The sequence below is a fragment of the Camelus dromedarius genome, chromosome 11 (assembly GCF_036321535.1).
Source record: "Camelus dromedarius isolate mCamDro1 chromosome 11, mCamDro1.pat, whole genome shotgun sequence".
Taxonomy (NCBI): Eukaryota; Metazoa; Chordata; class Mammalia; order Artiodactyla; family Camelidae; genus Camelus; species Camelus dromedarius.
In genome coordinates, this window is record NC_087446.1 from 8,170,636 (window position 1) to 8,239,069 (window position 68,434).

Below are 68,434 nucleotides of genomic sequence, written 5' to 3' on the forward strand. Positions count from 1 at the left end.
GCTGTGACGCCCGGACAGGTTGGGAAACCTCGGCCGTCCCCGCGCTCCCGCCGCCCGAGGGTCTACGCAGCGACCCCATCTGTCTTTGGCGGGAGGTGCGGAAAATGGCCTCTCCGCTCTGCCCGGGTCCCCACCTGCCCAACTGGAGTCATGCCGTTTCCGGCCCCTCAGAGTCACCGGGAGGATTTTAGGAAACGCGTCTGGGTATTAAGATCTCGTCCCACCCCGGCGCGGAGCGGCGCACGCGCCAAGTAAGTCCCGCGAGCCCGCGGCTCCAGTGAGCGGCGCGCGGCCCGCGGCTCGGGCGGGGCGGAGCTCCGTCGGGGGCGGGGCCTAGAGGGGGCGGAGCCGGGGAGGAAGGGTAGGAGGGAGGGGCGTGACCTGCCCGGCGCGAGCCGAGCCCCCGCCCCGCCTCGCCCCGCCCCGCCCCCTCCCCGCGCGCTCGCTCGCCGGCTCGCGCGCGCCGAGGAAAACGTTGCGCAGGTTCAAAAATGGAACGTCGGCAGCGTGAGGGAGCGCGAGGGGGTGTGCGCGCGTGCGCGTGCGCGTGCGCGCCCGGGCGAGGGTGACTGGGACCCCGCCGGCCCGAGCATCGCGCGCCGCAGCCGCGGCCCCGCAGCTCCGCCCCCGGCCCGGCCCGGCCCCGGGCCCTCTCGCCCGCCGCCCCGCATGGAGCTGTCAGCCATCGGCGAGCAGGTGTTCGCCGTGGAGAGCATCCGGAAGAAGCGCGTGCGGAAGGTGAGGCTGCCCGGGGGCGGCTCCCAGGACCCCTGTGGGGTCCCTTCCTGTCCCCAGCACTGTTCCCTCCACGCTGGAGGCGAGGGAGAAAGTGAGGCGAGTGGGCCCAGGCAGCCCCTCGCTGCCGGACTCGTATCCCCCCAGCCCGTGCCTCAGTTTCCCCTGCCACCTTGTAGGGCGAGTAGTATAAAAGTTGTCGCCCCAGCATGCTGGGGGCAGCTGAACGCGCCAGAGCTGGAGATTAGGATCGGATTGTCGGGATCCTGAATGCCATCCTTTCTCATCCTCCCCTCATTCCAAATATGGGGAGACTGAGGCCCAAACTGAAGAAACGGCTTGCCTCGTAGGTTCGCGTCGGAGCTGGGTCTTGAACACAGGACTCTGGACTCCTGGTGCCAAGTCCTTTGAAGTTGGAGGCGGAGCTTTGGAAAAGCCTTCTCCAGCCTCTTAACTCTAACTGCCAGACTTCGACCTTTTCCGATCCCCTCCACACCCCCACCTCCACGTGTCTCCCCCTCTTCCAGTGCACACCCCTCTGTCTTCCCCACCCCAACTCCCAGCCCCTCTCGGCAGGGCTCAGTGAAGCCGCCTACAGCGCCTGGGCATCCTGGAAGCTCCTCCCCCTTCGCCTTCGCCTCCGCCTCCAAAACATACACGCTGCAATTTAAGGAGGCTTCTGTTCCGCTTGGTTCGGTCCCCACGCCTCCAGGCTGGACTTTGGCCGTGCACACTTCCTGTGCACACGTTTGCAAAGTGGTTTGGCCCCAGACAGGAGGTTGGGAATGGAAGTCTTTGGGGGAAAGTTCCTGTCCCGGCACTCATCACCGTCCTTTGCCCTTATCTCTCTGCAGCCCCTTGGGAGGCTCCAGCGGCAGGGCTGGGAGGGGTCTTAGAGTTCATCTCTTCGCATTTGACAAAGACAAACTGAGGCCTGGGCTGGAGAAGTGACCTGGTCAAGGTCACACAGCAAGTTAGAGATGGTGGTAGAGCAGGAGCTCCAGTTGGCTGATTGCCAGCTCATCTTTCAAGAGAGAAAACTCAGTCCTGGCATGTTGGGCTAAGGGTGACAGTCAGGGTGGGCCAGGACCTTCTTTTCTTCCCCCAGCTTCAATGGGGTTGCTTTCTGTCTTCAAGTCGGGGCTGCCCCTCCTCCATCTCCCTTCCCCAGGGTTTCCTCGATTTTAATTTATTCCACAAAGCCCAGTGCTTTCCATGCTGTAGCCTAAGCAGGTACAATAATTACCCTCCTTCTACATGGGGCTTGAGGGGGTAGAGCCAGGAGCATCATTCCTTTAGCTATTCATTCAAAATAAAGTCATTGAGGATCTGTTAGGTACCAGGCACTATTCTAAGCCCCAGGGAGGGAGCTCCTTCCCTCATGGAGCTGGCATCCTGGCAGAGGAGACACAGTGAAAGAAAATACAGATGCCTTCCAACTAGGCTGTGTTGGGAAGAGAACTGTAAGGTGGGAGGGAGGTTATTAGGAAGGGTGGCCAGGGCAGGCCTCTGAGGAGGTGGACGTGTCTTGGTCCAATGTGGAGGGGTATCACCCATCAGACAGGGCTGGACTGGGAACTTTTAAAGGCCCCTGTCACTTCCTGTGTCACCTGTGAGGAAGGAAGGAAACTGGCTTTATTTTCTAACTACTGGAGAGGTGATCATCCTGTCTCAAGGTGAAGATTTTGTCAGCTTTCTCTAGGGGCCTGCCAGGATCAGAGATTAGAGTGGGTTTAGAGTTGGAGTCACTGGCCTGTCACCTCTGTGCCAGAGGCAGCCTCTCATAGGGATGGGGCTTACAGGGATAGAGCCATGTGGGACACCCCCGGGAAGAGTTTTCTAGGACTTGGAGAGTCTTCTGATATAAAAAGGAAAGAGAACTGTGGTCTTAGCACTGGGCCACTGGACACTGGGTCTCTGGCCACACACATCCCCACAGGGTCTCAGTTTCCCTACACAAGGCGAGCTCCATGCTCCTGCCACAGAAGCCCAAGAGGTGACTGGGGCCCAGTGCACTCCTGTGCTCTAGTAGGGAGGACAGTCTAGGGTGGTTATGCAGCAGCCAAAGTTTGGGGATCTCTGGTTGGTGGAGATCTGGTGGGGAGGTCCCTGACTATGTTAGGGGACATCTGTCTGCAGAGGGGATTGGGCCTTACTATCCTGCGAGTGGTCATAGGGGCATCTGTGTATCTCACCATGTCTCCTTCTCTCTCTTTCTTCCAGGGTAAAGTCGAATATCTGGTGAAGTGGAAAGGATGGCCTCCAAAGTAAGTCTCCTTTGTGTGTGAGTGTCTGCCTGCCTGTACTTCCTCCCGTCCACATTTTACCCTCTCTCCTGCCTAGCTTTTCACTCCCACTGCCGTAGTAATGGCCAGCAGACCTTGATTAAATCACCATCTTCTCTGGGCCTCAATTTCCCCTCTGCCAGTTGAGGGCCTTGAAGCACATGAGGGTCAAGGTGGGCCACCCTCAGTCGCCCTCCATCTTCTGGTTGGATCTGGGCTCCCCTGGCACCTGGGATGTGAAGGCCCAGCATCTTGGTTTCAGAGATGGCTGCCTGCAAGGTGGAGGGGCCCTCAAACTACAGCAAGTACTGTGCCAGGTGGCTGTTCATGGGGTTAGGCAAGACAAGTCTAGCCAGTGGGGCACCAGTCCTCAGTGCCATAGAGCTAGGGACGGAGCCAGTCTACAGAGTAGGTTCTGGTACAGCCTTGTGAGGCAGCTGTGGTCCTGATCTCTAACGATGAGGAAACAGGCCTAGAGAAGGTAAGCAGCTTGCCTTAGGGCACATAGCCAGTGGAGGCAGGCTTGACCTGGGCCTCTCCACTTTCAGGTATCTCTTCTGTGCCTCCTCCATCTCCCAGTTAGGGGGCAGGGGGCTGGGTCCAGGACCTCTCCCAGGTGCTCCACCCTCCTGCTAAGGCCCAATCAGGAATCCCCTCACTAACCAATCACCTCCCAGCAGGGAGTTGTTGGGACTAGGAAAGGAATGAGCAGGTGCTGGGGCCTCCTCATTGGTCTGTGGGTGTCCCACCTCCCTGCCCTGCCTCCTGGAGACTGACTCCTGGAATCCCCCTCTGCCCAGGGCTCTGCTGCCTGTCTGTGCTAGTGCTGTTCTGCTTTGCTGGTGGGTGGGGGAGGGGGGGTGACCAGGTATTGGGTCCTGGGAGTGTCTTGGACATGTGATAGTGAGAGGCAGCAGGGGGGAAGACAGCCCATGCTGCCTTAACTTCCCTGTTTGCAAAATGGGTTCAATAGTCCAGGCCCTGCTCTCTCGCTTTGTGCATTGAAAGGCCTGGGGTGTATTCAGGATGGCCTGCAGGGATCTTGATGATTAGGTTTGATGGCTGGCCAACCAGGTGATGCACTTGTTCATTCCTGCTGCCCCTGCTGCCGCTTCCCAAACACCTGGGACAAGGATAGTCCCCTCCTCCACTGGGCAGATGAGAGGTAGACTTCCCGCCTGGGTGAAGAGGCAGTAAGAGGAGCAGGAGAGCTAGAAAAAGATGATGCTAGGGGTGGGGGGCATATTCCCTGGGTACTCACTCCCCCCTTAGCTTCTGCACCAGAAGGCATTACATGGGAGTGTGTTCACCAGTCTGTTGGCCTTCAAGGCACTGTTGGCTATTCTTCCTCCTCTGTAGACTCCCTTCTCTAAACAGAGGTACTTATCTATTTAAATTTCCTTCTCCCACTTTTCTTAATCCCAAATTAATACATCTGCCCATCAGAGCTTCAGTCGGGGGAAGGACCTGGCACTCCAGGAGCAGTCCCTCCATGGTTCTGCTGGTTTGTGTCCCAGCCCTGAGGCCACTTTTTTCCTAACATGCTGAGACCACCAGATGGGCCCTCATGACTGCCTTTTGTGACCCCCAAGGGGGTTCTGGGAGCCCTGTTTGGATAGATGACCTGGAGCATCTCTGGCTCCACCACATTTTGGTCCTGGGTTCCTGACCTGGCTCGCAGCTAGACAGCTGTGAGCCCTTGGGAAGTTCCTCAACATGGTAGGACCTCTGCTTCCTCATCTCCAAATTGGAATAAAGTCTCTGTCACAGCATTGTTTTGAGGATTAGATGATGGATATAGAGTACCTGGTGCATGCTTAGGCCAGACCAAGCACTTAGGGAATGTGTACTTAGTAAATGTTGGTTTCTAGGTCTCCCCTGAGTGGGAGAGGCATTTGGGGGATTCCATTCCTCACAGGAGCCCAAAGTAGCCTTAGCAATCATTTAGATCAGTCCTCTCATTTTTCAGATGGGGAAACTGAGGCCCAGAGAAAGGAGATCATTACAATAATATAACTGCCAACCTGGTGTAGTGTGGTACCCAATTTATGCCATCCACTGCACCACACCCCACTTCACTTGGGAGAACAGCTTCAGTTGGAGAAGCAGGAGAACCAGGGCTCCTTTGTAACCCACTTGGTTTTCAGTCTCCCCTCCTCAGGGGGCCTTACTTGGAGAAGAGGCCGAGAAAGAGTAGGGAGTGAGTAGTTGGGCAGAGTGCTCCTTGCGAGCCTGGGAGCCTTGGCTAGGGCACTGCCAGCCTGGGTGAGACGGGAGTCAGTCTCATGCTCCGCAGCACCCTTATCACCCTGATTAAGGAAGCTTATTATTAATAACAGAAACCCTGATTTAAACGAACACTTACTCTGTTCCAGGCCCCTGTTAAGCCTTTTCATGCCTTGGCTATTTTCTCTCCGAACAGCAGACAAATGACTGCCCTTCCTCCCCAGCAGATGGGGCAGAGGAGCTATCTTGCTTGTTCAGGAAGGAACAGCAAAAGGCACAGGGAGGGTCTGGGGGCACAAGGCAGAAGATGTTAAATAATCAGCTACAGGTGCTCTTAGCCTCGAAGAGACCCACAGATACCCCACTCTCATCTCAGCCTGCCCAGGACCCTGCTGCTACCCCTTTGCAAACGCTTTCCTTTTCTCTGTCCTACCCTCAGATGCTGCCCCATCTGGAGAGAGGATAACCCCCATGGAGCTTTAGTAATGATATTATCAGTGGGTACAGCAATAACCAGGCTACCTAGCAATAAACCCCTATTAATATCAGACATTAGCCCATAGCATTGCCTCATGGCAACCCATTTTACAGATGGGGAAACAGCAACCCTCCGCATTGGAGTGCTTGCCCAGGCTCATGCAGGTGGGACGATTTGAACTATGGGTACCTCCATTTCCCTACCTGTAAGACGGAGCTCTAGCCTCACGAAGCCCTGCGGAAGGCTGTCTGAGACAAAAAAAAAAAAAAAAGGGTTCATAACAGTACCAGACCCAGAGGAGGCGCTTCTTTGGCCACCAAGGCCAGGTTGAGTAGTGGCAACACAGAGTCCAGCGTTTGGCCCTGGCAGGTGTGTGTTTGCGCTCTCTAGGCTTTTGATATTGATTTAATTAACGCTTGTTTGCTTTTATTATGTACCACATTGATCTAAGTGCTTTATGCAGCTTAACGTATCTAATCGTCACATCAACCTTAGAAGTCAGATACTGTTGGTAGCCCCTCTTCACCAATGAGGAAATGGAGGCTCCAGCAACGGACTCTCTTGTCTCACCGCCGCCCTGGGCACTCTCGCCGGAAGCCCCCCGCATGGCTTCTCATTTGGGCACCTCTAAATCAGAGTAGGGGGCTGGGGCGGGCCTGGCTCAGCGGGGCACCCCGCCCCTGGCCCGATGGGGGCCTGCGCGGCGGGTCCCAAGCGGGGCGGCCTGGAGCTTGTTTACCCTGGCTCGAGGGAGGGCAGTGGTGGGCGAGGCGGGGCGGCGGTCACGTGGCCGTGTTTACCTCTAAGCCGGCGCGCGCCGTCCCCGCCCCCGCCCCCCATTGGTCGGTCGGGCAGTCTGGTCGCGCGCACCCCCGTGCGTGCTTGCGTGCGAGCGCGCGCGCTCGGTGGGCGGGGCGCGCGGCACAGTGAAGTGGATCCCTCGGGCCTCCACTGAGTGCTGGGTCCCTGCGCTGCTGACGTTCCGTACCTCTGCGCGCAGCGCCCGGCCACACGGGCCCGGAGACCCATCCCTCGACCTCTCCCAGGGTGGACTCCGCCGGCTGCGCGCTCCGTCCTGCCTGCGCCCAGCTGTTCTCAAAAGCTTGTTGGCCTTCGCTGTGGCCTCTAGCTCCCCACAGTGCGGAGGGCGGAGAGCCGGTGATGGCCTCCGCTTTAGGAGGGGCGGGGGTGTCCGAGAGGGTGAGGCGCTTGTGCAACGCTCCCCCACTCCCCGGCCTTCCCCACCATCGAGCAGGGCCAGGCTTCCTGCTGCCAAGTCTCACCCTCTGCCATTGCCTTAGTCACCCCGACTGCCCCAGGCCAGAAATAGTCCCGCTAAGTCCTCTGACCCTTTCTGTGCACCCACTATGTGCTAGGCCCCGGGTCAGACGATGAAGACGTGGCCAATCAAATAGTGCCTCTCTCCCAGACTTCACGATCCAGTGGAGAACCAGATACCTTGACATGTGAGGGACCCAAAGGGAGAGGGTAACCAAGATTCAACTAGTTCTAACTGCAGACTGGCATTTACTGGCTCAGTAACCTTGGCAAGATGCTTAACTTCTTTACCTCAGTTTCTTACCTATAACCTACCTCATAAGGGTGTTACAAGAAATGGCTGAGTCCCTGTGGTAGTCGGGCTCCGGCCTCTTGCTGTTACTGTGGTGGTGGTGGTTATTCTTAAGAGGAGGAATTGAAGTACAGAGAAGGTGAGGGACTTGCCAGGAACCACATAGCAGCTACATCAACAAAAAATAGGCAGGGCAGTGGGGAAATGGGCAGGGCAGAGCAGACGAGAGCACTGAAGAGACACTTCAACTAGAGAAAGAGAGAGGGCCAGGAAGGGGACAAAAGAGGAACACAAAATGCCCTCTCTCTTCTTACTGGTTACAGTTGAGGAAATTGAGCCTTTGTTGTTGGGGGAGGAAGGTTTGAAGTCTGCCAGCTTCTGGTTGTTTGTAGTTTGGGCTTTACGTGAACTATTAAACCTCGGTTTCACTTTCAGCATTTCTTCAGGGTGAGCAAAACTCTGCGGTGGCTTCTCCAGCCATTCCTAGAACACCTGGGGGCTGGGGCCTGGGCTGGGCGCTCTGGGAAGGGGTTGCAATCTTCCAGCCAGGACACCAGCCTGATTTATCAATAAGTATGGCAGGTGCCATGAGCAGCAAGGTCCTGGAGAGCAGCAGAGGGGAGGGTTCATTCTGTTGGAAGTGGGACAGCTTAGAAAGGATGTCAGGGAAAGCTACAAGGACCCGACTCTTAAAGGATGAGTGAAGCAGTTGACCGGAGGACTGGGGCACTCGTTCCATTTATGGAAGTCATATAAAATCTGCTTTTCAAAGAAAATTATTTAAACAACAAGAAAAAAGTGAACTGATTTAAAGGCAGATACTAAGTAAATAATAGTGCAGGTGGAAGGAGGATGGCTGAGCTCTGGAAATGCCCGGGTCTGTCCCACAGGGAATGCTGTCTGGTCTGGAAGTGGTGGAAGATCCCTTGTGGAAATACCTCGGGGGTGTCTGCTGTAGGATCCCTGCACCATTCAGTCACCAAATTCCTGCTGTGTGCAGATGTGTGTGGAGAGGGAGGGAGCAGCTCAGCCGGGGCAGAGGCCAGGCTGGGGCATGGGGGGGGCTGGGTACCAGAACGATAATAAGCACGGAACACTTCCTGTGCACCAGGCGCTGCTCAAAATAGACACGTGAATGCATTTAATCAGCACAAGAGCCCTTTACAGATGGGAAAATCAGTACAGAGGTGTTGAATAAATTGTTTAATGTTGCACAGCTAGCAAGAGCAGACCTGGGCTTTGAACCTGGGCAGTCTGAGGCCAGAGCCCCTGATCTTCATTTGCTCTTGCCTCTTATTGGGATGGAATCTGGGGACTTAGAGGACCTGCCCTCTTCACCTGAAGTGAACAGGGGGGTCTAGTTGGGAGCTGGACACAGTCATTTATAGGGTGGTGTGATCAGTGCTCAGAATGGGGGGAGTTCCGGTGTCACTGAAGCCCCCAGGAGGCCCCCAACCTAGCCTGGGTGGCCAGGGACATGGGATTAGGTGACAGTTACACTGGACCAGGAGGGCACAGAGTCCTGCAGACAGTGGCCCTGGTGGAGCAGCTATGGCTTCCTAATTGGGGGTGGGAGGGTAGGCAGAGCAGCTCTGACCTCTTGTTCCTCTCCACAGGTACAGCACGTGGGAGCCGGAGGAGCACATCCTGGACCCCCGCCTGGTCATGGCCTATGAGGAGAAGTAAGGGGGCTCAGCCTGCCATGGGGCTGTGTGGAAGGCAGGCTCTGAGGTTTTCTTAGGGAGATGCTGCTGGCTTGGCTCTGAACAAAGGGCACGGGCATGGGGGCAGGGGTCTGGCAGGGACAGCCCAGTCTAGTCTGCAGCTGGGCGAAGGTGGTGGGCACCAGGTTCTGGGACAGCAAGGGCCCTGGCTCCTTCCTGCTGCTGGGTGATATTGGCCACTCAGCTGACCACCCCAGGCCTCAGTCTCTCTGCTGTTGTTGGCCACCCCCAATAACACCTGCCCCGATCTCCCAGAATGTAGGAGTTTCAAGGTAGGGGTTTCAGTTGCAGCAAAGGAGGTGAAAATGGACACAGAGGCACCCTGCATGCATGGGGCAGCAGGGTCAGTCATGCCCAGCCATGCCCAGTGATGGACCAGAGAGAGACTCCCCCAAGTCACCCTCTCACCAAGTCTGATGGAACTCAAGAAAGGCCAGAGGAGGGAGTGTGGCTTTGGAGCCAGGATATCTGAGTTCTGGTGCCTCCTGCTTGGTCACCTCCTCGGTGGGTGGCCCTGGGCAAAGCTGCCCCTCCGGGCCCCAGTCTCCTGCTCTGCCAGTGCTCTGCTGTGATTCTGCAGGTTGGTCAGTGATTGGCAGCTCCTCTGATGGGCCATGAGGGCACATCTTTGCAGGGAGCCTTTGATAAAAATGTTGTTTCTCCTTGTGGGAGGGCCTTGTGAGCATAATCTAGCCATTCCCTTCGCTGCATGAGCCCCAACGTTACCAACCTCCCTACCAGTCAGCTGCCCAGTCTTTCTGCCTCACCCTGACCCATCGACCCTGTACCGTTTGGGCCCGTTTTATAAAATCATCATTTTTATTTGTCTCCTTTTGATAACCTCTTGAGACAAGGATGAGGGTCTCATCTGACAGATGAGGAAACTGAGGCTCTGAAGAGCTAAGGGACTTGTCTGGGAACCTCACAGCTGGGAAGCAGCCCAAGTAGGATTTCGCCTGGGGAGGCTCCTGACTCCAAGTCGCTGTTGCTCCTCTGCCCCTCCTCGCCCCCTTCTGATGGCTTCTCCCCTAGGAGGTCTTGTGCTGCTGATTCAAAGGACTTGTGTGAATGTCTTCCTAAGGGTAATAAGGAGTCAGCTAATTCGTTCTTTCATTTGTTCAACAAATCTTTATTGAGGTCCTTCTATGTACCGGGCACTGCTCCAGGAATTGGGGGCAAGGAACAAAATCAACTAATGTCCCTGCTCTCACGGGGCTCACATTCCAGTGTGGAGGGAGACCTGCAGTGAAAAGTACACCAGATACGGATGGTGCTGACTGCTGCACAGACAGGGTCGGGGCAGGGAGTGAGGGCTGGGCAGGGGTTGCTGGTTTCAGTGGGGTGGTAGGTGGTGGTGTTTGACCAGAGCCTTAGCTAAGTAACGGAATAAGCCCAGTAGGTATTTTAGAGAAGAACATCTCGGGTGGAGAGCACAGTGAGTGCAGAGGCCCTGGGGTGAGGGCCTGTGAGGGCCAGCATGGAGGCAAGTGGGGCTCTGAGTGTGGCTGGCTGGGTGGTGTGGGTGGGGCAGGGGTCAGTGATGAGGCAGGGTAAGGCATGGGGGAGGGGAGGGACAGCTGCAGGAATGAGGAACGCAGCCCAGGGAGGGCCCTGTGAATCCTGGTAGAGGACTTGGATGTTGTTTTGAATGAGCCAGAAAAGTCAATAGTTAAGGAACAAATGAGGAGCTTAGCGGATTCTACAGACCCACTGTGTGACTTGACTTCCTCCTTCTTTCTGGGTCTTGGTGAGGTGGGGGTGGAAGGTGGGTGATGACCATTTTAACACCTGCTTTGCAGGGTATTTAAGATACTCAGGAGTCTGGCCAGGGGACTTTAATGGAGGAGCCAAGAGGGCAGTCAGGGCTTGCTGGGGCTACGCCCTGGATACTGATGGGCAGAGGGTCCAAGGCTGACAGAAACCAGGCCCTCAGTAGGTAAGGACTGGACAGAATGAATGCCCCCACCTTAACCTCCCAGCCCTCCTCACACAGTTTGCAGGGCAGGAGCAGGGATGCTGCAGATGGGAGGCCAGGTCATGTGGCCTGGGCTCCGGGCCTGCCCCGCTGGCCCTGTCTCGGCCCCCAGGCCTGACCTGGCCAGGCCTGGAGCCCAGAGCTCAGCATCTTCAGTGGCAGAAATTGTTAAAATTGTGGCATCAGGCAACTGACTTAATCTGTCTATGCCTCAGCGATAAAATGAGGCTAGAAATCGTGCCTCCCTCTTGGGTGGCTGTGAGGGTTAAAGCATTGAGAGCAGTGCCTTGTACAGAGTGTCCAGGACATGATACTAAAAATAATAATAAACAACACTTACACAAATGTAATAAATACATATTATCCTTCCCCCACCCCGAGGTCCTTTCCTTTTGCCCCCGCCCCCACTTCCTCCTTTTCCTCTTTCTTCTGTTCCTTCCCTCTCTCTTCCTCTGTTATTTCAGTCTTTTTACCCCGCATTTTGAGAAATAGCAAGGACCTCCCTTGCTCCTTCCAGGAGCCCTGGGGTCATCTAAGAAGGGAAGCTCTTGGCTCCAGACAAGAAAACTGAGGCCCAGACAAGAAAACTGAGGCCCAGCCAAGGTCTCCCATCGGTCAGGGTAGAGCTGGGCCTGGAGCAGGGTGTCCTGGCGCCCAGCACCGGGTTCTGAGATGATTCTTGCCCTAGGGGTTTGGGAGGCCTGGCCTGGCATGGGTATCACATGCCCTGGGTGCTTCTCTCAAAAGCGGGTTCTCGGGCCCCACAGCAGACCTGCTGAGGCCAACTCCATGGGGAGGGAGGGCCCTTCTTCAGTGCTCCTGGAGTCTGATGTCTGGGCTGCCTCCAGGAGGAGCGAACCTCGAAAACAGACTCCACAGATCCACTGGCTTAGCTGGGCTCAGGTTGAGAGACTGGCCTAAGGCTACAGAAAGTATGAGTGGAATGAAGTGAAACAGGATGAATTTTCCCACCACTTCCAGCATGGCCTTGGGGCCTCTGTGTGTCATGTGGCTTTGTACGTGCCCTCAGGTTGTGCCTCATGTGTTGTGTTTGGATGTGAGGAGGGCATCCAGCAGAGAGTGGCATCTACTGGGGCCTGAATATGGGCTAGTTTTTCTGTCCCCTCCCCAGCCAGACTGTACAGACAAGTGGGAGTGGTCCGTGCAGAGGCCAAATGGGGGAAATCTGGGGAGAGCTTCATGTAGGTACGAAGGACTCGCCTGCCTTCTCATTAGCTCCCCTGGGACATTCAAGGCAAATTTGATTGAGAGGTTTCTATACAAGTTTCCTAAGAGCAGAAACTGGAACTGCATTGTTTTGGGGGGCGTTCCCAGTGGCATGAAGAGCAGAGCTTGGCACGCCCCTGGAGCTGTGAAGACCCACATATTTTTGGAGATGCCCCCAAGTCCCACCTCAGCAATTGGGACCAGTGGCTGTGTCCTCACCTTTAGTCAGATGGGAAGGCGGAGCCCTGGGAGTTGAACATGCGACCCCATTGTTATGGCCTAAAGAAAGTGATGGGAGAAGCCGTAAGGCAGGTTTGGGGATGGCCTGTAGAGAGTGTCCCCCTTCCCCATAGACAGCAGGGGGCCGGGTGGAGCGGATGCCTTTCCCTTAAATGTCACCAGTGTTTCCTTTTCTTCTGCCATCTGCTTTGCACCCCAGGGAGGAGAGAGACCGAGCGTCGGGGTATAGGAAGAGAGGTCCGAAACCCAAGCGGCTTCTGCTGCAGGTAACCCCGCCAGCTCTGGTGCCCGCCCACAGGGCCCCCTTGCTCCTTGCACCAGCCCCTGCCCCATTAGAGCATTTGCACCAGCTAATTCAGCTGAACCACTAACCCTCCTGGCCTCTGCCCAGGGCTCTGTGGGGTAGAGCCAGGCACTTAATGAGTATGTTTCAGTGGAAGGAGTTGGGAAAAGTCAGAAGGTGGGGCTGGTGCCCGAGAAGACACCGTGGGTGGGAGATGCTGTGGAGGGAGGTGGGGTGAATGTATGGCTCATGGGATCCTAGAATTTTCAAAGCTAAGAATCTTGTAAATGAGCCTTTTTGATGCTCAAAGTCCCTAAAATACAAAATTGTAGTATTTGAGAACCTTAGAAACATAAGTTTCAGAGGAAACTGAAGTGTGTGGAATTTTAGAATCCAAGAAAAGGAGAGTCCTAGGATTCTGAAACCATACCCTTAGAATGTCCTAGAAATGTGTTATTTTGAGTGAGAAGAAACCCTCTGCCCCAGGTGGGGTCTAGACTCTGGCAGCCCGTATTACCCAGGTCTTGGGGACACTTTGCTGCCTTCTCTGGTTTGCACTGAAAAGAGGATGGAGCCTCAAGTAATGTAGTTATGTGATTGAAGGCAAGCCTCTGAGCTTGTTTTTTCATGTGTAAAATCAGGATGATAAGATTATGTGCTGCCCTTAATTTAATAAGGCTCACCCAGGTATTTAAAGCCAAAAAACAAGGCCTCTTGGTCCACGTGCAGTGTGAGCCGTGCCCAGCCTCCTGTTCACTCTTAATTGTAAATCACCTGAGGCTTTTGCCAGAATAGATGGGCCTGCCTTCCAGCCGTGGGCAGGTTCCACAGAATTTGGTGTGAATTGGGTCCTGGGAAGGGGAGTAGCATCAGTCAAACATCTTCTCCATGCTAAACTCTGGGCTCCATGCTCTTCACAAATGAACACACTTCATCTGCACACCAAACCTACAGGGAAGGTGTATCAGTCATCTATTGCTGTGTAACAACTTAGCAATAAACTGAGCTAACTTAGAGCAATAAACACTTACTATATCACACAGTCTTGGTGGGTCAGGAATTTGGGAGTGCTTTAGCTGGTCCTTAGTGATTCTAGTTCAGGTTACAGCCATGATGTCTTCTGGGAACCACTCACTTGAAGATTTGACAAGGGCCTGAGTGATCTGTTTCCAGTGTGGCTACTCATGCCCAGTGTATCAGTGCTGGATGTAGACAGGAGGCCTGGTTCCTCACCACTGGACCTCTCCATGGCACCACTGGGTGGCCTCCCAGTATGGCCACTAGCTTCCCCCAGAGTGGGCAATCCAAGACAGAGAGCAAGGACAAAGCACAGTGTCTTAAGTGACTTAACCTCGAAAGTCCCACACCACAGTATTCAGTGTAGAGGGGACTCCACACAGGTGTGAATTCCCAGAGGTGGGTATTTGGAGCTGTCTTGGAGGCTGGCTGTGTCAGTTTCTGCATCATTTCACTGATGAAGAAACTGAGGCTTAGGGAGGCCAGTAGTTTACCCAGAATCACACAATTGGATTAAAGCCCAGAGCTGACTCCTGGTGCTCCTGGATCTGTTATTGGCTGTAATTTTCCCATGGTGAGGTAGAGGAGGACAGAATTGTATGAGAGTTTACTAGTCCTGTGATGATAGCCTAAGAGCTAGGCTGAAGGAGTGGGTGTTGATAAAGCTGCATATAGGATAAGCCCTCTTAACATTGCAGTATTTTCGCAATCTCCTCTGGGTTCAGCCCTCCTCCCATTACCGTAACAACCCACACCCCCTGCCGAGTGATGGCCATTAGCAGGTGGGACTGGGAATGGAGTTTGCACATGAGATCTTTGCTCCCAACTTGAGATGGGGCAAAACTTTGACTTACAGGTCCCATTTGATGGCCTCACTCTCTTCCTGGGAGCTCTTGGCCTCTGGTGACAGGTCATAGAAGAAGGTACTGTCCGAGAGTGATCCAGGCCCTCCCAACATTTAAGCATCAAGGATCTTTCTTGGATTTGTATAAATTTCCCCCAAAGTCAATAAGACAGATCCACAAATGACAAAACTTCAGCCTTTGAATGGTGGAAGAATGTGCCTCCCAGCCCATTTTAACGAGAGTGAGCAGGATGTCAACAGAGGGCTGGACCCTGGTAGGGCCACTGCAGCTCAGAGCCAAGGAGTGCCCTGGAGGGGTCCCAGGGTGTCTGCAGGCAGCTGGCAGTGCACCATCCCTGTGGCTGGGTGACACGGTGCACCCAGTGCTGTGTGTGCCCCTTGGTTGACTTGCCCCAAGAAATTTCAGAGCCCTGCGCCTACCACCATAGCCCTGGCGAGCTGGCTGTTTCAGCTTTTGGGGGCCCTTTAGAAACAAAGATTCCTATCCTATAGTGAAGAATAATTCCTTAATTTATCTGCCTCATCAATCCAGGTTTGGTTTTTGTTGGTGAGTTTTCAGTTTGTAGCCTTGTGTGCTCTTCTGCTGTGTACCAAAGGAGTATGCCCTGTGGTCCTGTCCCTGAGCCACTTAGAGCGCTGGGGAGATAAGGCCGCACCCGTGGGCTGCGCTGGGCCAGGCCGTGGGGCCAGGGCTGGGTCTGGTCAAGGGCAGCACTCTGGGCGGTGAGGGGTGCGGGTGGGGGGTGGGGGGGTGGCGGGCTTCTAGCTGGGAAACGTGGGGAAGGGCACTCCGGGTGGGAGGAACAGCATGAGCAAAGGCGCGGCAGTGGGTGGGAGGGCAGGGCTGACCCGCCGTGCCCTGGCTTGCCCCCGCAGCGGCTGTACAGCATGGACCTGCGGAGCTCCCACAAGGCCAAGGGCAAGGAGAAGCTCTGCTTCTCCCTGACGCGCCCACTCGGCAGCGGGAGCCCCGAGGGGGTGGTCAAGGCGGGGGCGCCCGAGCTGGTGGACAAGGGCCCCTTGGTGCCCACCTTGCCCTTCCCGCTCCGCAAGCCCCGCAAGGCCCACAAGTACCTGCGGCTCTCACGCAAGAAGTTCCCGCCCCGCGGGCCCAACCTGGAGAGTCACAGCCATCGACGGGAGCTCTTCCCTCAGGAGTCACCGGCCACGGACGTCCTGCAGGCGGCCAGCGAGTGGGAGCCTGCTGAGCAGCCCCCCGAAGAGGAGGGTAAGGCGGCCAGGCCCAGGGCCCCTCAGAGCTGGAAAGGCCCCTCGAGTCGTCAGGCCCAGCTGGCCCCATGCCCAGAGAGGGCCTGGGTGCTCTGTAGGCCACGCAGCCTGCGGGGGCCCTGGCGCCCAGCCCGGCGCTCTTCCTATGGCCCTGCTCGGGATGAGCTCGTGTCCAGCCTGGGAAGATAAATGTAGCTACCTCCTCCTGTGTGTCCGTCCTTGAACCAGCCCTGCCCTGGCTGGAGACTCAGAAGATGGTCTGGTGTTGGGGGTGGGATGGGAGGTGGTCGACATGCTGCCGCCCACTCCCACCTTCCCCACCTTGTTGCCAACGCTGTCCCCGTCTTTCTTTCTTTGTCCCGTGGCTGCAGCAGATGCAGATCTGGCCGAGGGGCCCCCTTCCTGGACACCCACGCTCCCCCCAAGTGAAGTGACAGTGACCGATATCACGGCCAACTCCATCACCGTCACCTTCCGCGAGGCCCAGGCAGCCGAGGGCTTCTTCCGAGACCGCAGCGGGAAGTTCTGAATCACCATTTTTATTCTTCTTAAACTGTTTTCTTTTGGGCTTGGGGTGGGGATTTCCAGAAAGGGGGAGGGGGAGGGGCGGGATAATTATTTTATTTAACAAAAGAAACATTGAACAGGAGAAGGGGGTGAAATCCCCACACTCTCCCTTCGCCCCGCCCCTTTCTCTGCGAGGATGTTTACAGAGAGGCCGCAGATGTGTCTACGGCTGGGCCTGGGGGGGGCCTGGCGCTGCTCTGTCAGGTGGGGTACCATCTCCAAGGCAGGTTGGGGACAGGGACACTTCTGTCACGATTCTTCTCTAGATAGACAGCGGCTGGTCCCAGAACAAAGGAGGAAGGCCTGAACCCTCCCCATTGAGCAGCCCACCCAGCCTTTCTGGTTGGTTTCCCCTTTTCTTGTGTGATGTGTGTGTATGTGTGTTTGTGTGTGTGTGTGTGTGTGTGTATGTTGGGCGGGGTGGGGGGCGCTCTTTATTTTTAACTTTCCACTCCAGCTTTGTGGGGGGGATATGGAGGCTGGCTTTGACCAAAAGTGATTGGGTCAGAGAGCTAAGGGGCTGGAGGAGGCTTTGAGATTGTGGAGTGGGCCACCCTGTCCCTTTAGAAAGATCTCTCCATTTCCCTGGGGGCGGCTGCCAGCTGAGCTCCTTCCACTGAGAGCTCCCCCCTCACCTGACCTGTGAAAACTGCTCCCTTGCACACCCAGCTGCGTGGGTGTGTGCATACTGCCCACATGACTGCGTGCACATGTCCACAGATGTGTGCAGTGCGTCTTGCAAACCTCCTGTTTAGAAACTCTTACCAGGTGAATGGAGAGGGTGATCCACAGCACAAAAGTTTGCCACGGGCACCCCTCACTCACCGCACCTTGCTCAGCACTTCACCTGACAGGATCTGTCCAACTCGGTGTGCTGGCAGCTGTCAGTGGAGGGCAAGGGTCCAGCCGGTGTGTGTGTTTGAGGGAAGGGGATGGCCTCCGATGCTCCAGGCATGCGGATGCAGTCTTGCAGATTCACCTGGCCAGCCGCAGGTGCGCAAGTGTCCTCCGTGCAGGTGTGCTGTGCACCAGCACCAGCTCTGAAGCACTTGAGCTCTGTTCTCCCCTCCATCCCTGGGCTCCCGTTCCCTCTGACTCAGGTGACTTTCCAGCCCTTCCCTTTTCCCTCTTTTTTTGCCCTCCCTTCTGACTCAGCCAACCCAGATGTGGGTGGTCAGGGAGGGAGGGAGCGTCCCACCACCTTCTCAGGACAGCCCTCAACTCCTGACGCCATTCCTCCTTCCACTCTGTCTCCTCTCCATCCACCCTCAGTGCTGCAGCTGGGGCTAACCTTGTTTTCCTGTCAGGGGGACCTCTGCCATGTCTTCCTGTGGTCATGCTGTAGTGGATGGTGCATCAGGGTGTGGACAAGCCCCACGCCCTGGCAAGAGGCTGTGTCTGCCAGAGGAGGGGGCACTCAGTTTCTGGTCTATACAAATGTGCCCTGTGGCCTAGTAGCTTCTCCGGCAGTGAGGAGTGACCGCTCCCCTCTCCAGGCCCTGTAGGAGAGAAAAAGCCAGGTTAAGGGTGGGCACCAGGGGAGCAAGAGAAAGGCTGGCTCCCTCCCCTCAGACCAGGCACTCCAGTCTCCCTGCTGCCCTCTTCCAGGGCTGTCTCCACAGCCTGACTTGAGGAAGTCAGTAGAATCTTGCTGAGGCTCAAATAGGGCAGTTCTTTCTCTAGACCCTTTCTTCCCAAGTTCCCAAACCAAAGAGAGCCTGCCCCCCATTTTTGTTTGGGGTGCCCTGCTGGCAAGATCCCAGATCCCTGAGTCTCTGTCTCTCCTTCCTCCTTATTCCTTCGTTGTCCAGGGTCAATTCAGTGCTTCCATTGGGGGATGGCTCTCCCCCACCCACCAGATGACTTGATTCACCCCGAGCCTAGGGGGTTGAGTCTAGAGGAGTATGTGGGGGTGGACCAGGGAAAGAACCCTGCGGAGGGGAAGGGCAGCCTGAGCTGGGGGCTGTCCCAGAACAGGGGGTCCCAGCAGAGGGGAGGAGGGCAGTGGGCAGGGGCCTCGTTCTATCAGAATGCTGTTGGCCCTGGCTTTGGGACTCGGCTGGCAGCTTCCAATAGAAGTCACACTCCCCCTCCCCTAGGGGACATGGGGCCTCCTCCTTCCTCACGTTGAAGAGATGTTTGTGCAGTTTGCAGGTTTGCCCAGCTCTTTTGTGGGATTAGGCGGCTGCTGCAGTAGAAGACTTCTTGCCTCCCTCTCAGGCCTTCAGGGCCCACAGGGCTCCCTGCTCTCTGACCCTGGGAGCAGGACTCAGGAGCTGTGGTGGAGACTCCCTGGGGGAAGGACTGCGGGCTGTTAGGACCTTCCTGCCCAGGACCCAGGACGAGACCTCATGAGGGGTTGAGAGTGGCCTTGTAGGCCTCCACCGGCCCTGAGCGACTCAGCAGGCTTGGGTGAGAGGGGCAAGGCAGACATGACCCCCCCACCCCACCCCACCGCCACCCGAGAAGGCCAGTACTCACTTGGGGGGGAACATTGAAAAAGTTGGACCACCTGCCTTGCCTTCCCCCAGCCCCACCTGTTTTGAATGTAGAGAGACCGGTTGGTACTTTTCTTTTGCTGCAGGGTGGGGCAAGGAGAATGTTCTCCACCCTGGCACGGCACTTGTAATGCTGCCGGGCCACACGAGGACCACCACTGCTCTTAGGATTGTGGTCCCATAGCCACCTTCCTCCTCTGCTCCTGCCCCAGGGAAGGCGCTTCGCTTGTCAGGTGGTGTAGCTTTTGCTTTATAATTGGCCAGCCTGGCCTCAAGGTCTTAGCACAAGAACGCTTCCTTTGCACAGAATGAGCATGAGCTTTGTTCAGACTAAATGAATGTATTTGGGAGGGGTTGGGGGCACGAGTCAATTCCAAGCACATGCCTTTTCCGACAGTGTGTGCGGGGAGAGCTAGAGTGGACGCAGAGCACGGTTTTATTTTTGTACTGATAGTTATTGGTAAGAGACTGTATAGCATCTATTTATTTAGATGATTTATCTGGTAAATGAGGCAAAAATTATTAAAAGTACATTAAAGATGATTTTAAAAAAGCTCTTGAGCATCCGATCATTCCTTGTGATTGTGTCACAGCTGTGCCAGCGAAAGAGCTCCAGCTCTGGGGGCAGCAGACGGGGACCTTGGCCCCAGGTCTGCCAGTCACTGGCCATGATCTTGGACATGTCCTTTAGTTTTCTTAGACTTCCAGATGTAGTGTACAGATTAATTCTGGTGATAGGTGGGAAAGTGATTGGGAGCTGGAAATGGGAGTGGAGACGGAGGCGGGAGGGGGACGCCCACTGTCGTGGTCCTTGCAGGGTCTCATCAGAGGCTGGGCAGTGCTTCTGATTTCTTCTCCATCTTTTCTCTGCTTCCTGCCAAGAATATTCCGTCCTGGAGCCTAGGAGTGGTCAGCATCCCAGGTCTCTGCCATTGCAGGGTCTGGAACCCAGGACTGTCATGGGCTGACTCTCATCTACTATTCTGTTCAGCCAAGCTCAGCACACCTGACTGAACCCAGAGAGTAGTAGTCAGAGCCAACATGAGTGAGAGTCAGGAGATCCCTCCAAGCACATCTGTACTTGGGTTCGTCCCTGGAAGAGAGTAGAGACCGGATGGGAACAGGACAGGCAGTGGGAAGAACAGATAAGAGGCCACGTGGCCACCCAGTGGCAGGGGATGGTGGTGGCCACAGCCATGAAAGTGTCAGTGAAAGAGGGAGAAACAGCTCAACGGCCCCAGCTCCACAGGATGATGGTGGTGGTGACAGCATAGACACTGAGGACAGGGAAGGCAAACCCGCATCCTGAGTGGGTGTCCGGTGTGGTAAGTGTGAACAGCTGACCCCTCCAGTAGGAAAAAAGTCCAATGTAATCAACTTGCCATGAAATTTCCAGCCCATCTCCTTGAAGGATGGCACCACATCGAGGGCCTGCCCTCAGTGTCCACCTCTGACAGGTTGGACACTCATCAGCTGCAGTAACGAGCCTTGGGACCGGCTTTGTGAGAGGAAGCGCATGCTGTTGGCCCCATTCGTAGTCTTCATTTCTTCCACCGTGGCCATTCCATGCTGGGCTTGTTGTACAGGCCCTGGGGGGACAAGGACAGGGGCTTGCTGTCATCCACCACCAGATAGGTAGATAGTTCATCCTATCCTCCCATTTCTTAAGAGTTTTCTCTATGGTGAGTGCTCTGGTCCAAGATTCCAAAGTGACCCCAAGCATTTCTCTTTCCTCCCTCCTAAAATCCCAGTAAAATGTCAGTCAAGCAACCAGTTAATAAAATGCAAGCTGAAATGAGAGAAAGATGGATAGCAGGACTGGAAAACAGGAAAGGAGGCATCCAACAAAGGAGAAATGGTGAGGAATTTCCAGAAGGTAGCAAAGTGGCTGAGGTCAGAGCGGGAGAGGAACCAACAGGAGCTGAACGGGCAGCCAGTAGAGGGCGCACGCAGGAGGATTGGTAAGGGGTGGAAACAGGCTTCCTGAGCAACAAAGTCTGGTTTTCCAAACAGACCTCGGGAACACACCGACTCTGGACATTGTGACATTTGAACAGAGTGGTCAGTGCTCGCTTTGGCAGCACATATACTAAAATTGAACAGAGTGGTCAGCTTTCCAGAAATAACCAGCCAGGCTAGTTCCTATGGGAGTGGGAGGTTCTTCCCAAGAGGCTTCTGACATGGACGTCAAGGTCAGGACACAAACAGTAAGAGGGAATAAAGTGCTTCCAACAGCCATGAAGCACCTACACCCCCAACCCCGGCTTCTGGTTCTTTGTACCCACTTCTTGCTGAAGAAGGGCCCGGCTGGGCTGACTGTCTCCTGAGTCCTGCGCTCCCCAGCGCAGTGCCGCACTGATGCTGACAGCCTTAGTTGCTGTATCAGTGTCCTAGGGCCACCAGAGCAAAGGACCACAGATGGGTGGGGCTTAAACAGTAGAAATTTATATTCTCACAGTTCTGGAGGCTAGAAGTTTGAGATCAAGGTGTCGGTAGAGTGGTTTCCCCCGAGGCCTCTCTTTGGCTTGTAGACGGCCCTCTTCTCCCCATGTCTTCACCTGGTCTTCCCTCTGTGTGTGTCTGTGTCCTACTCCCCTCTTCTTATGAGGACACCACTCACACTGGCTTAGGGTTCTCCCGTATGATCTCATTTAAATTAATCACCTCTTTAAAGGCTCTATCTCCAAACGCAGCCACATGAGGTCCTGGGGGTTAGGACTCCAACACATGAATTTTAAGTGGAGACACAAATCAGCTCTTGACAGTTACCTACCAACACGCAATTTGTCTTTCTGCTGACAGAACCTTCATTATTTGGGAGGAGAGGAAGTGGCAGTTATCCAACAAAATGCTCTTTTTCCCAATTCCCTTCCCTGCTCCCCCCAGCTATGGGTGCTGTATGTCCAATGACAGGTAAGTGAGCTATCTGAAGTGGGCCCTTGAACTTGGGCTCATCTGATGTTTCCTCGTGTCAACGAAAATTCAATTAACTATTAAGTTAAGAAGAAAAGAGGGAATTTTATTTTAGCCAAACTGAGCATTATAACCCAGGAAGCAGATTCTCAGAAAGCTCTAAGAATTGTTCCACCTATTAGTTAGAAGTCAGAGGCACAGTCATATACATTTTTGAGACAAAGGCTCATACATCAAAATGACATACTGATATTTTACATAAAGTTTACCAAGGATACATAGTCCAGGTAAGCACAGACAAGGCGAGCAGCAAGTCACCATGACCCCCTACAGAGGTGGGAACAATCACTATTCTCTTAAGAAGTAACGTTGATAGCATCAGAAGAAAGGAAAAAAATTGATCTTTCTGGTTGAGCAGGCGCTCCCACCTTTGAAGAGCTCTGGTTAACGTGCAGATGCGTACTGCACATAAGGGAGGGAGGGAGGAGGCCCAAGCAAACACAGAGAGAGAATTTCATGTTTAACTTTTCTTGTTCAATAGCATTATGTTCTGTGTTTTCTTTTTCCATAGATTCCACATATGAATGATATCATATGGTATTTTTCTTTCTCTTTCTGGCTTACTTCACTTAGAATGACATTCTCCAGGGCCATCCATGTTGCTGCAAATGGCATTGTCTTACCATTTTTTATGGCTGAGTAGCATTCCTTTGTATAAATTCTGTATATTAATTTTGTATCCTGCAACTTTACTGAATTTATTGATGAGCTCTAGAGTTTTCTGGCAGTATCTTTAGGATTTTCGATGTATAGTATCATGTCATCTGCAGGTAGTGCCAGTTTTTACTTCTTCCTTTCCAATTTGGATTCCTTTTATTTCTTTTTCTTCTGTGATTACTGTGGCTAGGACTTCCAAAACTGTGTTGAATAAAAGTGGCGAGAGTGGACATCAATGTCTTGTTGCTGAATTTAGAGGAAGAAAAAATACATTTGATTATGTCAATAGATGCAGAAAAAACTTTTGATAAAATTTAACATCCATTTACTATAAAAACTCTACAGAAAGCAGACATTGAGGGAAGGTACCTCAACGTAAGAAAGGCCGGATATGACAAACCCACAGCTAACATACTCAAGGGTGAAAAGCTGAACACATGGTTTGTCTTCTTTAATCTGTTGTGTAATGAATTCTATTGATCTATTTCCTGATCTATAACTATGTTTATTCACAATGTGAGTTGGGAGAAATTTATGTAACTTGTAATCTTTGATTAACACTGAAATTATATACTTTTTAAAGGTTTGATAGAAAGTTTTGTGAATACATTTGGTCCTAGTGCATTTCTTTCTTTCTTTTTTCTTTTTCAGGTGGTGGATCTTTATCTTTCCAATCCTCTCCATGATAATAGATCCCTCAAGTCTACTTCTTCTTAGGTGACTTCTGTTAATTTATATTTTGCTAGGGAATTGTTCATTTCCTCAAGGTTTTCAAATTTGTTTCCATAAATTTGCATGTAATGTTCTCTTATAATCCTTCTAGTCTTCCCTGTATCAGGGTTATTGTTCCTTTCTCATACCTTATCTTGTATATTTTTGCTGCCTTTGTCTTCTGTCAGATTCTTTCTGGATGTATCTACTTTATTGGTCTTTTCAAGGAACATATTTTTGTATTTATTTGACCTATCAATTACAATTTTCTATTTAATTTCAGCTTTGGTTTTTATTAACTTCCTGTTTTTGGCTTTTCATTGCTTTTTCTAATGTCTTAAAATGAGTAGTAAATTTCTGTATTTATCTCTTTTTTTTGTAATAAAAACATTTAGCCTATCAATTTTTTTCTTAGTATAGCTTTTGCTATGTTCTCTAGATTTGGGTTTAAAGTTACATAAGTAAGGGCATATTTTGCTACAAATATCTTTAATAACAAAATACCTGACCAGTAGACTTGAATAATGCAGACATTTATTATTTTATTTAACAGGGATACTAGAGGTAAATATTTCTAGAGTAGTTACTGTTTCTAGAGCGGATATTAACAATGACATCAGGAACTTGTGGGAGTACAAACTTGGGTTAACAAACTGTGATATTTTTAATTGAGTAAGTTTCACATATTATTCTGTGGTCTTTATAAAAGCACAAACCTCTAATACTATTAAATATATCACTCTGTTAATTGAATCAGTTTCATATGTCGCTTTGTGAAAATCATGTAAGAATGCAAGCCTTGATTAACAGACCAAAATACTACCCTGATAATTAAATAAGTTTAGTTGCTTTAAAGCTGCTTCACTAGCAGAACACTGCTACAATCCGTCTCCTAGCCGTAAAAAGCAGAGACATGCTTTGCCTGTTGGCATAGCTTGAGGTCATAGGTTGAGGGCTGCTTCTGCAAATGGAAAACTCATGCATTGTCCCTTGCTCTAACCAGCAGGACACGCTTCACTTATCTAAGGCGTAGGTGGATAGAGTAGAGCTGCTGACGCTCACAGAACACTGTGACTTAGCCCTTAGCTCAGAAAAACTGGGCTGCTTTGCTTGCTTAGATTATCTCTGATCATTGTGAAGAAACTTTGTGGTGGTCTGTTCCTCAGTATTGATTGTTTTTATCTAGTCCCTGGAACAGGAACATCGCAACCTCTCTTGTGATTGCTTAGGGCTTAAAACAACCATTCGTGCCTCTTTGGAAGAATTTATGACTCTTGCCTATTTACATACTTGCTAAACTTTATACGTTCTGCTATGCTTGTAGCTCCCTTTTCACATGCCTAAGATGTATTTACTTTGATCCTTTGTTTGCTTATTCTCAATAAATACGAGTCCTGAAAGAGGTCGAGGAGTTGGTCTCTGGCTCCTTCTCACTCTCTTGACTTAATAAAGTCTTGAGTAATTTTGTTCTTCCGTGGTGGGACTTTTGCTGGACAAAACCCACAAGAACTCATGCTTTTTCCAGTTTTTTGCTTCATCATCCTCAACATTTTGGCTTTTTGTTCCCATGCTCTTCATTTTATGGTTGCATGGAAACTGTCAAGAGTTCCCAACATCTCATGTTCTATCCCACTCGTGGGCAGGAAAAACAAACCCTACTTGCCTGAAACGTCTTTTGAAACAAAATTAGAAAACTCTCTTAGCAGACATTTTCTTATGTTTGATTGGTTGTAACTGGGCCGCACAGCCACTTCTAGCTTTAACAGAGGCTAAAAAAGCTTCTGGAAAAGGGGAAGAGGGTCACATGACAGACTTGGGCCAATTGTGATTCATCTCCTGGGCTAGAGACATTGCTGCTACAACCAAACTTAGGGTTTACAATCATTTTTCCTTTATGTAGATGGCTGCTATGTTGTTTGGTACATACAAGTTTATGATTGTTACATTTTATTCTTTAATTGTTCCTTTATGTTATCATATTTAGTCCCTCTTTAACCTGTCTGATGCCTTTAACTCCACTTTGTGTAATATTGCCACTCTTGCTTTTTTTTACAAAATAATTTGCCTGGTATCTCTTTGTTCATCCCATCAGTTTCAATTTCTATTATTTAATTTTTCTTATTGATTTGCAGTGTTGAGTTAGTTTCAGGTGTATAGCATAGTGATTCAGTTATATATATATATAATTTTTCATATCTTTTTCATTATAGGTTATTATAAGTTATTGAATATATTTCTATGTGCTATACAGTAGGTCCTTGTTGTTTATATATTTTATATATAGTGGTTAGTATCTGCAAATCCCAAATTCCTAATTTATCCCTCCCCTGCTCCTTTCCCCTTTGGTAACCATAATTTTGTTTTCTATGTCTGTGAGTCTCTTTCTGTTTTGTAACTAAGTTCATTTGTGTCATTTTTTTTAAGATTCCACATATAAGTGATATCATATGATATTTGTCTTTCTTTGTCTGACTCCCTTTACTTAGTATGATAATCTCTAGGTCCATCCATGTTGCTGCAAATGGCATTATTTCATTCTTTTTTATGGCTGAGTTATATTCCATTGTATATATACCACATCTTCTTTATTCAATCATCTGATGATGGACAGTTAGGTTGCTTCCATGTCTTGGCTATTTTAAATAATGCTGCTATGAACATTGCAGTGTGTATGTCTTTTTGAATTAGAGTTTTCTCTCTGGATATATATACCAGGAATGGGATTGCTGGATGATATTTTAAGTCTATTTTTAGTTTTTTAAGTAATCTCCATACTGTTTTCCATAGTGGATGCACCAGACTACATTCCCACCAACAGTGTAGGAGAGTTCCCTTTTCTCCACATGCTCTCCATCATTTATCATTTGTGGACTTTCAATGATGGCCATTCTGACTGGTGTAGTTTTGATTTGCATTTCTCTGATAATTAGTAATATTGAGCATCTTTTCATGTGCCTGTTGGCCATCTGTAGGTCTTCTTTGGAGAAATGTCTATTTAGGTCTTCTGCCCATTTTTTGATTGGGTTGTTTGGTTTTTATTATTGAGTTGTATGAGCTGTTTGTATATTCTGGAAGTTAACTATTTGTCAGTCACACCATTTGCAAATATTTTCTCCCATTCCATAGGTTATCTTTTCATTTTGTTTATGGTTTCCTTTGCTGTGCAAAAGCTTATAAGTTTAATGAGGTCCCATTTGTTTTTGCTTTTATTTCTATTGCCTTGGGAGACTGACCTAGGAAAACATTGCTCTGAGTTATGTCAGAGAATATTTTGCCCATGTTCTTTTCTAGGAGATTCGATCTCTATTATTTAAAGAGTGTTTTTTGTAAGCAGCATGGAAGAATTAATTTTGTTCACATTTAGTGTGATACACTTGACTTTACTCTTTTCATCTTATGCTGTGTTCATTATTTATTGTAACTGTTTCCTCCCTCCTTTTCCTCCATTCTGGTGGGGTTGTTGGCAGTGGAGGCAGCCAGAGCAGGGGTTGTGTGTCAGCATCCAGCTTCCAGGTGTGGTTGGTGTGGATGGAGTATTCCACCACCAGCAATCCTGTCATGACTAGACCAACTAGCAGCATATCCTTCCTGGCTTTGAAGCTTCAGATCTAGTCCTTTATCTTTCCTAGCAATTCAGGGAGCCACTCAATATCTTTCTATTAAGTCTTTTTTTTCTGTTTTAATTAGCCAGAGTTGGAGCCTGTTGCTGCAACCAAGAACACTGAAAAACACACTTCCAAGCATATTTTTTCCCATTACTATGGTCAACTCCACTCAATAAAGTTTTACCTCATTTATTTAGACAAATACTAGATACTGAGAAGGAACAGAGACTACTTGAACCACAAAATGATCTAACTATTCTATACCATACTGGGAGTTCTCAAGTAAATCTTTTCTTGGTGCTGTAGTATAAAGCTTCTTTATACTCATTTTTTCTTTTTATGAAGGAAAGACCTGATTCCTCTTTTAGAAAGTAACCCAAGCTTTCGAATTATTTTTATTTTTTCAACTATAAAAATATTTACGTAAGTCGAAAAGGAAACAGAAGAATACAAGAGGAAAGACGGTTCTGACTTGGCTGAGGGCCAGGTATGCCAGTAGAAGTTGTCAGTTGCCCCTAAGAGTCAGCAGTTTCTGAAGCACTAAGATGCCCCAAGAATAGTCATCTTGAGTAGCTTCTTGACGAAGGTGATGGGGATCCAAGTCTCAAATCTCTGAAGGAATCCTCTAAATTATTCTGCTTCAAGGGCTGCTGAGAGAGAAGGAGAGAGATGAGAAAGCTTCGATTGGCAGGAAACTGTGCAGGGAAAAAGTGGGGAGAGGTAAGAGGTAATGCTCAAAATGCTGGGACAAGAAAAGAACTGGGTCAAGGTGGGTCGGGAGGCCTTGAGAGAAACAGAAAGCCAGCAAGAGTCTATGAAGAGAGAGACAAGGAAGAAACTGGGAGCCCCTGGGAGAGGGGAGCAAAAGAGGTTGTCATGAGACAAGAGAAAGGAGTAGGGGACAGTGGGGAGAGAGCAAGAAGGGTGATGGACAGAAGGGCAGGGAGAGAGAGGCGGGGGCCTGCGCTGAGAACAGCTTCTCACCATCAGGATCCTGTTGAGCCGTCGGCTGATGCTTCTGTTGTATTCCTCCAGCTTATACCAGCCCTGGAAATCCTTCCCCTGGTTGTCCACAAACTTTTCCCAGCAGTCTTTAAACTCTGAGGTGAGAGAAGGAAACTGAGTCAGGCCACAAGGGCACGGGGGCAGCAAGCCTGTACCCCACAGGGCCAGGGTCCCCTGTTTCTTTCCTCTTCCCTCTCTTCTTCTCCCTGGAATTAGTCTGTCCTTGGAATTTTCATTTCAGGTGGTATCGCACTTTGGGTCTCAGCTGGGCCACCATCCTTCCTGTCCAGCACCCCCTTACCCCAACTCCCACTCAGTGGCTTTCTCTCTCAGAAATGCAGCCCCTCCCATCCACTGACAGCTCTGTCTCTCTACCTACCTCGGCGGTTCATGACAGCCACTGTGACCTGAGAAGCCCACAGATACTGCAGCCCTATCTGATACTTCCTGACCCAGTGGAAGTACAGGCGGGAGGCGAAGATCTGCAGTTTCAGGTGGACTTGATCGTTGATTAAATCAACCAGTTTCTCGGCACAGGTGGGGCAAGGGCTCCACGTAACATAGCAGATGATTTCGTAGCTCTGGTTTGGGTCGAGATTCATAAAGTTGATCTTGTCAATAAAGCGAATTTCTGCATGTCGCTGTTTCTGGAGAGAGTCCCAGACAGAGAGAAGGAAGGGTTGGTTTAGAAGGCAGAGGCCAGAGGTCACATACCAAGGGTGAAGCTGGGGATGAGAGGCTCTATCCTGTGAACTTCCGAGTATGTGAACTTGCCTATGACAAGGAGAAAACCTCCTTCCTTCCCTCATTATTCACTCCTTCACTGTCTCACTCATCCATAGCTTAATTGGAATCGGATCAGGGTGCCAGTGGCCAGAGAGGGAGACAGGCTGTAGAACAGACACTCCCACAGCCCAGTCTCAGAATGCTCTGGGACCTGGCTTTTGGACACACGCAGGAGGCTGTCTGGAGATGTTTGAACCTGAGGGTACCAAGGGAGGGAGGGTGGAAGGAGGGGACAGGGAGGAAGATAGACAGAAAGGCAGAAATGTGATGGAGATCTTGTCGGTGAGGTTAAGCGCTCAGCCCTTGGAAGAATGCTTGGCTTCCTGGAAGTGGTGAAGGAGCTGAGACCTGGAGGATGAGGGAACATTAACTTCTCCAAGAGGGGCAGGAAGAGCGCTCTGCTGGAGGGAAGGGCTTCTGTGTCGGTCCAGGGATGGGAACAAGTCTGGAGGGTTCCAGAGAAGCTGGGCTAACTCAGACCCTGCTAAGCCTCAGGATTTTCCCTGCACGGCCAGGGTTTGCCCCGCCTGCCCTATGCCCAGAGAACACACTTGGCACCTTGTTTCGGACGCAGCCTTGGGCAAGTATGGAGCCATTGGGCCCCTTCAGCTGGTAGCACAAGTAAGTCTTCCTCCGGTAGTAGGGCGCCGTGACCCGGGGCTGGTTGCCGAACTGTTTGTTGAATATATCTTCCTTTAGCAGGCTCATTGTGTTCCTGTGCAACAAGAGAAAATCATGGCTGCAGAGAGCGTTCTCTGGCATCACCCAGGCTCTGTCATGTTCTGAACCCAATTCCTTGGGTTCACTTGGGCCCCTAAGTGGAGGTTAGGAAGGGTCTCTTCCTTCTCTGTTGGCCAGGAGAACTCAGGAGGGAGAGGAAGAGAGTGAGCTCTCCCACCTCACACAGTGTCCCATCTCCAGCCTGGCAGAGCTCCCCCACAGCCAGTGCAGGCAGGACCCCTGGGCTAAGAACTGGACACTGCCTGTCATCTCCAGCTCTGACATCTTTGTCCTGAGCCCCAGACCCTTGTTCAGGACCCACAGGCACCTCAACCCTGTGTCTAACAGCTTAACCCTTCTCTTTGGGGAGTCAGGGGATGCAAGCTGGTGCTTCCTTTAGCACTGTGCTCTTAGCTGAGGCGTGTGTATCACAATTTTGTCTGCACAAAGAGCACAGAGGCGTGTGAAGAGGAAAAACTGTTCTCACCAAGAGAGTGTGGTGACAGAGACTTCTCGCTGAAGGGCTCACGCAACTTTTTTCTCCTTCTAATTGTGATTATACCCTGTGAAATATTCTATTTTGTATCTTGCTGTTCTTTCACTTAACATTATATTGCAAAGTGGCCCGACCCAGGTGGGAATGCAGAACCAGCAGGTTCTTTTGGATAAATGCTGTTGGCTCTGCATTAGAAGTAGGTGGATATAACCGGAAGTGTTCCTGCCATGCCCACAAGAGGCGCATGAAGGCATGCTCTGGCCGGAGCTCCACTGTACGTGGGCATTCATAACCAAGCGGACACCAGCCTGAACGACCTCAGGAGGCTCAATGGCCCCATCCCATTGTCCTGGACACTCCACCCAAGGTAATGTGACTTGGCTGACCATCAAATCAGGCTCAAGTGACCTCAGGTCCTTGGAACTTGTGTCTGGACACAGGAATCAAGCCAAGGGTGCCCTCAGGGCACAGACCACAAGGCACAACACTCTGTTCCTGCAAGGCCAGAAAAACCTTGCCATATTTCCAGGCAACTCACCGAAACACCACCAATTCCACCAACGGAAAACCATTTCTGATATCTGTTACGCTAATTAACAAAGCCACTAATTTCATCAATGGAAACCTATCTCTAACATCCCTTGCGTTAATTAGTAAACCATTAGGTGGACTTGGATAACAATTGCTGAAGAGACCATCTCTGGACCGTGGCTGATGATCCAGTGACCTCACCTGAAGTTCATATTCCCCATTAGGGCAACTGGCCACCCTCAGGGTAAGGATTAGAAGGGAAATCAACTATACTTCAATTTAAAAAAATAGAAAGAAAAGAAGAAGAAAATCTACAATAAATTTTTTTTTTTTTAAAAAAAGGAGGGAAACCCCATTCACCGCACACTTTAGACAATCACTGATCCATTTGCCTGGAATCTTCTGAATTTTAGCCCTGAAGTTCCCATGTTCTGGGAAACTGCCCAGTTCTGGGGAAACCCAGACACTCAAGGCTAAAATATTTCAAATTTTAGACAAGAGGACTTATCTTCGTGGCACAAGTGTTGAACCTTGACCTTGAATAGCTAAAATCATAGATGTAATAGAAACAACTTGTAAGAAGTATTTAAAGACCAATTTAATTTTTCAAACTTGGTATTGTCTTCAGGGAAAATGAGTTACCTTCTTGTCTTGGAGAGTTTTCCCTCCACAGAGCAGAAATGAGAAATTCTTTGCAAAATGGTGCCTTTAAAATAAAATTTATAAACATGCTTTTATAGCTGACTCCAAAAATTGTTTCAATCATCCTTGAACCTCAAGTCTGGGATTGAGGGTGAACAAAGAGCTTTAGGAAGCCCTGGTGGCTGTGCCTATGGAATATGGCCAGGGACACAGAGAGATGGCCAGGCACACAGAGACAGGCTGTGGCAGAGGCAGGGCTGGGGGGCCTGAGGTGAGAGAAGGCCCTGCAGAGAAGGAGTCCGAGAGGAGAGAACCCAGGGCTGGGAGCAGGGCAGATGGAGGCAAGAGGCAGGAAGCAGAGCCCAAGGCCGAGAGGTGAGCAGGCAGTGGTACCTGGTCCCTGCAGCCTAGCCCCAGCCTCCCTGGCAGGCTTGTCCCAACTTGTCCTGGATGTGGGCTCTCTGGCTCCACCTCTCTCTCACAAGGCTGCCCTTGGCCTTGGGAAAGCCCCTTTTCTGAGACTGTCTTCCTACAGCTGTCGGAGTGGTGGATGCCCTTCCTGTCTCAGTAACCAGAGCGAGGAGGCCCTAGGGTGGTTCTCTTCTCTCGGCCTGGACCTCTTTCCTCCTGCTGGGCTCTTGACTTACCTGATCCTGGGAGTCCAGTGCAGTCTCCTTGCCTGGGAAGGCTTGTCTCAGCCCAGCCCTTTGTCATGGGCACTCTGGCTCCATTTCCTCTCCCGGGCCCTTGCTTTAGGACAGCCCCTTATCTGTGAGTGACCTCCCAGGCTGGCTCAGCCGAAGCCCCACCTCCTTCCTGCTTTGGCACCAGGGGTGGGAGGGCCCTCGGGTGGTTTGCTTCCTCAGGCTCAGACCCCACCTTCTCTTGGGCCCTCCCTCTTGGCAGAGCTCAGTCTCAGATGGAGAAGAGCCCCTCTGTGCAGCAGGCCCCAACATTATTGCAAAGGGAAAGAGAAAGTAAAGATGCTAGAGAGAGGGGATGGGTCAGACCCTGGCTGAAGAGTGCAGGACAGAGGCCAGCACCTCTGGGGTGAGGGCAGGCTGGAGGCCTGTCCACCCAACCCCTGCTTGGCATTTAGTTGTCATTCAATATCCTGATAAGACTCTGGACAAGATGGAAAATGAGGGCTGGAGGTCAGCACTCCAAATTTTCATCTCCAGCCCTGTGTTGAGCAGATCCTGTGCACCGTCCACTACCCCAGACCCCAATACCATCAAAAAGGGAGGATCATTATCCTGACTTCTTAGATGAGGTCCCAGCACAGAGAGGCTAAGATACTCTCTTGAGGTCACACAGCAAATAAATGGCAGAGCTGGAAAGCTGTCCAGGCACCCTGGCCTGGCTCCCTCCCCCTGCTTCCTCATTGTTCCATGAAAAAGGGTGGGGGGGGCGGTGGTGGCACAAGAGAAGGGGTCTTGCTGCCCCCATGGGGCCTCTCAGGTCAGGGATTGAGGACCTGGACTTGAAGTGTGCATCCTGAAAGCTGTCTGCTTACCTTGTCACACGGTCACCAAGACAGACAGATGAAAAAACAAAGAGCTCTTAGGAAAGTTGAAACCTAGAGAGGAGGTCTTAGAGCACAGCCACCTCCAGGCTAGACTGCACACAAATGATTCCTAAGTTAACCTTTCCCAGATTGTCACCACACTGCTCCCTGGCCCTGCACACACCCTCTTCTGCCCCACTGGTCCTGGTATGGCCTCAGGGGTAACAAGACCTTGGGCAGGAGGTCAGAGGATCTGCAGGAATGGGGTCCCCTTCACCCCCATCTGTCCTAATGTCCAGAGCCACAGAGAACAAGAATGAGCTGGGTCCTTCCAGGAAGAGTGATCAGATTTGCACAGTGAGGTGTTGATCAAACTCAGAGAGCTAAGTCACCCCTGGCCTGAGAAGCAGGAAGGAGGGACAAGGAGGCTGAAACCCTTTGTTGGCATTTCCTAATGACAGCACTGCTACAGCCCTGGACTGGAGAATTCCTACGAGCTGCCTGAGGTGGGCTGTGCATGGAGGTGTGCTGGGAGCGGGACATTTTATGCTGACCATTCTGGCCCATTTTGATGACCGAGACAGTCAGGAGGTGTATGGTCCACATCCGTGTCCCTCTGTGCTTCCCTCCTTGAAGGAAATGCCAACAGGGAAGAAACAAGGCAGATGAGCCAAAGCAGCCAGAGATCCCCCTCTGGATTCTGCCCAAGACCCCCAGGCAGCAGTGCAAACAGGAGGGGAGAGTGAAGGGGCAGTTGTCCGTTGCCGCGACGGCAAGATCGTTGGGACCCAAGACCTTCTCCACAATAATTTTACAGACGGATTCCAAACCCAACAGCTTCCCACTCACTCTTCCTCTGCATCTGCCTGCCCAGAACCCCAACTTATCAGGCTCTTGTCCCTGTTCGCCAGGCCACAGTCCTGGCAAACCTTCCTGGAACTTCCACCGAGATCCTCCCAGTGATTTCACGGGGCGTCGGCTCTGTGGTCCAAGGGCCAGATGCTCGCTTCCTGATCTACCTTCAGCAACTGAGCTGCTGTCTCTGACCTGATTCTTGGCCAACCTTCCACTTTTTATTCTGCTTTTTGAAAAATCTCTAATAATCTCAATCCTCATGTGCCCAAGGCTACTTTTTTCTAAAAACTTATTTAAATGTATGCTTAACTATTACCTTTTATTTTCCTTGTTCGCTCTCCATCACCATCCCTAGAGCTTCATCTCTGGCAGCAATTTGGGAATGGGATGAAGAAAGAGCCAAGTGAGGGTGCGGGGTGATGATGACCGAGTGAAGGTGGGGTGGGGGTGGGGTCCTGAGGCAGCATGAAGGTGGTGGGGTGGAGTCTTTAAAGAGGTGATGTTTGTTTGTTTGTTTTTTTAATTTTTTGCAGGGAGAGGTAATTAGGTTTACTTATTTCTTTTTTTCTTGGAGGCACTGGGGATTGAACCCAGGACCTCATGCATGCTAGGCATGCACTTTACCACTTGAGCTATTCCCTCCCCCTCCAGATGATGGTTTTTAAGAGGAGACTCTTAGGGTGAGCCCTAATTCGATGTAATGGATGTCCTTACTAGAAGAGGAAATTGGGTCACACAGAGGGACCCAGTGGTCACACACAGAGAAAAGACCATCTGAGTACAGAGTGAGAAGGCAGCCGTCTGCAGCCACAGAGGGGCCGCAGGAGAAGCCCAACCTACCGCCACCCAGATCTTGGACTGCTAGCCTCCACAACCGTGAGAAAATGAACACCTGTTGTGAAGTCACCCAGTCTGCGGAGCTCTGTCACGGAAGCCCTGGCAAATGAAAACAGCCATTCTCACCAAGCCTCCCCGTCCTCTAAGTCACGTCTGTGTTAAGGGATGTTTCTGAAATCTGATTTTCACGCTTATACACATTCATGCCCACTTGTGTTCAGCGCAAGAACAAGATTTGGTAAACGCGAGACGGAAGGGAGGGGGCTCCCTCTCTGGGAGCAGGATGGATACTCTGGGCGAAGAAAGGAGAGAAGGAGCTGAGGGCAGGCGGGGCAGGCCAAGGGCAGTGGACATGGGCCAGGAGGAGGGGAGGCTGAGAAGGCGGGTGAAGGTCATCAGAGATGAGGGGGAAGATGGGGGAGGCTAAGGAAGCCCTCACCTGAGAATCTCCTCAAGCTTTGTGACCAGGATCTTAGAATTTTCACATTGTTTCTCCCAAGGCTTGAAGGGCATTCTCTGGTTGTACACAAAGTTTTCCCAGCAGTATTTAAAGTCTGAGATAAAGAGGGGAGAGCGCCATCAGGTCACGGCCCTGGGAGGCCTTTCTCTGCTGACCCTTCTGTGCCCTGTCCCCTCCTGCCCACTCCTGCCAGGGGCCATCAGTCCTGCCTCAGGTTCCCAGGCTCTCCTCTCCCTCCCCCTCCCGGAAGGGCATTCAAGTCCCCTCGACCCTCCCCTCACCCCGTCCCCTAGCCCCCTGGTCCCCTCTGTTCTCACCTTGGTAGGACATGATGCCCACGCAGGCCCCCACGCCATGCAGCCTGCGCAGCCCCTGCTGGACTGCTGGTTGCCAGAAGTAGTAGAGGCGGGCAGCGAAGATGCTCAGTCTCACGTTCCTGTTCTTCTCCAGGAACTTAGCCACCTGCTCTGTGCATGCAAAGCAGGGGCTCCAGGACATGAACCAGGTGACGTGGTAACACTCATCAGGGGACAGCCTCTTGTTGAACCAAGAGAGGAAGCAGAGTTCGGCATGGCAGGGAGTATTGACCTGGGAGGATGGAGGAGGAAAAGGGATGCTCTTGGCTGTCAGAGCAGGCTGTGTGGTGGGGCGTTGAGGGTAGGGAGTGGGGAGGAGGGGTAAGGGACAGACGTCCCAGAGGCATTCTATTCATGATTTATCCCTTCTTTCCATCTCTCTCCTCCTTTCTTTTGTTTAGTCATCCCTTCCCACATTCATCCACTCATCCATTCATTCCAGCATCCATTCTCCCATTCATTCATTCTACAAGTATCCTGAGTGCCTGCTCCAGGCCAGGCCCTCTAAGGTCCAGGCTTGTTCTCTGTGCTGTCTGCTGGGAGGGCCATACAGCTGCCCTGTCCCTGAGGGGAGCCACCGGCCACACACATCTCCTGAGCCCTTGAAATGTGGCTCGTCTGAACGGAGATGGGCGGCAAGTATGAAAATACACACCTCATTTCAGGGACTTAGTATGAAGGTAAAAGAATGTAAACCATCTCATGAAGAAGTTTTAAGTTAGTTATATATTAGATAATATATCATTAAAATAGTAGCTTAGATATACAGTCAGTCCTCCACATCTGTGGGTTCGTCATCCGCGGATTCAACCAACCACCCATTGAAATTATTCAGAAAAAAAAATTTCAGAAAGTTTCAAAAAGCAAAACTTGAATTTGCCAGGCTGGCAACTATTTACATAGCATCTACATTGTACTGACAATTATAGCAGCATTTATATTGTATTAGGTATTATAAGTAAACTAGAGATGATCTAAAGTACATGGGAGGATGTGCATAAGTTATATGCAAACACTACACCATTTTACACAAGGGACTTGAGCATCCGTGGATTTTGGTATCCACAGAAGTCCTGGAACCAACCCCGCTCCCATATTGAGGGATGACTATATTGCCTAAAACATTATCAATATTAATGCTATCAATTTCTCTTAACTTTTGAACACTGGGTAGTAGAAAAAGAAAGATGACATATGTGACTCCAATTATGTTTCTGTGGGATAGCACTGCTCCAGCACACACACACCCCACCCCGCCCATCCAAGATGGCCCCCTTCCCCACACAGGTTCAGAAAAGGCTGCATTCTGGGTGGAAAAGGGGGCAGGTGAGTGGGGCACATTTTGCAGGAGTGGTTAGTGGTTGGCAGGGGGGCTGCAGGGTGGTGGGCTTGATTGGTGACTGCTGATGCTGCAGTGGTCATCCAGGGAGACCTGGCCATGAGCTCAGAGCCGGCCGGTGGCAGGCAGGACCAGGGGTATGGGTTAAGGGTCCTCCCCTGCGGGATCACAGGCCCTGGGAGGAGGCAGAGTTGTGGTGAGCAAGGACCCAACCAGCAGAGCAGTTCCTAGGGCCTGGTAGGCACTGGTGCACAATAGGCCGGACTTTCTAAAGATGCATTTTCCTCCAAGACTCGGAGACGCAATACCAGCAGATTCTCTAAACAAGGCCCAGTAGGTAAGTCAAACGCCATCATCTTGCCTGCTTGACCCTCCATCCAGGAGGGTCAAGCAGGGACCTCATGGGCCAAGGACATGGAAAATGTGTGAGAAAAAGCTTACACCACCAAGGGCCCCCAAATGGCATTTGTACTTATCACAATCTTCCCCACATCCTCAACTGTCTTATGTGAACCTGTGTAACACGTCTGACATGAGGGACACCACTTGGGGACTAACATTTCATCCCATTTTTGAAACAAGAACTCGATTTGAGCTACTGCACTGGGCAAGGGCATCTAACAGAATGTATCACCACCATATCCACATCCTTGATAAAAACTGGACACTGCAAAAGGCATTTTCCTGGTAACTGACATGATATAGTCAGAAAACCCATGAAATGCGATTGTAATTATAACCCCCATCATAATTTTTGGGAAAAAACTTGTGCAAGTGAGACAGGATGGAAGGGCACTGGGTGTAACCATTAAACGAGTGACACAGAGGTCTGGGCTGTGGAGCGGTCACTGGCAGTCACCGCTACAAACGGGCTCCGTGGCTTAGCGTCTCCGTCCCCGCCACCTGTGATCGTGTGCTGAGGCCTGCAAGGGGTCGCCGCCAAGGTTTTCACCAGCCCACAAGCAAGCATGGCAGCCATCCCCTCCAGCGGCTCGCTCAGGGCCACCCCTGACTACTGACAGCACCGCCTGGGCTCCACTTCCAGTAACAGCTGCTGCGGGGGTGCAGGGTACCCTGAGGAAGCCATCCCCCACCACCCGGGTCTCCCCAAAGCCAACCCCGGACACTGGTGGGCTAGCTTCTTTTTTGAGAAGTCTACTCTCCCATTCAAGGCCACAGTGCTGAGGCTCCCAGAGCACTCAGAATCGCCCCAGACGTCCACCGGCACCATCACGGTGACCTGGCTCGGGAAGCCATGCCGAAGCAGCAGCCTGGTGGCCAGCCTGGCAAAACCAACTCTAGGCCCCCATCCTGAGTAGCCGCCACCAGCTGCCAGGCTTCCTTCCAAGGCACTAGGCTCATAAGAGCCCCTGCCTCCTCTTCCCTGCACCAGAATCTGTGCTCCCCGGATTGCAATTCTAAGACACCAAATAAATGCTTTTGTTTCTTTCTGCTGCAGCTCTTTTCTCGGTGAACACTTAGCTCCTGCCTGTGATGAGAGTGTCATCGGGCCCATACCTCGTTTTGAAAGACTCCCTTGTCGGGGAAGACAGGTGAGCAGTGCTCCTTTCTTTTCACCTGGTAGCAGAGGTAGGTGCAGTTCCGCCCAGAGGCAAACATCAAGTTTTTAAAGTGGAAGGAGAAGGTTTGGGGAACTATCCGCTCCACTGGGTTACTGGGGACAAAAGAGAGAAAAGGAAAAATGTAGAGAGCGCCCCTTAAGAGTTACTCCTGGCTGGTGTCTCCAGAGCCCAACCCCCTGGACTCCCTGGTGCATTGCCTCCCCTCAACCCACCTGGGCCCTGAGAATTTCCTGCTGCCTTTCCGGGCAGAAAGACCCGGGGAGGCGGAGAGGAGAGGGTGCTGGGACAGCTAGGACAGGTGACCTGTCCAAGGGCCCAGGCTCTGCTCCTGCCAATAGCACCCCCCACCCCAACTCCAGTTTTCCTGCCCACCCATCCCCCAACCGATTCAAAAAATATCAAAGAGTAATAAAAACCTCTCCACGCCAAAATCATAGCCTTTAACATGTCAGTTGAATTTATTCCTGACTTTTCACTTGTGCATGTTTGTTGTGTTTTGTTTTTTAATGTCAGGTTAACGCCTAAATGCACAGGCTCAGGCTACTGCTCTAAGTGCTTTCTGTATGTAAACTCATCCATTCCTTCTCAAATTCTGTGGGAGCCATGCCCATTTTACAGAGGACGAGGCAGGGACACACAGATACAAGCCACCTGCCCAAGTCACAGAGCAGTAAGTGATGGAGCTGGGTCTCCGGACCAGTCAAAGCCATTTCCAGCTGTTACACTGTGTGACCTCGCAGTTGTGTGCAGTCTTGGACATGGCTTTCTTTTCTACTTGATTTTAATATAGGAGCGTTTCTCCTGGTCTTTCCTCCAATTCCGTGTTAGTGGTACAGTTATAAATGTGAAGCGTGGCCAGGTTTGTGAACAGTCTGCGTTTATTTTTCTGCTCAAGTAGAGACTTCCTTGGGAGAGATGATTTACCTTCTAGCCCCAGAGACCTATTCTCATACGATGTTCACAATGGTGTAAATATTACAGACAATCGATCAATGTGCTTTAAACAAAATTCACCAACTGCTTCAATCATCCTTTAGCCAAATTCTAAGCGTTCACAGAGCACAGATATTTCCGACCAATAGAGGGGACAGGCAGGGAGGGGACCGCCTAGCCCCACAGCCTTTCAGACTGAGAGGTGGGCCAGTTCAGGGCTGGGAGGAGGAGCCGGAAGGGCCAGTTCAGAAGTAATAGTGCGGGCAGCCCCAGAACAGAGCAAAAACCTCAGGCGGGAGTGGGTCCTACAGAGGAAGAGCCCAGAGAGAGAAAGTAGCGAGGCTGGGACTTCCGGGACTGCGGGGAGATGGAGGCCGAGGACAGAGGCACAGTGGAGCCCACCTCAAAGAAAGGACTGCAGAGGGGGCCCAGTGGGACAGAGCAGGCGGCAGCCGTACCTGATCCAGGGCATCTGGCTGCAGCCTCCTTGGCTGGCTAGTCCCAGCCCTGCCCTTTGTCTGGGGCGCTGGGGCTCCATTTCCTCTCCCAGGGCTCTCATCTGTGAGTGACCTCCCAGGCGGGCTCAGCCGAAGCCCCACCTCCTTCCTGCTGTGGGACCAGGGGTGGGAGGGCCCTCGGGTGGTTTGCTTCCTCAGGCTCAGACCCCACCTTCTCTTGGGCCCTCCCTCTTGGCAGAGCTCAGTCTCAGATGGAGAAGAGCCCCTCTGTGCAGCAGGCCCCAACATTATTGCAAAGGGAAAGAGAAAGTAAAGATGCTAGAGAGAGGGGATGGGTCAGACCCTGGCTGAAGAGTGCAGGACAGAGGCCAGCACCTCTGGGGTGAGGGCAGGCTGGAGGCCTCTCCACCCAACCCCTGCTTGCAGCCCAAATCTGTGTCCAGTGTTGCTCTACACCTGCCTGTTGAATGAACAGAGGTAATGAGAAAGTGTGGACCTTGGATCAGGACTCCTTTCTCCCAGCACAGCCAGAAGTGAGGGGAAAAATGTGCTTTGAGTTCCTATTTCTGTGCTTGGTCCTCTGCAAGAATCCCCTCAGCCTCCACATGGCAGAAAGAGAGAGATAAAGACATTAATCCCCTCATGGGGGTCCCACCCTCGTGACCTCATCTAAACATAATCATCCCCAAAGGCCTCACCTCCTAATTCCATCGCATTAGCGGTCAGGGCTGTAACAGAGAAGAACAAACCTGACTCCATATTGGATCTATTCCCTTAGCGCTGACCCTTGAGCTCTGTCACCTGTGCCTAGTCATGCTGGCTCTGCACTTCTGTAAAAGAATTTGCCTGAAATATACAGGATAGCCCATTCTCAAGGCTCTGACCTTTAAAGGTATACCCTTTCCCATTCATATAGAGATTAAAAGCTACAGAACAGAAAATAACAATTGTCTTGTCGGAGGTTTATAGAAACATTGTGACCAGACCTACGTGGACAGCTGCAAGAACAAAGGATTCCTGCACCAAGAAGTTTGCAACAACCAGCCACATTCACTTCCTTTTTAGTATAAAAGAAACCTGAATTTTAACTCTGGGAAGATGGTTCTTTGGGACACTCATCCACCATCTTTTTCATCTGCTAGCTTTCCAAATAAAGTCACTATTCCTTGCACCAACAACTCCTCTCTCAATTTACTTGCCTGTTGTGCGGCGAGCAGTACCAGCTTGGACTTGGTAACAGGGCTTCAACATACAAATTTGCACACAAAAGTTCATTGTGCACAACTGACAGAGATGTTTAGCCCACAGGAGACTGTGACAATAAGATTCCTTTGGCTGCATCCCAGACAATGATGGTTTATCACTGCTTTCAGTAGGGTGGGAGCTGCCTTCCACTCAGAGCTAAAACTCCAGGTTCTACAGCTGCCTTTCCAGAGGTCATGTTCACTGCTACCTTACAGGAGGCCTGGAACGTGAGTACCTTTAGCTGGGCTATTACTGCCCTTAGCAGGATCGAGATCTTCTCAATGGGAATAAAATGCCATACTTGGCACTCACTGCCAAATTGCTTTCTAAAGCTCTTGTGCCAACACACACCTCCAGGAGAAAGGAAGAATGTTGCCATTCCCCATATCCTCACCAATACTGGTATTATGAGACCTCTCATTTTCCCAACCTGATGGGATGTGAAAAGCCATCCCACTGAGGTTTTATTTTCTATTTTCCTGATTTCTAGTGAGACCAAGCGTCTTTTCACATTTTTCTGTTCCTTCTGTTTTCTCTTTTATAGACCTGTTGGCCGCATCCTTTGTACATTTTTCTAGTTGGCAGTTTGTCTTTCCTTATTGCTTTATAAGAATTTTTAGATATTCTGCATAGTAATCCTTCGTCAGTCGTACACAGCGCAACTACTCTCTTCCGGTCTGTGACTAGGCTCTTAGTTTATGTTGTCTCTCCATGTGTAGATGTTTGAATTTGTAATGCTTTGAAATGTATCCATTTTTCAGGTATGTACGTGGTATATAACATAGATATCTAATTTTTAATCTTGTATATGTAGAGGTAGTATAAGAACTGTTTAATGAATTTCTATCCTTGTCCTCCTGTCCTACTGATGTATAAGCCCACAAACTTATTTAATGTGTGTGTGTGTGTGTGTGTGTGTGTGTATGCAGGCTGTCTCTGAACTCTCTCATCTGCTCCATTGTCTAAGCTTGTGCTGCCACCACATTGGTCTCCTTATGTCTTTCAAGTAGTCTTAATATCTGGAACGGAGATCAACCTTATCTTCTTACTCTTTGAAATTGCCTTGACCCCTCATAGAACAACATGAATTTCTGGACAGCCTTTTTCATGTTCCATGAAAAATTCTAATATCAATGTGCAGATCATTTTGGGGAGGCACAGACATCTTTGTGGCACTGAGCCTCTCCATCCATTAACATGGTATACACCTCAATTTTTGTAGGTCTTCTTTTACATTTTCAACGAGTCATACTTTTTCACAAAAATCTTACACATTTTGTTAGGCTTATTTCTAGTAAACTTTCTTGGAGATATTTTAGACTTCATCTATCTTTAAAGTTTTGTTTGTTGCCAGTGTCTGGGTACATTATTAATTTTTCTGAATTGAACTTGGATATAATCCAAACTTGCTGAGAACTTGCTTGCTATTTCTAGTAATTCTTTTTTTTTTCCAGACAGAGGAATAAAAATTGTAAGTCCCATTTTCTTTAGGTCTTGTTGGCTTGAATATTTGTTTGTGGATGGTTTAATTATCATTTTTTTGCATCTATGTTTATACATGAATATGACTATGAATTTCTTTTTCATGTTCTTTGCATTTAAAAATCAAGATTATTGTAGCTGCCCAAGATCAATTGAGGGAGGTTTAATTTTTTTTCCTATTTTCTGAGAAAGTTCAGTTCTGATCCTTACAGAGTTGACTGAAATCAGCATAAAGCCTCCTGGGCTGGCAATATGATACGGTTGTTTATGTGGACATTTTAACCAATAATTGCATGTCTTTAATGGTTTAGGGTTAATTCATGTGTTCTGTTTCATTTAGGATCATTTCTATCATTTTTCTTCTAGAAAGTTGCTCATTCTGCCTCATTTTTTCAGATTTATTGGCATGTATATTCATAGTATTCTGTTCTGATTTTTTACACCTATGTAAAATGTAGAGTCTTTACAGTCTCTATAATTATGATCCCATTTTATTCATAATGTTTTTATTTTTCTTTTCTCTTTTTTTGCAGAGGTTTTTCAGCTTTATCTGCTTCAATGTACTAGGTTTCGATGATAATCCTTTTTAGTCCCTTTTCTCACTTCTTGAACTGATCACTTAAGCTTCAAATATCAGTTTTTTCTTTTCTAATACATGCATATAATGACACAAATTTCCTCTTGTTTTAGTCTACAAATTCTCTATGTATTGTTTTAAATAATCAGGGAGTTCCAAATATGCCCAATTGCCTTTACAATTTTGTCTTTAACGCAGAAATTATTTAGCAATGTGCTGGTCTAGGTAAAGGCAGGGGTTTGATCCAAATCCTGATGATCTAGTTTGAACCCACTGGAAATCAATATCCGTTATTCCCTAGTACCAGGGTAGGGCTCAGCCTTGGTCACATTCCCCAAGAAGCAAATACATTTCACACAAAGCCAAATGAGCATCAAAATTTTATTAAATGTGTTTGGAGAGATTGAAGGAGGTGGGTAACACTTCAAGGATGCATTAGTCAGGGTTCAACCATGAATCATAGCATCTCTGATACATATATCTCATATAAGGACTTTTGTTTTCTTTTTTCCCCAGCTTTATTGAGGTATAACTGACAAATAAAATTGTCTAAAGTATACAATGTGATGACTCAATATACATATACATTGTAAAATGAGGACCACAATCAAGTTAACACATCCAACACTTCACATAGCTACCTTTTGTATGGTGAGAACTTTTAAGATTTCCTCTTAGCAAATTCCAAGTCGCCAATACAGTGTCATTAACTATATTCACCATGCTGTAAATTAGGTCCTCAGAACTTATTCATCTTATAACTGAAAATGTGTACCCTTTGACTAACTTTTTCCATTTCCCCCACCTCCAACCCCTGGCAACCACCATTATACTTCTGGTTTCTATGAGTCTGTCTGGTTTGTTTTTTTTTTTTTTAACATATAAATGATACCATACTTTGTATTTGTCTTTCTCTGTCTGGCTTATTTCAAGTAGCATTATACCCTCCAGCTTCATCCACATTGTCCCAAATGGCAAGATTTTCTTCTTATGGCTGAAAATATAATAATACATTATATATATCATATCTTTTTTATCCACTCATCCATCAATGGGCACTTCAGTTGTTTCCATATCTTGGCTATCATGATAATGGCGCAGTGAATGTGGGATGCATCACAAGGCGATCTCTCTCTCTCTTTGACATATTGATTTCATTCCCTTCCCATATATACCCAGAGGTGGGACTACTGGATCACACAGTGCATATAAGAACTCCAAATTGCTGCAGTTGTGGGGCCTGGTTAAGCAGTCGCTTGTAAGGTGTTGCCTTAATGTCTGATGCTGCAGCTTGAAGTCTGCAGGAAAGCAATTGGGAAGGGAAGGTGGATGTAAAGTGTGAGAGAGTGAGAACAAGCTGGAACCCTCAGGATGAGCTGTGGAGCAAATGAGGCTGGACAGAGCCCATACAAGTGTTCATGCCGCTGACTTTAGTGGTCTGCATGTCCTGCCAGGGCTCCTCCTCCCAGAGCTAAAGATCTCATGCTCCAGGGAGACATAGGGGAAGTCCGGGCAGCTGCAGCCAAGTGTGGTTGCTGCTTCACACCAGGGCATGAGTCAAGTCAGCACACCAACACGTGAGCACCTAGAAAAGGTGCTACTTCATGTCCTCTCTCGAAATCAGCCAGAATAGTCTTCTTGTGGCCTGATCCAAAACTGCTGGGAAGGAAATTCTGAAAAATGTCCTTTGGCCTGACCAAGTCCACATATTACAAAGCTACCACAAGGGGGTGGGACCCTGAGAATGTGATTGGGATTGCATGGAGTCTATAGGATTGACATCTGAATAATATTGAGCCCTCTGATCCATGAACATGGTACATCTCTCTATTTATTTAGGTCTTCTTTATCATCTCTTAGTAATGTTTTCAGTGTTTGGGTTTTATACAACTTTTGCAAGATGATGTTTAATGCTTTGTTTGCAGAGACAGATTTCTAGTGATAGATAACTGCAAACACTTCTATACCATTCTTTATAAGACACATAGATATGAATTTAAACAAACTCACTTAAGCCCTACGACCACCTATGAGGAAGTTCTATTACTGTCTCTATTCTTCTATGACAGGACTGAAGCACAGAGGTGCTAAGTAACTTGCCAAGAGTCAAAATCCAGCAGGTGGTGTAGACAAGATTGGAACCCAGGCAGCTGGCTCCAGAGCCCCTTCACCCACCCTACCTGATCCTACTTGGTAGTAGCTACCAGTGTTCACACAAGAGTCCAAGAGCACAAAAATCAAAACTGATACTCAGTGAATGTAAGATTTAATCTTATGTTCAGATTCATTGAACTAGCTCTTTGAATTACTTCTATGACACAGCAAGTTCTCTCACACTTGCTGTGCGGGGGAAGGGGGGAGGGACATTTTCTTCTCTGTCTTACATGATTCTGAATTTATGAAGATTAACAAATTTTTTTAGAATGAGGCCATGGAATGTCATTTGTTAGTGGGAAAGCCAGTAGCAGGCTGGTCAGGTCAAATTTTACAGGAAGAAAGGGAGTGAGAGGTAGGTAGGATTTCCCTTAAAAAGAGTTTAAAACAAAGACACTGTTTTCATCTTGTCCCTAGTGTACCCGAGCAGCTCCCCCACCATGTCCTAGGCCTGCCTCTTGTCTGTAGAAAAATTTTAGCCTCCTAGGCTTTCCCCAGTTCCAAAGAATAAATTTAATCAGAGAAGTGAGAAAATACGGAAATAAAGGAAAACAGTCAAGCAAGACAAGGATGATAATAGTTCAGCCATTAAACAAAGTCAAGGACCTTTAGTTCCTCCCCAAGGGCTATAGATAATATTTTGAGCTGTTTTGCAGATACTAAAACTCCCACTAGGTGGAATAAGTTAACTGTATGCTGCCCACAGCACATAGACCTCAGACTGGTTGGAACCAGAAGGTTGATGATGTTGACTCCCAACTACATCACTACCAACCAGTCAGAAGAATGTCCACAAGCTGATTACACACCCCACAAGCCCTGCCCTCACTCTGGCTTTATAAACCATTTCCTGAAAGCGTCCAGGGAGTTCAGGTCATTGAAGCACTAGCTGCCTGGACTCCTTGCTTGGACCTGCAATAAACACTGTACCTTCCTTCACAACTCGGTGTCAGGAGATTGGCTTTACTACGTGTGAGGGAGCGGGTACCCAAGTTTGGTTCTAACACTGGAAATCAGGGAAATACAAATTAGGACCAGTAAAAGAGTCCATTCCCATATAGGACTGAAAAAGATTGAAGAGATTGATTGAATGGACACATGAGCAATGCTCTATGGAAAGAACACAGTTCTGATGAAGCCAGGCTTGGACCCCTCACCGCCTCCCTGCAGGAAGGACAGCAACACCCAAGGCAGCATTTGCTCATCTCCCTTAATCCAGTGACATGACTCAGGGTCCAGGGTGGCATTTCTAAGAAAGGCTTCTTCAGGCCACAGTCATGTGAGATGACTCACACCAGGTCATCTTGGAGATGAAAGCCCCAGAGGGTGGAAGATGCTAAAGGCCTTGATTCATGCTGGGTCTGAGAGGGACAAAGAGAAATTAAGTATAGCAATTTGAGAGGAACTGGAAGGGAAGGAAAGAAGCCGCCAAGAGGGAGGAGAGGAGGAAAGTGAGGGGGAAGAGAGGAAGATAAAACACTCTGGGCCGATGAAGAGAAGCAAGGGAGGTCCAAGGAGGAAAGAATGGCTGCCAGGAGGCAGAGGGAGGGAAGGAAGGGCAGGCAGCAGGAGATAAAGCAGAGAATGAAGCTGAAGTGAGCACAGAGAGGGCAGATGAGAGGATGCAGGCACATCAAAGTGAAAGGAAAGCCCACAGGAAGGAAGGTCCCCCAAGAAAGTGTGGGTGGTCCAGTGATGAGTAAACTGGCATTGTTACTCGTATGATAGGATACAGAGGAGGGCCGAGGAGGCAGGATTGGGGGGCATTTCACACCCTGGTGCCTTCAGGCATCTGTGTGCAGACTGCATCAGGCTCAAAGGCCTTCCTTGGGGGTCACTAAGTCCTCCCAGCCTTCCACAAACTGTGATGCAAGAGGAGACAGTCTGCTTCCATGAGTGGGGCAGAGGCCACCCCGCCATACAGACCCCTCTCCACTGCCTGCTCTCACCGAACAATCCTTCCCACGTGGACTCCGAATCTTGTCTCCAGTGTCATCTGCAGACCTAACCCAGGACCCTCCCCCATGCTCCCCTTGAGGGCTGGCTGGGCCTTCCCACCAACCCCCACTGGGCAGCTGACCTTGGAGGCCCTGATCCTGTGAGGCCCACCCTTGAGCAGGGTCTCAGCTCCTGCCATCTCCTGGGACATTGCTGTTGTAGAGCTGGGGCCACAGAGTCCTCAGGCCACAGTCTCATCAGGAACAAGGTCAGGGTCTGGGCTTATTCAGAACAAGGATTCCAGGCAATGTACTACAGGACCCTGCAGCACCTCTTTGCTTCTAGCTTCTCCAGAATGTTTGAGGAGAATATGAAACATATTTCCACGTGGCGAGATTCCTGCCGGATAGGAGGTCCCTAGGCTCAGCCTGGTAGAACCCTGTTCTTCCCCTACTGGGAAAAAAAGGTTCGTTCATTGACTCCTTCACTGTTCAACAACAGCTCACTGAGAACCTACTCAGGGACACACCTCAGGCAGGAACCTGGGATGCTAGGATGGGCCAGGAACAGTCCTGCCCTCAAGGAGATCACAGTCTGGGTCCACCGTGACCCCCACCCTCTCTATCCCACAGACCCCTCCTATATCTGCCCGTGGACCCAGCAGTCTGGACTTTTGCCCCAACAGGTAGGTGGGGGTGTCACTGACACCTGCAGTCAAGTTGGGGTGGAGCTGAGGGTAGCCATCAGTTAGCCATTAATAAATAATAACCTGTAACCTGCCTTCACTGATCAAGCTTGATTTAATTGTAAAAACAATTACAAAACTTGCATGTCCTCCACGCACGAGGTAGCCTAAACAATAAGGTGTTTGCCCAAGTTGTTGTTTTTTCTATTTTTAAGGAACTTGGAGTCAGCTGCCTCCAATTTGAGCTCAGCGGGTTAAGGCTGCTAAGACCACTAACCCTCCAACTGGGCATGCGTGAGTGTCTGCTGGGTGACCTTCTGACGTCAGAGGGTCAAAAGCTCCACCCTCTGCCTGTGGCTCGCGCCGCCATTTTCTGGACACACGCCTGGGGGAGGCCCTGTGGTTTAGCTACGCCAGCGAAAAGTGAGGGGGTCCGTCACCTTTTTCTTGGCCTCTAATCAGCTTTCCCCACGCCCCCCAGGCCTCAGCTTTATCTCACAAACATCCCTCGGCCCTAGCCTGTTCTCCCCTGTCCTCGCTTGAATAAACCCTGTCTCTGCTGCAAACCTCGGCGTCTCAGCCGTTGGCTCGCTGTGGATGGTTCGGTAGCAGCAGGGGCCAGGCCCGGGGACGAGGCAGGTCAGAGCCGGGGAGGATGTGCTGCTGGTGGCCCCGGGTGGCAGCTCCGCCCCGGGGGCCGGAGAAAACGGTTACCTCATGGGCCAGCGTTGGCCACTGTCGTAGGGCGCTGTGAGGGGCACCCCATGACTCGGGTTTCCATCTTTATTGTCTCCACGCTGCCAGATCTGTGGTCTAATGATGGGAGGAAAGGCTTACAATCGAGAAAAACCTACCCAGAGCCTAGCCTTTCCCCTGCCCATTGGGCGTGTCTGTTCCTGTCCCTGTCTGACACCTGGCTGTGAAGGACATCGAAGTCATTGGGTGACACTGGTCAGTTACCCCAGACGAAAGCGGAGGTAAGTCTTGTCCTGCCGTTCGTCCTGTCGCCAGTTTCTGTGGTGGAAGTTGAAGACCTCTAGAGGCATCAGGCGTCAGAGCCGAGAGAGAAAAGGAAGGTGCAGGGCACCCTCCAGGATCCATGCAGTTACTTGTTCCCCTCTGAGCCCCCAACCACCTGGGACCAGCCGAAAAGCTTTTGATTCCTTTGCTGGTGGCCTCCAGATCACTCTGTCCCCAAATGAAGATGTGTGGGCACATCTTATCCTTTGCTGTATGTGGTTGGGGACGTGGTCATCACCCCTGCGACCCAGGGCTGCCCTCTTCAGTGTGATGACCTCTGCCCCCAGCTCTCTCTGGCCCCATGTCCACTGGGCTTCTGCCCCTGCGCATCCCCGCAGGTCCCCCCGGATACCTCCTCTTTTAGGGAGCAGCCGTTAGCACACATGGGACTCTTTAATTGGGTGACTCTGCTGAGCCCTGGAGTGGAAGGTCGAGCCTTCAATCCAGAGCTATCAAATCACAGAAAGACCAAGTATTTTGTTACAGAATAGTGGCCAGGACTTTGGTTTGGGGCTGAGTTCCTCTCAGCCTGTGAATTGGCTCCAGTTCTTCACCTGACCCGGGACACCTCCAGATGCAGAAGAGCTGGGAGATGATGGTCCCACAGGCACCTCTCACACCCTCCTGCTGGGAGAGAAACTCCAAGAAGATTTTCATAGGGAAGTGCGTCTAAGTGTACTGGAAGCTTCAGTGTCCAACTCTTAGGAAATTTTCTAGGACCATCTGTCCAAAATGCCAGAGAATTTATGAAACTCAGTGTTCACTGATTTATTAATATAAAAAATGTGGAAACTACTTAAATGTGCTCCATTAGGGAGTTGCTTGGGTGAAGTAAATCAGGAAATAGCCACACATAGAGAATTATGCAAGCTTTTGAATATTGGGACATCCGTTTCAGTATTTGAACTTTACGCATTTATGTATCTTTAAGACTTGAAGAAATATTTATGACATGCTATGGGAGGAAAAGCAGAATTCCAACTTGAGGGCACAGTGTGGTTTCAGGTGCAGTACAGTTTATGACCTGGTGGCCAGAGGAAGCCCTATTCCCAGGGCTGTGCCCCTGCTCACCCAGTCAGTCCTTTTCCCACCATGAGCTTAGTGCTGAGGCAGAGAGGGTTAATCACTCAGCTGAGTTCACACAGGTAGGAGGAAGCGCTGCTGGGAGCTGAACCCAGGAAATCTGTACCCACAGCCCATGCCTTTGACGGCTGTATCGTCTTTGTTGTAATCATATCAGGCAGAAAAATAATCAGGCAGAAGAAACAGAGGAATGTTCCTGACTTACTTCTGAGCTACAAGTTAGGTGTGATTGATCTTCCTGAATCTTTTAGCTGAAGGGAGATGAGGGGTAGGGAATGCAATGGGCTGTTTTGTGTCTGTTAAGTTGGGGAGTGAGCACCTGGTGTTCACATAGTATCATTTAAATCGTATAAATAAAAGAATTTCTATATTGAGTGTGTAATTAAACTTAAAAGCATTTTAATGCTGTACTTAAATTTGAGATGGGAGTGATCTAGATTGTAGATCTTGGAAAGTTCTGTCTGTGTAATTAAAAGGCTAGTTGACTTCCTTTCTAAAAAGTCATAGTTTCCCAGTAGGAGACTGTGTAACTTCTTCCTCTACAAGGAAGCTTTTTTTTTTTTTTTTTGAAATTATATCTAAAATAAGGATATTGCTTGTAAAATTACCTAAATCTTTATTTGAAAAAGAAAACTTGGTTATTCATTTCAGACTTCCTTCAGTCATCCCAGGCAAAGTGTTCAAACACGTGGGCTGAGATGGGCCGACTGGTTCACATCCCAGCTCTGCTTTGTGACTTCTAACCCCGAGAGCCTCAGTTTTCCCACTTGTGCAGTGGAGGTGAGAATGATTGATCTTCACTGCTATGCTGGGTGAAGGTTTAAGTGAACCACTCACTCTCATTGAAGCATGAGGACAAGAATGTCGTGTATGGTCAGTGCTCAGTAAAAGTTGCTTATCTTCACTTATTTCTGCTTCAGGTTGAGTCCTTAGCTTACAACGCAGGAGTGTCATGATGACCGAGTATTAGCTCCCAGGTTATATGGTTGCACACACTCAGGGCCAACAAAACCAAAGGCAAAAACCAATGGCAGGAGCAGCAAGAACGTGAGGAGACTAGAGAGTCAAGGGTGACCAGAGTCCAGCCCAGCGGATTGTGTGTGCCCAGCTGCTCTGGGATCGTCAGACAGGAGGAGAATGCAAACCCCAAGACCTGGGTGATGCTTCTCAGGTATGGCTAGTCTGACACCTTTCTTTCTCTATTTTTTAAGTTTTAAATTTAGTTTAAATTATATAGATGAAATTATATTTAATGATGTTGATGAAAATGGCAATCAAAAATCCCACAACAGCCTGGTATGTTCATAGATCCAGTGACATCTGAATACACATGTAGGTCACACCTGCTTCCTGAACATGGAGCCCTGCTGAGCAAGGTGGAGCATAGCTGCTGGGGGATGGGATCCCCACCCAGAGTTCTGGGCTCATGAACATCCAGGCACATTTGAAAAGTTAAATATCAAGTTAAAAAGTAGAAGCGAGCCATCAAAATTGAATAAGTGAGACATTTAAGGGACATAATTTGGAGATGAAAAAGAAGTGTTAATTGAAGTAAATTTTATGTTATATGTATATTGTGCCATAGTTTTCAAAAGTATATCCTTCAAAAGATATCCAGCTTGCCTAGTGCCAAACAGCTGCCTGTCCAGACAGCATAAGGAGGGCATGCTGGACTGGACGACTAATAATACAGAAGAAAGGCATTTCAGCTGCAAATGAATTCTCATCAGGTTCAATGCACGTTTCTTATCAGTGTCCAAGCAAATGCTTAGCATTGATGAAGTTGATGTGGAATTCGCATCCAACTTGTACTTAACCTTCCTTTGCACCAGCAACCCAAGGTGAGCTCTGCAGACACGCTAATTCTTAACCTGAGCCTCCTGCACCTAGGAAAAAGCCAGGTGCTAGATTATTCCTGCCAGGGTTCCTTTGGGCTTTCTGGTTCCCTGTTTCACCGAGACCACAGGAAGGGACATCTCCCTGTCACAGGGCGATGTCCAAGCTCCAGCCCCCTTCCCAGTTGTCTCACAGTTGGGCCCCTGGTGTGTTTTCAGGCCCATGAGCCATCTGGCTGCATCTCCCTCCATCACATATAACTCCTTTCTTTTACCATTTGAACCTAAGGAGTATTTTTTTCCAAGTTAAAAAAAAAAAAGCAAAAGCAGTCATTCTGTTTTTCTATTATTGTGTGGATTTCTTTTAAATTTATATATTACTTTAGTTTTATTCACTTATTAAATTTATTACAAAGCATTTTCTACAGTTTTGTCTCTACTGTGAGTGAAATTAGAAGGGATTCATGTAAGGACACACCATTAAAAATCAAAATGACAAGAAAACCCTAAACCCAAAGCAAAGTTGTGTCATCATTCTTGACATCTCCAGGCCTGCCAAACACCACTGCTTTGTAACTGCTTCTCTCACTTCCATGGTCATTTCCATGTGGTTACGTCATGTGCTCGTACTTCTGGGTCTTGACCTTTAGACGTCACTTACGATCGGGGAGAATTTACACCACTTCCCTTCACCTTCTCTGCCTTTGAAGTGGTATCTCTGTTCTCAGACCCTCAACTCATCCAGCCTCCAGCTTAAACTCTATTCCTCATTCTGCCAACTACGAACAGTCTCCCTTGGCTCTTGTGTTTGTGAAAGGAGGACACAGCCTCCCCTGCGTTTCTCTCTGCTGTGACACCTCCCAGCCTCTCTCCCCTGAAGCTTCAGCTTTTCATTTTACATTTCAGAACAAATATTCTGCTGTGTTAAACACCCACCACTTTCTGCGGTTTAAAGGTATGCAAATATTTGTCTTCTGTGAGCAGTTACCCTTCCTTTCACAGTGTTGCAGTGACACAGGTGCATCTCAAAGAAGTCTCTTAATGTCACATTCAAAAGACTTCCCCCTTTTGACATTCCACAACCAGCCACGAAGCAGGCCCTTGTTAACCGAAATCCTGTTTGGAGCATGCCAGAAACTGTTCCGGGGGCCGGCTAGAGTGCCTCAGGGGAGCTCTTAAAGAAACAGACTGAGGCTCAAGGACCCCCAGAAAGTGTGCAGGGCCCACTCAGCCCACCTCATTCTGGAACCAGAATGGGAGTTTCTGTACGTGTCTCCTGCACAGATAGAGCAGCCAGACCTAGCAAACAAAAGTATAGGACCCCATTTAAATGTCAATACATTTTTGGTTAAGTAAGTTCCAAAGTGTTGTTTATCTGAAATCAAGTTAACTGGGCACACACTCTCTGTCACTAGCAGTCCTCTGTTAAAGGGCTTGTGTCTGGGCCCACTGACACCTCAGCACAGAGCCTCACACCTTCACAGGCTTCCAGGATGTCAAAGATACTCCCCTCCAGATCCCTAAGGGCTGAATGAACCTGTCCTCTCACTCCCGGCCTCCTCCAGCCCTCAGCCCTGCCCCTCCTCTGCCCACTCCAGACATCTCCCCTGGGATCTGGTCCTGTCTCTGTCCCTCCCCTCTGCCCTGGAGTCTCCCAAATGTGCTCTCTGGTCTGACCAGCCAAACTCCAGACTCCTGCACTGAAAACCCCAGCTTTGCTTGCGGCCTCCTTCTGCCCCTCTCTGTGTACCCTAATATAACTCACAGTAGCCTGTCCTTAGAAACGCCCCTCAGTGTTGGCTGCAGACTAGCATATACCCAGGTGTGACTCCGGGCTCTACCACATCCTTCCTGTGAGACGCTAGGAAGAGGGAAAGAGGACTTTGCCTCATAGCAAAATGGTGCTAGTTATTCCCTGTCCTGTGTCAACAGAAATAAAGTCACACAATATGAGAGTTAAGTTTTATTTGGGGCAAAATGAGGACTATAGCCCAGGAGACAACATTTCAGGTAGCTCTGAGTAACTGCTCCGAAGAGGCAGGGGGAGCTCAGTATTATATATATAATATGATTTTATTATTTCATATGTATATGATTTTAGTGAGGGGGGGCACGCGCAGTCAAGCACACCTCTAGGCAGGGGCTTGCTGCTAGTCACGAGGGGCAGATGTCACCATTAATGATTTTAGTTCTTTTCTAAATATGAGGAGAGGAGAGAATTAGGGCTCATAAAATCTTCTCCTGAGAATATCTAACTATCTGAAGGCCTTTAATGCCGGTTTTCCCCAGAGCACAGAGCACCTCATTCCTAATCTCCACCCTGGACTCCTTTCAGGAAGTGTTAAAGGTCAGCGGCTGCAGCAGGTTGTGCAGAGACAGATGGCAAGTGCCAATTTTTGCTTTTTTATTTATTTTTGAAAATTTATTTATTTTTGGAGGAGAGATAATTAGGTTTATTTATTTATTTAATGAAGGTACTGGGGATTGAACCCAGAACCTCATGCATGCTAGGCATGCACTCTGCCACTGAGCTGTACTTCCCCCCCTCCCTGTTGTGGGTGCAACGGGCGGCCAGTTGGTAAGCCAGTGACACATGGGTTGGTAAAAGAATTTACCAGAGATAAAGTATGAGAATAGAAAAGAGTTTATTATTTATCATAGATAACAGCAGGCCACACAGACGAGAGGTGCCTGTGTGAGCCCTGAGGGCTGGTTATTGGGGTCTTTTATAGGTTGGGTCACAAGGTGACTGATTGGCCTGTGTGCAAGTCTCTGACTGGCTGTAAGTAAGGTAAGAGGTTTAGGGTCCATGAAGGGCAGTGGCGTTTGACTCTGAGAAGGTGTGCTGAAACAAGCCAGCCTGCTCTATGGTAAGATTAGGCGTTACCTAGGGCTATTAGTTTGTTAGGGCAAACATGCCCGGTAAAGAATGTCAGACATCTGAGAGCCCAGGGATAGGAGTCGTTAGACTTTGAAGGACGTCAGTTGGCCCAGCGCTCCCCAGTGCCAATTTTTAGTTGGCACCTGAGATTTGGTAAAGTTGGGATGAGCTTGGGTATGAAAAGGGTTTAGCCAAGGTGGGGACATATGGTGAGTTTGCAGCCAAAGGCAGCTGTTAATTTAAAGACAAATGCAAGAGGTCCCCTTTCGGCCCATCCTTCTTCCTGTGGACATGACTCCGTCATCTCTGGGGACTTGCACACTCCCTGGCACACCTGTGGCAAGGCAGGAGGTGGGAGGAAACAGAAATGAGGACATTAGCTGAGAACACGATTGGGACCCAGGGAAAGAGGCCAGGTCCAGACACCAGGTCAGGAGTGCAGGGGGAGCCCCCAGGGGTCAGAGGAGGAGATCCCAGGAGGGAGGAGGTGAGTCCCCATCAGCTAAGCCAAGAGGAGGGGCCTCTGGTGCAGGCACTGGCCTATCCTGGGTCTTGGCCCCAACACTGCCCATCCACTTGTCTTCCCCAGCACCTGGCTGCATGTGTTGTGAGCCAGAACGTGTCAGGACTGAGTGATTTTTTAAATGAGAGATTCCCCTCTTTTTTATAATAACATCATCACTTCTTGAATAACTCCCAGCATCGTCCTAAGTGCTTGATGTTTAACTGCGCGGCAGCCCTCATGGTCAGTCACTGTTACTCTCCATATGGTGCAGGTGAGGTGCCTGAGAGCCAGTCTCGCTCCCTCTGCAGCCCACGTCGGGTCTTCAAATGAAACTGTGGTCTGTGAGGTTCCCTGCCAGCCCCCTCTCACCGTAGGACACTGCTAGTATCCATTAAAAGGAGGTATAGGCTCCGAAGTTCTGGGGTTTGTCCCATCCTCTTTTCTTCCCCTCTGGAGTGAGAGGTGCTATCTGGAGGTAGGCAGCCATGCTGGGCCTGGAGGAGACCAGCAGGGGTCCAGAAGGGGCCCAGCAGGAGGAGACAAGTGCTAAGGGCTGAGCTGGGGGAGCAGGAAAAGCGGCTGAGTCCTGACAGCATCGCTGAACAGCTGAGCCGGGCTCAAACCATCCTACCTCCCCACATGCCTCCTGTGAAACAAGGCTGCATTTCGACCCTTCCCGGCAGATTTCTGGCCCTGCCAGCCCTCCTCCATCCCAGCCTCCTGTCCTTAGGTTCCTCCCTGCCCCTTGTCCTGCCACCGTTGGCCCTCGGCCCTGGTTTGTTCCTCTCCCGTCCCTCTCCCCTTCCCCTTCATCACCTTGTTCTGTCAGTCTTTCCCTCTAGGGCACCAGCCCTCCCAGACTAAGTTCCTTCCACCCTCCTTGGCCATCGTCATCGTCTGTCCCTTATTCTCTATCCCTCCAGGTCCCAAACTAAATGATTCTGCTCCCAGCCCCTTACAACCATTGTGTAAGGTTGTGACAGAGTTTGGGCCCCTGACGTGAGCAGAAGTCTATGAGGAGAGACCTGGGGAGACTTCATTTTCTGGACGCCTTGTTCAGGACAACCAGCTTCCAGGAACTGACTGGGCTCAGTTCAGTTTCCACAGAATCCATGGCAGGAGAGAAACCTAGTGCCTGGTATGGGTCCTGCTTGCGCCCACATCCACAGGGGCCAGTTCATCACCTGTGCAGGAGAGCCCCTCCCTCCAGCTTCCTCTCCAGGGCAGTAGAACTAGAACTGGCGTAGGGACTGGAGTAATTCCTGGCTGTTAACCTAACTGCAAATTTGAAGGTTCCCTTCCAATATTTAGACTCATTCTTTCTTTTACTGCATGGCCTGTCATTTCAGAAACAGTGCTGCTAGCAGTATGATAGGTTGTCAATGACTGTAGATTTTTAACCTAGATTCCCCTCCTATAAGGTTTAGCTGATTTTTACTCACACCAGCAGCAATTAGTGTGACCACGGGACCCATGAATCAGATCCACTACAAAAGAGAAAGGTGTGTCTGCACGTTTGCAAGTTTTAATAAACCGTTTGGACTTAGTGATACATTTATTGAGAAAAAAAAAGTTGGTGCAAGGTTCTTAATATTTCATTTTATTGCTTTAGATTTAAAATCAATTAAAATATTTATTTCTCTAAAAATCAAAAAATATTCTGATAGTATTGAATGGAATCTTACTGATGGATATTTGGAACATAACAGGTTTGAATGAAAAGTAAATCCATTCAGATTTTTTTTTTATACCATTTCTTTTGAGCCATTTGCCTTTCGCTGGGTTCTTTGGATCAATCTGGAGATGGTGGCAAATGACATGTTTATATTTCTTGGAAGATAGTGTTTTGTTCTGCTGTTCAACAGAGGTCTCCTGCCTTCTTTAGAGAGACTAAGTCCATCCTTCAGTTTTGCTGAGTCTAGGACGAGAAGGTGGAGTGAATGGAGCAGGGAGAGAGACAGTTGGAAGATGAAACCCAGAGGAGGTCTGGGGACAATTACAAAGATGGGGAAGGAAGGAGGGACCCAAGGTGAGAAAGCAGAGGGGCCGTGTGGGGAGGGAAGGGAAGGAAGGGATGGAGGTGGCGCCCTAGGAGGGAGCAGGTCACCCAAAGGAGGCTCTGAGAGGAGGAAAAGGCCCAGGGAAGCAGCGGGGAAGAACCCTCACCTGGAGAATGGCCTGTAGCTCCTTACTTAGGCCTTGACTGTTTATATCCAGTTCATCCCAGGGCTGAAAAGGTCTTCCCTGATGGTCCACGAAGGTCTCCCAGCAATGCCTGAACTCTGAAATGGAACAGGGGAGTTAAGGTGAGCTCCGGCTGTCGGGGGGGTGGGGGGCGGCACAGCACTGAATGACTCTTCAGGATGGACTTTCCCCATCATAATTTCACTGCCTCCTTTCTCTTTCCTCCTAGGGACTTAAATTCTTCTCTTGCAACTATAGCCTGAACCAGCCCCATCTTCCTTCTTTCTGGAAGCCCCCTAGTCCCTCTTGCATATCCACCCACCCCCTCTCTGCCCTCCCCCAACCACTTCTGCTACCCTGAACTCTCTTCCCATAGACTCCACTGTCCTTCCAAAGTCTAGCATCACCTCTCAGGCAGCACACAAAGGCTTCTTGCTTCTCCGCCAAGGCTTCCCATCCAGCCCACCCCTTTCTAGCAACTTCCCACAGGCCTCCCCCTGCCACTGCCCTGCCCCTGTGCTGACCCTTAAAGGTCATGATGGCGATTTGGGCCCCAGCCTCCTGCAGTGTGCGCAGCCCTGCCTCATAATCGTTAAGGCTATAGATGCGGGAGGCGAAGATACACAGGCTCACGTGGCTGTTCTCCTTCAGGAATTCAGCCAGTTCCCGGGCACAGGTACCACAGGGGGTCCAGGAGATGAAACAGGTGAGCCTGCAGTGCAGCTTCCGGTCCAGCTTCCAAGAACGGATCCGCCCCAGGAGGTACAGCTCCACGTGGCAGGGCAGCCCAGGTTGGTCAGTACCCTAGCACAGAAGAGGAAGAAAAGTGTCCTGTCCTTTGCTGTGAACAGGGTTGGGAGAAGGTAGGGCCAAGGAAGGCACTGGCCTCCAGCACAGAATTAGAGTGGGGGCAAGCCTCAGCACCAAGTGAATGATATTTCAGTGCAGGATTTGCATGATCCATAGTAACACAAAACTCCATGAGAAACCCAGTATCAGTGTTTTACAAGGGGCCAGGTCAGCAGTGATGACTTGTTGTTGGACCTTGGCTCCCTATGGCTCTGCACAGCACTGAAACTGATCAGTCTTCATGTAAATGTTGATACTTCTTTCATCATAGAATTGCATTTATATTGATTTTTAAACTATTGTATTAAAATATGACTCATCTTGATCACTGAGTTTTCTAGAGTCCCTCTTACCTTTCGCCCGAGGTAGGGCCTTCAGGAGCCTCACGTGGTGCAGCCCTGCGGGGAGGAGGTGAAGAGCTGGCGGGAGGCGGACATTGACCTGCTGCCATAAAAGTGGCTGCTTCCTCCCTGGAGGGATCCACCCTGCTCTCCATTTACTCCCCTCCCTCACCCCACAAGTGCAGCAAAACTTCAACGAGCTTCTACTCTGAGCCTCACCCTGTGCTGAGCTGAAGGATGATACAGACTCTGGCCAAAAGGGCTCACTGTGCAGGGAGGAAAGGGGTGAAGGGTGCCAAGGGTTTGCTGGGGCTCGTAGGATTATGGAGATTTGTCCAAACAGCAGAGGGAAAGACTTTCAACCAGGAACTGGGAACAAGTCAGGCCAACTGTGCTAGTGCAGAGACCTTGGGTGGGAGTGATGGGTGGCAGGGTGCCGAGGGGCATCCCTGGGCCAAGTGCAGCTGGCGGTGGGGTTGTGGGCACCAGCGCCCTTGCCAGGATCTCTCAAGCAGTGGGCGGGGTTCCTGCAAGGCCCGTCCAAGCCTGTAGTGACTGGAGGGGGCACTGATGGAGAACTGGGGCTCTCTGGTCAGAGGCTGTCCAGGAGGAATCCAGGGAAGAGCCTGGCCCCTTGTCCAGATACCTTTTCCTCTTTCCCCACCTCTCCTCAGAAGCACAGCAGATAGAGAGTGGCCAAGCCCTGGAGCCTGGGGAGACCCTGGGCTGGAGGTGCCAGGCCCCAGGTTGCTGTGGCTGGCTTCTGACATGTGGTCTGGAAGCCAGTGGTCACAGCAGAAACAGTCCCCACCAGATGTCAGGAGAGCAGTGGTAGCAGCTGTAGGGACCAAAGTTGAGAGGGCTTGTGGGACACCCCGTGTCCCCCTGACAACCCTCCACCCTGAATGTCCCATGATAGGGAGGCCCTGCCTGTCTCGGAGGGGTTGGACTGGCTACCTTGTTGCACAGGAAGCCCTTGTCCTCGTCTGGAGGGATCCCAGAATCACCATGTAGGATCTCCACCTCATAGCACAGGTAGGTCTTGTGAGTCCTTTTATGATTTGAGAAGTTGTGGGTGAAGGTGTGTTCATCCATCAGGCACCTGCGGACAAAGGTGAGAGAAGCCTGAAGACACAGGGCTCTTCCTGGGACCACTCATCGCTCCTCCCCTCCACCCCACACCCCTTCCTCCTGTACCCCACATCTCTGCTGAAGCCAACAGGCCTCCCTCTCTGACTCCTCCTGGGGGCTCTGGGGGAAGTCAGCGCATCCTTTTGTCAGGGTCTCCCCAGGACCAATGCAGGGCACTCAGAGCCTTGATGAGGGCCTGTCCCTCTGCCTGGAGTAGAACTGGGTCACAGCCTCTCGTCACCATCCCGCCCCTGTCCTGGCTCCCACTGCTCCATTCCCCTGTGGTGTGGTACCTGGCCCTGGGCGCTGTGCTGGCCTCCATGTGTCCACCCTTCACTGTCCTTGACTCTGGGTCCTCCCCTCCTGTGCCTAGTCACAGACTGTCTCCTCGTCCCTGAGTCTCTTCTAGTATCAGAAGCCTTATATATCATCAGAGCACAGGGAAGTGCTGTGTCAGCAGAATTGGGCCTCACCCCTTCCTGAAAGCAGACCACTCATGCCACCCATGTGTGTGTTGCAGAAGAAGGAACTTCTCTGCCCAGATGTGACACCCTATGACCTCACAGACAAGTTCAGGTTTTACTTCCCCTTTTCTGACAAAGGCCCTCCCTGGACGCCACCAGGACTGACCATGGGTGGGCCAGTGAGGTCTGGGAGGGTGCGGTCATCTGGGCAACAGGGACCAGCAAGGCAGGCAGTGGGGGGACAGACAAAAGGACAGGTGTCCATACCCTGGAGGAAGGCCTGGGCACAGCCCCCCAGAGGACAAGCTCCAGGACAGCCCATCGCTGAGTCTCCCACAGCAGCCGGCACGGGCCGTGGCCTGACCCAGGCTCCCTGGGGCCTGCTGGGCTGCTGGACCTGCCGGGTACCCAGCAGGGAGGGAGAATCTGGTCTCACAGGCAGGCCGCCACCTTCATCCTTGGTGAAGGGCAGGGAAGGGGGCACACATGGGCTGAGCTCTCCTTCGGAGCCCCCATGTAAGGCCAGCAAACTGGACATGGAGCATTTTCTCCCATGACACAAGGAGAAAAGAACAGCTCTGGAGGGACTGGGCTTGGCCGGGACCGCACAGGGACAGATGGTTATGGGATGTCCTCCCGCCTGAGAAAGCATGGCCACCTGTGCTCTTCCTGTCCTGTGCAGGCCTGAGGAATGTGGGGACTGTGTGTTCCACCCCAAGGGTGACCGTGGCCCTAGCTGGCCCTGTCTGTCCCTGAGAGGCTGTCCTCTGTCCCACTGACTCCCCATCCTAGGCTCCTCTTAGAGCCCCCTGTCCTGGCCCAGGGCTCCCTCCCAGGGGAGCTGGGCTACCCCCAGGTCCCACCCTGGCTGCCCACACTGAGAACCAGGCCGCTCACCACTCACATCCTGAGGGCGGAAACCTCGGCACAGTGTCCCCCTCCTTCTCAGGTGAGTGCCCCTCCTCATGGAGGGTGCCCTCCACCCCTGCCCTCACCCCTGCACTGAGGCCCCTCCCATCCCCTCTGTCCTCTAGACCTGGTCCCTTGAGAGCAGGCATTGTCCCCCAAGTGGTGACTCAGCACCCATTTTTGTCACAGGTGGCTTCTGGGTGAGAATGGACCTGGAGTGTGGTGTGTCCTGACTGGTGCCCACACTTTCTGGGTCACAGTCTGCACACAGGGCAGACCCTGCACACCCAGTGGTTTCCAGTCCTCTGGAGCTGGAGATGATTTCTCTACAAGGATCGGGGTTGCAGAGACCAGGCTGGGGTCCCTGACTATTTCCCCAACACCATCCCCCAGCTGTTGCATTCCAGGGAGGGAGAATGAGGTCCTAATCCAGACCAAGCTCTCCTCTGGCACCCCTAAAGTCTCCTCCAGTCACTCAACCCACTAAGTGCTTCTGGCTCCCTGGTGCCCCATAGGTTTCTGAGGGAGGGTCTCTGGTGCATGAAGCCTGGTGCTGGGGGCAGAGGGTGACCCTGAGTCCAGGGCTCCTCCTAAGCCCTGGTGCCCTGAGGGACCCTCCCCTCCAAGGGCTGAGCCTTCAGGCCTGTCCCGCCCCTTCCTAGATGGCTCCAGCAACCAGCACACCAGCGTCTCACCGGGCTCAGCTCCCCATCACCTGCCCCTCCAGGATGTGCAGAGCATCTTGTGGGGAGACCAAGGGGCTCCATTGTAGGGAGAGTACTTGGCTCCCGCATCCCCAGGGGAGGTCTCCCCACCAGTCTACCACCTCCGCCAATAGCTCTGAGGTCTCCTCTCCTGGAATGTTCTCCAACATCCCTTCCTTCCCTGCTCCTCATACCCCAGTCTGGCCAGTCACCCCTGGACATTCTGGTCCAGCTGAGGGCCGCTTGCTCCTCTCCAATGCAGATGAGCTGACCAAGCGTATCTCCACATCTAGGGAGGCCGTGTTGCTGTGACTAACCAGCACACAAGCAGCTAAGAGAATCCACCTTCTGTAAATATTAGAGGGATGTCACATGTAACAGTGTTTGACTTTCTCCCAAATGTTTCATGTTATGAGTCACCTGAGTCACAGGGAGAAGGGCCAGGAGGTTGAAAAGCCGCCAACTCAGGCCTGGGTGGTCCTCACCCCTCTTTTCTCCTCCCCTTACCCTTCTCATTCCTCCCAGCATCCTCCCACACGCTCCCAGACACCCACACACCCCATCGCGGTCTGCCTGACGCCAGGGGGGACGTGGTTTTGTAAAGGCATCAACAGAGCATAGTGATGAACTCAGTCCAAAAGCAGCACTCGACACCACTCACGTGATGATGAGATGAAAATGTGCCGCTCAGTCCATGAGGTAAGAAGAAAGAAGAAAAGAAATCCCATCCTTTCTGGGGAATGACAGCCCCTCCCCCATGTCCACCTCTGTCACATGGAGTGAAAATGTGAAAAAATTCCTACGTCCTGCTGGAATTTTCCACCAAAGTCTGGGAAGGTCCCAGAAAAGAAGGAAGGACCCAGGTCGCCCCACGAGAGAGAAAGTTGTGTGAGAGGGGAGTGGTCCCCTGAGCAGGTGCAGGCTGTGCCAGGATTTGTCCCTTTCCCTTGTCAGGAAAACTGGGAACAGGTAGGGTGCCCCAGGGGGGAGCCCATACTGGAGTCAGAGAAACAGAATGGGCCAAAGGGAGGGGACAGGGCCACTCAGCCCAAGTGCCTCGGGACTGGAATAAATGGTCTTGTCAGTTTCTGGAGTTCGGGCCAGACTGCTCCATGCATGGTCCCAGCTCTGCCCTCCTGTGGGTGCCCCTCCCTCCCTAGAGGAGGATGTAGGACAGGCTGCCTGTGCCTAGCCCAGGTCCCAGCAGTGTCCCCAGGCTGTGTCACATCCCCTCTCCAGCACCTCAGGGCCCCCGTGTCATGGGTGAAGCTCTGAAACCAGGGCCTGAGGAGATGGGCCCCTGGGGGGCTAGAGCCCTGGTGAGATGTGGGACCTGGGGAGATGGAGCCCTGGGAGTGGGGGCCCCAGGGAGATGGGGGCAGGTCTGCATGGAACCTGCCCTCCCCCAGCACAGAGTAGGGAACCCTACTCCCAGTGTAAGACCACCTATTCTCTACCTGGGTTGCCCCCTTTGCCCAGAGGGGCCACTTTGTGGATTTTTTTGGTCACTTGTTTCCAGGAATTGAGAGCGGCTGCTGTCAGAGCCCAGAAATAAAACCAAAGGAGCCTATTTGATGATAAGTTTCTTCCCGCAAACTGCTCTTGGGAGGTGTTACATCCTGTGATTTTAATCAGAGCTGAGGTAGTCTGGGTGTGTTTGGGGAACCCGAAAGTGTTTTTGTCCAGTCACTCTGTGTGTGTGTTCCTTGTGGGTCAGGGCTGTGGTTGGGTCTATTTGCTCAGGCACAGCTGTGTGCCAGGCCTAATCTTTGTCACATATGTGGTACCTGAGGTCCCACAGGACAGCTGGAGATGGGACCATCATCTGTAATCAAGCAAACAGCCACATGTCACAGGCAGGAAGAAGTGCAGAAGCCCCTGGGACAGACACAGCTGAGCCAGGCCCTGACCCCTCTGTGGCTCTGGCACTGTGGTCTCTGCTCCCAGAGCCTCTCGCTCCGGGGCTGCCAGCCTGTCCCCTCTGGCAGACGCTAAGGTCCGGGGTTTGCCCTGGGATGAGACTGATGCCTGGAGGTGGGCAGCCATCCAGGAGCCCAAGGAGACCAGCAGGAGGAGACAAGTGTGGAGATCTGAGCTGGGGGAGCAGAGGAGGGGGCCTGGATCCTGACAGCGTTGCTCACTTTATAGAATGAACATTTCTGTGTTGAAGAAGACACCATAAGAAAAGGGCCCGTGAGAGAACAGTCGGCTGGCGCAGAGCGGGCACCCAGGACACTCGTGCTGTTACCATCAGCTGACATCCCTCTCCTTCTGAGAGCCTGGGACAGAAGTCGGATCCTGCTTTCCAACCTCGACTGAGACCTCACCCCCCAGAGTCTTTGCAAGTTGTTAAATTTGTACACACACTGAGCACCTACTGTATGCACAGCAGAGGAAGCTGACATGGACCCAGAAATCGATCCAGAAGACCACCAGCAAGACCACCCTCCCAGAACAGAGCCACACCCTCACTGGCCCAGAACTCAGTGAGGTGACAGCCACCACTGTCCGGAACAACATCAGGTTGTCAGAGCCTGAGTAAAAGAAACAGCCTCTGGACACTTTCCTCAGAGGACTCAAGTGGGCGTGAGAGCGCCTGGGCCGGGGTGGTGGTCAGACTTGTCCCAGAAGCAAAGGAAGCCAGGTGTGCTGGCTTTTCTCTCCCTGACCATCTGTGTCTCTCTCGAGCAGGTGAACCCTGGTGAAGTGAATAATAGCAATAATATGAGCCAACTGTCCAGTGTTTACACTGTGCTGAGGGTCACGGGCTGGTGGGTGGCAGAGTCACAGAGGAGGGGCCTGGAACACACCCTGGTAGTGGGAGCGGAGCAGGATCCCGAGCAGGGGGGTCCCAAGTCGGGAGAATGTCCCAGAATAGAAAAGAGAGAGGGACCCCAGTGTGCGCCCTGTCTCAGCCGACACCTGCTCCTCTGTGCTGTGGGGAGGCTAAACCTCTTGCCTCCATCTCTGAACTGTGACCCCTGATGTGATTACATCAGGTGGCTCTCTCCTCAGGATGTCCTGGGACTGCAGAAACCACAAAAATGACAAAAAAAAAAAAAAAAAAAAAAAAGGACAGGCCTTGCACACAGCTTGTCTGGGCAGAGAGGGCCAGCCATGCCCAGCCCAAACACACAGCACACGTAATCGCACACTAAGGGAACTGGCAAAAAGAAGCCTCCTCAGGATTCCCAGACACACCCAGACTATCTCAGCTGTGACCAACATCAGAGGATGTTGACACTTCTCAAGTGCGGTTTGTGGGAGGAAATTCACCAAACCCGCCCCTTTGGTTTTGATTTCTGGGCTCTGACAGCAGCCACCCCTGGATTCCTGGAGGCAAGTGGCCAAAAGGTCCACAAGTTGTCCCTCTGGACAAAGCGGGCAACCCAGGTAGAGAGCAGGCGGTCTTACCCTAGGAGAAGGGTCCCCTGCTCTGTGCTGGGGGAGCAGGTTCCAGCAGACCTGCCCCCCGTCACCCCAGGGCCCCCACTCTCAGGCCCTGGTCTCAGAATTTCTGAGACCACCCTGTCCTAGTAAGTGATTCTCAGGGACCCCAGTCCAGTTTCTGCAAACCCGATCCTTGTAGAGAAATCATCTCCAGCTCCAGAGGACTGGAAACCACTGGGTGTGCAGGGTCTGCCCTGTGTGCAGACTGTGACCCAGAAAGTGTGGGCACCAGTCAGGACACACCACACTCCAGGTCCATTCTCACCCAGAAGCCACCTGTGACAAAAATGGGTGCTGAGTCACCACTTGGGGGACAATGCCTGCTCTCAAGGGACCAGGTCTAGAGGACAGAGGGGATGGGAGGGGCCTCAGTGCAGGGGTGAGGGCAGGGGTGGAGGGCACCCTCCATGAGGAGGGGCACTCACCTGAGAAGGAGGGGGACACTGTGCCGAGGTTTCCGCCCTCAGGATGTGAGTGGTGAGCGGCCTGGTTCTCAGTGTGGGCAGCCAGGGTGGGACCTGGGGGTAGCCCAGCTCCCCTGGGAGGGAGCCCTGGGCCAGGACAGGGGGCTCTAAGAGGAGCCTAGGATGGGGAGTCAGTGGGACAGAGGACAGCCTCTCAGGGACAGACAGGGCCAGCTAGGGCCACGGTCACCCTTGGGGTGGAACACACAGTCCCCACATTCCTCAGGCCTGCACAGGACAGGAAGAGCACAGGTGGCCATGCTTTCTCAGGCGGGAGGACATCCCATAACCATCTGTCCCTGTGCGGTCCCGGCCAAGCCCAGTCCCTCCAGAGCTGTTCTTTTCTCCTTGTGTCATGGGAGAAAATGCTCCATGTCCAGTTTGCTGGCCTTACATGGGGGCTCCGAAGGAGAGCTCAGCCCATGTGTGCCCCCTTCCCTGCCCTTCACCAAGGATGAAGGTGGCGGCCTGCCTGTGAGACCAGATTCTCCCTCCCTGCTGGGTACCCGGCAGGTCCAGCAGCCCAGCAGGCCCCAGGGAGCCTGGGTCAGGCCACGGCCCGTGCCGGCTGCTGTGGGAGACTCAGCGATGGGCTGTCCTGGAGCTTGTCCTCTGGGGGGCTGTGCCCAGGCCTTCCTCCAGGGTATGGACACCTGTCCTTTTGTCTGTCCCCCCACTGCCTGCCTTGCTGGTCCCTGTTGCCCAGATGACCGCACCCTCCCAGACCTCACTGGCCCACCCATGGTCAGTCCTGGTGGCGTCCAGGGAGGGCCTCTGTCAGAATAGGGAAAGCAAAACCTATTCATATTACAATTGGCAAAACTGAAAGGCAGAGGGGAGCTGCGGCTGACCGTGCGGGAGGGGCTGCTTGAGGCTGGTAACAATTTGTCCTTGTGGGTGGACGGCTGACTCAGGATGGACAGGTTGTTGGGGACAGTTTCCTCACTTCTCACAGCAGCACTAGCCTTCAGTGAGCATCAGATGAGCTCCACAGATGTAAGATGGAAGGAAAGAGGTCACATATAAAGGAGTTCATTCTGATTCCATCTATATGAAGTTCAAAACCAGGCAAAATCAATCTGTGGTAATCGAAGTCCTAATATGGGTTCCCTCTGGAGGGGGACAGCTGGGAGGGGACATAAGGGATTTCCCCATCTGGGATCCTGGAAATAACCCCACCTCAGTCTGGGCGGTGGTTATTACTACCTAGAAGCCAAAGATTTTACACTTAACTGCAAGTTACACCCCAATAAAAAAATTAAAGAAAAAAATTACAAAGCCTGTATTTTTAATGAGGAGAAGGGTTTTCTAAAAGACATCAATATAATATCCCAAGTAAATTAATAGAAATGCAAAACAAGTACAAACAGAATCACCACAATTGCTCTTAGAGTTTTATTTTTTGAGAAAAATGGTTATTTATGTCCAAACTAAAGACGAAATGTGGTTGAAAGTGAAGAAATGAGGAAGTGAGGCGGCCTTTGCAATATACTAAAACCTAGAAAAGCTATAAAGCCACTGTCACCAAAAGAGTGTGGTGTGAGCCAGGACCAGAAGTAGAGATGAGGAAAACACCAGAAAGAAACACATCCAAGTGCATCTGGGAACGTAGTTAATGGCAAAGGCAGAGTGGCAATTCGGTGGCAGCAAGGTGGGCATCATTCATTTGATGTTGTCAACTGGATGAGAAATTCTTGTGACATCTCTGTCGTAAAGTGAGACTAACCCCTCTCCTGCACCGCTGCTCCTCTCGGACTGTCAGCCCCCAGCCCACCCCATCCCCAGACCGCGCTAGTGACCCCACCACCCCTTCCCTGAGCCGAGAGAAGCAGAAAGGCCCCCTCGCTTTGACCTTGCATCTAGATACCTGCCTCCCTCGGTACCCGCATTCATTCATCCAGCACAAATTTTACTGAGCAACTACGAGGTGCCACGTGCTCTTCTAAGGGCCGGATGTACATTGAACTAAAGGGACAAAATTCCTGACTCCATGGTCCGCCTCGGTCTGTCCGCCCATTCAAAACCCAACCTTCCTTCTGTGATCAGGCTCACACCCTCTTTCTTCTGTGGTTTTCCACATCCTGACCATCACTGCTAGATCATTCCCTTCAGCAAACCGCAGGCTCAGGGATCTCCCACCTTTAAGAACCAAAACTCTCCTTTGAGTCACAGCCCCCTCCATTCTCTTCACTCCTTCACGGAGAAAAATAGATGTAAATATATGGCTATCAAAAAGTTTTCTGCACGTTTGCTTCTACATGTTCTGTTCCCTGCTGCCTGTCTGCGTTCATCTCACGACATTCCCTGTCCCCACCACTCTAGGGAAACTGTTCTTGCCAAGACAACCCATGATCCCCGTGACAGACAGGGACATTTTTCAGTGCTCCTCCTGCCCCTCCACCTAGCAGCAAGTGACAAGGCTGAGGGCAGCCTCCTCCTAGAGACGCTCTCCTCTCCTGCTGTGGTGACACCCCAACGCATGGTTTTCCTCCTGCTTCTGCTCGCTTCCCAGCTCCTCTCTTCTTCTGGTTCTGGGTCCTCCCCTGTGCAACCCACTTTCTCCCCAGGAGACTCAACGTGCTCCCTGGGCACACAGCCCACATCTCCAGCCCTGGTGCTCCTCGAACTCAACACTCAGATACCCGCTTCCTGCTGGACAGCTGCCCTTGGTCATCTGATGGGCACTGTACACTTAACCTTCCCCTCAGAACTCTTTGTGGGCTATTTTCCCCCAAAGCATATGTTTCTCAGTCTCCCCAGCTCAATAAATCACATCACTGCTTACCCAGCGAGCAGTGAGCTTGTGCCCAAACCCAAGGGCGTATCTTGATTCCTCTTTTTCCTAACATCGAGTCAATAACCAAGTCCTGCTAGTCAGTGTTACCTCCAAACTCACTGTTAATCTCCATCCCCACCCCCTCCACCGTCACCCCCCACCGGGCTGGTGGATGAAACTTCCAACCTCACCCTTCTTCCCTTCCTTCAGTGTCCTCAGAGGTGCTGGAGGGAGGCTTTGAACAGGAGTCAAGGCACCTCGATTCAACTTCCTTACCCCCCAAAACACATACCCAGAGTCTTGTACTTAATATAAAATCCAAACTCCTTCCTATGACTAGCTCTCACGACCTCCCTGCCCCCACACTTTGCTCCCCAGACACA

The 68,434-nt window shown here is 50.9% G+C and overlaps 3 protein-coding genes, 2 long non-coding RNA genes and 1 pseudogene across 8 annotated transcripts; 3 read left to right on the forward strand and 3 right to left on the reverse strand.

Moving 5' to 3' along the window:
- Window positions 1-481: 481 nt before the first annotated feature.
- On the forward strand, window positions 482-19,473 carry CBX7 (chromobox 7). 3 transcript variants are annotated; one of them, XM_064491434.1, is made up of 6 exons: window positions 482-738; window positions 2,959-3,002; window positions 8,911-8,976; window positions 12,660-12,726; window positions 15,502-15,853; window positions 16,230-19,473. In XM_064491434.1, exons 1-6 carry the CDS (start codon window positions 670-672, stop codon window positions 16,382-16,384), a joined length of 753 nt encoding a protein of 250 aa, XP_064347504.1. In that variant the 5' UTR covers window positions 482-669; the 3' UTR covers window positions 16,385-19,473. The 3 variants fall into 3 exon arrangements, with proteins under 3 accessions (XP_064347504.1, XP_064347503.1, XP_064347505.1); XM_064491433.1 differs by having other exon boundaries at window positions 487-738; window positions 16,227-19,473; XM_064491435.1 differs by having other exon boundaries at window positions 489-738; window positions 15,781-15,853; window positions 16,227-19,473.
- LOC135322513 (uncharacterized) lies at window positions 1,186-7,552 on the reverse strand. The gene is made up of 3 exons (XR_010383104.1): window positions 7,318-7,552; window positions 5,928-5,972; window positions 1,186-2,345 (listed from the first exon to the last, which is right to left on the reverse strand). It is a non-coding gene; the product is annotated as an uncharacterized LOC135322513 (long non-coding RNA).
- Window positions 19,474-27,228: 7,755 nt separating the features above from the next.
- Window positions 27,229-39,534, reverse strand: LOC105091988 (DNA dC->dU-editing enzyme APOBEC3). 2 transcript variants are annotated; one of them, XM_031463295.2, is made up of 8 exons: window positions 39,375-39,534; window positions 37,919-38,075; window positions 35,023-35,293; window positions 34,685-34,799; window positions 29,216-29,372; window positions 28,251-28,518; window positions 27,851-27,966; window positions 27,229-27,513 (listed from the first exon to the last, which is right to left on the reverse strand). In XM_031463295.2, exons 1-8 carry the CDS (start codon window positions 39,473-39,475, stop codon window positions 27,427-27,429), a joined length of 1,272 nt encoding a protein of 423 aa, XP_031319155.1. In that variant the 5' UTR covers window positions 39,476-39,534; the 3' UTR covers window positions 27,229-27,426. The 2 variants fall into 2 exon arrangements, with proteins under 2 accessions (XP_031319155.1, XP_031319154.1); XM_031463294.2 differs by having other exon boundaries at window positions 27,229-27,516.
- LOC116156505 (pancreatic progenitor cell differentiation and proliferation factor-like) lies at window positions 35,363-37,923 on the forward strand (annotated as a pseudogene).
- A 1,207-nt stretch (window positions 39,535-40,741) lies between the features above and the next one.
- Window positions 40,742-50,723, forward strand: LOC116156506 (uncharacterized). The gene is made up of 4 exons (XR_004140349.2): window positions 40,742-40,846; window positions 47,403-47,455; window positions 48,260-48,432; window positions 50,479-50,723. It is a non-coding gene; the product is annotated as an uncharacterized LOC116156506 (long non-coding RNA).
- A 5,633-nt stretch (window positions 50,724-56,356) lies between these two features.
- On the reverse strand, window positions 56,357-59,729 carry APOBEC3A (apolipoprotein B mRNA editing enzyme catalytic subunit 3A). The gene is made up of 5 exons (XM_031463296.2): window positions 59,578-59,729; window positions 59,111-59,255; window positions 57,488-57,767; window positions 56,946-57,061; window positions 56,357-56,697 (listed from the first exon to the last, which is right to left on the reverse strand). The coding sequence occupies exons 1-5, from the start codon at window positions 59,604-59,606 to the stop codon at window positions 56,683-56,685; spliced, it is 585 nt and encodes a 194-aa protein (XP_031319156.1). The 5' UTR covers window positions 59,607-59,729; the 3' UTR covers window positions 56,357-56,682.
- Between the last annotated feature and the right edge of the window lie 8,705 nt (window positions 59,730-68,434).

What these genes read in the sequence shown, in the direction of transcription:
- CBX7 (XM_064491433.1), top strand. Translation starts at nt 670, where the DNA reads ATGGAGCTGTCAGCCATCGGCGAGCAGGTGTTCGCCGTGGAGAGCATC. An exon ending in TGGAAAGGATGGCCTCCAAA is followed by an intron (nt 3,003 to 8,910) that starts GTAAGTCTCCTT and finishes TCCTCTCCACAG; the next exon opens with GTACAGCACGTGGGAGCCGG. An exon ending in GCAGCCCCCCGAAGAGGAGG is followed by an intron (nt 15,854 to 16,226) that starts GTAAGGCGGCCA and finishes CCGTGGCTGCAG; the next exon opens with CAGATGCAGATCTGGCCGAG.
- LOC105091988 (XM_031463294.2), bottom strand. Translation starts at nt 39,475, where the DNA reads ATGAGAGCCCTGGGAGAGGAAATGGAGCCCCAGCGCCCCAGACAAAGG. An exon ending in AAGGCTGCGTCCGAAACAAG is followed by an intron (nt 28,519 to 29,215) that starts GTGCCAAGTGTG and finishes GACTCTCTCCAG; the next exon opens with AAACAGCGACATGCAGAAAT. An exon ending in GGCTGTCATGAACCGCCGAG is followed by an intron (nt 27,967 to 28,250) that starts GTAGGTAGAGAG and finishes CTCTCACCTCAG; the next exon opens with AGTTTAAAGACTGCTGGGAA.
- APOBEC3A (XM_031463296.2), bottom strand. Translation starts at nt 59,606, where the DNA reads ATGGAGGCCAGCACAGCGCCCAGGGCCAG. An exon ending in AGGGCTTCCTGTGCAACAAG is followed by an intron (nt 57,768 to 59,110) that starts GTAGCCAGTCCA and finishes CTTCTGTGCTAG; the next exon opens with GGTACTGACCAACCTGGGCT. An exon ending in CGCCATCATGACCTTTAAGG is followed by an intron (nt 57,062 to 57,487) that starts GTCAGCACAGGG and finishes GTTCCATTTCAG; the next exon opens with AGTTCAGGCATTGCTGGGAG.